This window comes from Pseudochaenichthys georgianus, chromosome 23 (genome assembly GCF_902827115.2).
Source record: "Pseudochaenichthys georgianus chromosome 23, fPseGeo1.2, whole genome shotgun sequence".
NCBI classification, from domain to species: domain Eukaryota; kingdom Metazoa; phylum Chordata; class Actinopteri; order Perciformes; family Channichthyidae; genus Pseudochaenichthys; species Pseudochaenichthys georgianus.
This window is the reverse complement of record NC_047525.1, coordinates 640,989-713,077: the sequence shown is the minus strand read 5'-3', so window position 1 is coordinate 713,077 and position 72,089 is coordinate 640,989. Positions and strand designations below refer to the sequence as shown.

The window sequence follows — 72,089 nt, the reverse complement described above, 5'->3', positions numbered from 1 at the left end:
TTCTTCTCTGCTTTGGCTCTCTGTTTATCCGCCTTCTCCGCCTGCTTATCTGCCTTTGTTTTTTTGTTCATCTTGTTTTTCGGTCCTTGAGCAAGCTTCGAGGGATGTGGAGCCTGTCTACGTCGTCTGCCGCCTTTATCAGACTTATCCTCATGGGTTATCTCGTCTTCCTCGCTCTCATCATGGATAGCCTTCGGACATACTTTAACTTCCTTCTCACTCTCCTCTTCTTCTTCGCTGGATGTGGCCAGTTCACTTGAAATACCTTTGTCCGATTCTTCGGTATCTGTCCGGCCTTTATTTCTTTGAGTATCTAACGCCTCAGCCTCCTCCTCCTCAATGCTGTCCTCACTCCCATGTGTCTCAGATGGCTCTTCGTTACTTCCCTGCTCCTCCTCTTTCTCATCGTTACTAATTTCCTCTTCAGTGACCTCCGCTGAGTCTTCTGTATCACTTTCAGAGTCCTCCTCCTCACTCGCTGACACGTTCCTACTTCTCTTGTTATCAGGCTTAGGGAGGAGTTTCTTGTTGATTCTTCCTTGTATAGTTGCTTTTGGTAAGGGCTTGAGTTTGGTGGTGTTCTTTATGCCCATCTTACTATCTTTGTCATGTTGAGTTTGTGATGTACTTTTTGCAGTTTTGCCATTTCCTAGTGTGCTCCCAACTTGTTCTTTTGGTCCTGTACTTCTTGTTTTACTGTGATCTATTTTATGGCTTCTGTGGCTCTTCACTTCCAATGTCTTGCCGTCTTCTAGAGATGGTAAATCCCCTCTAACTCTTTGTTTCACACTCGGCTCTTTAGAGGGAGAATGTGATGCTTTGGGAACATTCGGTCTCACTTTTTTCTGCTGACTTTCTTTTTTTTCCTTCTGCTTCGTCGCATGTTTTTTACCTTGGGAGTTCACCTGTGACATGCTATCAGTTCTTCAGAGATGAAATGACCTAGCGTACAAACATAATATAAATTGTATTTATTTTGTCATTTCAAGTGTTGAAATCTATCAGCACACTTTGATAAATAAGTGAGCCACTCAATAAAAAGAAAGATTTAGGACTGTAAATTGAGTAACACGTCTGTCAAACTCAGTGAAACCAGGTCCTTGGCTCAATCTATCAGCATCTAGACCAGGTTACACACTTTAAGTCCCTGATCCTCGTTCTGAGGTTAAAGACACCCAGGTCAGACATAGTTTAGCCACTACTGAGATGATAAGCATTCTGACAGTTATTGCCAAGCTAAGTATGAGTGCAACAGTGCATCTCCATCAACATTCATTTAACAATACGACAGCAGCTATGACTCTTTTCCATGCTGGATGATAACGACTCTCCGTTTCCTTTTATCTGCATGTTAAATCTAAACAGCAGTGAAAGGCTATCTGTAGATCCGCCTACATGTAGTTGTATAGCCTGTGCGTCCGGGGGGGAAAGCAGTGAGAGCTCATTTCAGTGTGATATAGCTTACCAGGCTTCTCAGGTGAAACCCAGGCATGGCTGGGGGGCTGCAAAGTGCTCCGGCTTGTCCTCAAGAGCTTGTGTCACTGATACAAACATGCACCCAAGCTCAGGAGCATTGAAGGGAAGTCACACACCAATATCCCACCCATTATACAGAAAAGGCATGCAGCCAAATATGTAATGCACACTCCCAAAAAGTTTGTGCGTGGTTTTTGCATAAACAATGCTCCTGTGGACAAAGGTGAGCTGGCGCGTGAACACACAAGGTGCCTGCTGAATAATACAGCTGTACCTGGTCATACTGCTCTGCTGTCGCTCATGAGGCTGCAGCTGAACACTCCGGAGGAAACGTTACTACCTATTTTTCTATAAAGTGAAGACTTGTTTACCTATTTTGTATACATGCTCTGATAGAATAACTGTATGCTGTTGAAAAAACCCAATAAACAAACTTAAAAAAAAAACTGGTTGTGATCAATCTGCCATGGAAAGTTAAAGGGACCCTATAATGCCTATTTTCAGGTTTCATGTTTTTTTGTGTCTCTACTGTGACTATCTCCATGCTTTAATCAGGGATGCAAACTCATCAGGTATGAAAAAGGTGACAAGGATCCGAGCCCCCCGACCCCACGGAATATCGGCTTTAAAATTAGGAATAACAGATGATTTTAGCAGTCAGAACAACTAAAGCAGCAGGTAATAAGAACAGAAACGCCAAAGAAAAAGTGTGAAATGTGAAAAAGTCACATCTAATATAAATATATATAAAAGCATTTATTTTAATTGTGTAGCAGTGAGTTTAACATTTTGGCAGCACTGTTGAGCATTTTGAAAATGTATTTTCATGCCTCTGTACAAGGCTGAGTCTTTCTATCTTTATAGCCACTGGTGTAAAGTAACTAAGTTCATAAACTCAAGTACTACTTGGGTACAATTTTGAGATACTTGTACTTTATTTAAGTATTTCAATGTTTCTTTTGCTACTTTGTACTTCTAATCCATTACAGTTCAGAGGTACATGGTGTACTTTTACTCCACTACATGTATTTATACCTTTAGTTACTTCACATATGTGGATGAATGATGTGAAATATAATCAAGTGTTAAATCAGACTTTAGTTCCACCTGGAGTAAATCCACAAGCTACCCTGCAGCAGAGCTGTATAATAGAAGAGTTACGACAACGGAAGTCCAAAAGCGGTTATCGTCACGTGGTTCATGTAGACGAGGATCGTTCCCCGGAAGTTCATGGCGGGCAATGTGAATGCATTGATAACAGGAGATAGAACTACGATTTTTGGTAATTATTAGTGAATAAAGGTTTTGATTTGCAATATTTATACAACAAATCGATATGTGTATGTATTTACATCAATATGTTTTAAAAAATAAAATAGAATTTGCTAATATTAAGTGATAATATTAGGATTAGTGTGAACAACTAGTTTACATGTTAGGCTAACAGTGCCTTGGTTAAAGAGCCTGTTGCTGTTTATTTATAGCTTTGCATTCTTTCAAACCAATATTATCTTCTTAAACTTGTATGGTAGTCAGGAGCATCACTTTCTAATGTATATAGATATATTTAGAGGGAGGGGATCTAAAGTAATGCTTTAAAATTCAGATTAGATTAATTTCTACCACTTTCTTAAATTCATGGTAGTTTCAGTAATCCCCTGGTAATTGAGGACACAAGTTATTTAAATGACTAATGTCATCTTTATGGCTTTCAGAAAGGACAGGAGACCGACAGGTGGCTATCAAAGGACTAGCAGCAGCAGCAGCAGCAGCATGATGATGATGATGATGATGTTAAATGTGTTGTTTTAGGAACATCCATTGCAAATACATGGAATTCAATAAACATTGAATAGCATATCATGCAGTTTGTCGGTGCCTTTTCCTCCGTGTTGTCATGGTGTGCTGTGCTGCCTCCTAGTCGCCACCATGGTTTGCTGTGCTGCCTCCTAGTCGCCACCATGGTTTGCTGTGCTGCCCGGGGATGCTCAAATCGCTCCGAGAAAGGAATACAAATGTACGGCTTCCCCACTGACACAGAGCGGAGCAAAAAATGGCTGGCTCAAGTCAGCAGGAGCAATTTCACGACCAACAGCAAAAAAATATGTGATGTAATTATATACAAACACTGCATTTGCACTTTTTCACAAAACGAAAACCACACCATTGGGAAAGCTTAATGTTTTGTTTAATAAAAAAAAACAGGGAAAGGCTTGAAAAACACTGAGAGTTGAGACTCAGGGTGCAGGGTGAGGGTCTCAGTGCAGGTATTCAGGCTCCATTGAATCCCCCTCTGGTTCTTGTGCTGAAAGAGGGAGTAACAGACAGGAGAAAGGGTTATACACACCTATATAGCACACCTATTGCCTTGGGGAGATAAGGTGTGGTCTTTGTTCCCAACTGAAGTTATGGAACTTTATTATTTCTGAGTTTAACAAAGTATGACAAATGGCATCAGTACTAGATGTGATATGAATTTCTATAAAGTTGTCTCACATTCTTGGTCATATTTTATATACAGTATGTAATGAGTATAACATGTCCAGTAAGTATAAAGTGTTGCCTAATACTGTGTATTCAACCACTATGGAATATGTATGTGGGCAGACAAAACGGAGTTGTTCTGTGTGTGAAGTAACCTCAAGTCACTCCGCAGGCACATTTTGATGCAGACCAGTTTGTCAAGACAAAAAAGGGCAAGACTAGGCTGAGAGCAGAGGCTATACCCACCATCTTCGTGCATCGCCCTGTGGTCAAAAAGAGAAGGGCCCCTGTACCACGATTCACCCCGGGACCTGTATCTACAAAGCCCATAGCTCATGATCACAGCTATAGTGTGAAAGGTGACACAGGTATAATAAGTATGAACTCTTAGTAACAAAAGTAATATTTCTTATTTTTAAGTGGTATAATATTTAAATTGTTCGAAAATGTACAGTGTCATGTCTTCTACCTACATTAGTCTCAAAGATTGAGGGAAGAAGGGATGAGGAGACTGAGAGAAAGGAAAGTGAGGGTGAAGAAAGAGAGGACATGGCTAGTGAGGAGAGACAGGGAGGGCGGACACCACCCACTCAGCCAGCAGCCAGTCAGCATACGAGGGAACCAGCAGCCAGTCAGAATACGAGGGAACCAGCAGCCAGTCAGCATACGAGGGAACCAGCAGCCAGTCAGCATACGAGGGAACCAGCAGCCAGTCAGCATACGAAGGAACCAGCAGCCAGTCAGCATACGAGGGAACCAGCAGCCAGTCAGCATACGAGGGAACCAGCTGCCAGTCAGCATACGAGGGAACCAGCAGCCAGTCAGCATACGAGGGAACCAGCAGCCAGTCAGCATACGAGGGAACCAGCAGCCAGTCAGCATACGAGGGAACCAGCAGCCAGTCAGCATACGATGGAACCAGCAGCCAGTCAGCATACGGGGGAACCAGCAGCCAGTCAGCATACGAGGGAACCAGCAGCCAGTCAAACAGATCTATTAAAGGCAAGGCACGGCAAGGCAAGGCAAGGCAAGTTTATTTATAGAGCACTTTTCAACGCAAGGCAATTCAAAGTGCTTTACAAAAAAAAAAAAAAAAAAGACATTAAGCATTAAAAAAAAGAAAAGCTAATCAAATAAACATTAAGAAAAAAATACATGGATAAAAGTTACAGTGCAGTCTAAAATATAAATAGTTCAATTAAACATTACAAGAAAAAGTACATGGATAAAAGTTACAGTGCAGTTTAAGATATGAATAGTTCAAATAAAAGCAGCGACAAAAAGAAAAGTCTTCAGTCTGGATTTAAAAGTAGTAAGAGTTGCAGCGGACCTGCAGGTTTCTGGGAGTTTGTTCCAGATATTTGGAGCATAATAACTGAACGCTGCTTTACCATGTTTAGTTCTGACTCTGGGGACAGAAAGCTGACCAGTCCCTGAAGACCTGAGAGATCTGGATGGTTCATAGTTTAGCAGGAGGTCAGTAATGTATTTTGGGCCTAAACCATTCAGTGCTTTATAAACCAGCAGCAGTATTTTGAAATCTATTCTTTGACACACAGGAAGCCAGTGTAAAGACTTCAGAACAGGAGTGATGTGATCCACTTTCTTAGTGTTAGTGAGGACTCGAGCAGCGGCGTTCTGAATCAGCTGCAGATTTCTAATAGATTTTTTAGTGAGACCTGTGAAGACACCATTGCAGTAGTCGAGTCTACTGAAGATAAAGGCATGGACAAGTTTTTCCAAATCCTGCTGTGACATTAGTCTTTTAATCCTAGATATATTCTTTAGGTGATAGTAGGCTGATTTAGTAACTGTTTTAATGTGACTGTTGAAACTCAGGTCAGAGTCCATGACTACACCTAGATTTCTGGCTTTATCTGTTGGTTTGAACATTGCACACTGAAGCTCAGCGCTAACTTTTAAACGTTCTGCCTTGGCTCCAAAAACCATTACCTCAGTTTTATCTTTGTTTAATTGGAGAAAGTTCTGACACATCCAGTCATTGATTTGTTCAATGCACTTACTCAGTGTTTGAATTGGAGCATAGTCTCCTGGTGAAATTGTTACGTAAATTTGTGTGTCATCTGCATAGCTATGGTAACTTATTTTGTTGTTCTTCATTATCTGAGCCAGTGGTAGCATGTAGATGTTAAAGAGAAGAGGCCCCAAGATGGAGCCTTGAGGAACCCCACATGTCATATTTGTCAACTCAGATGTGGATTTACCGATAGAAACAAAGTTGTTTCTGTCCTTTAAGTAGGATTTAAACCAATTTAGAACTGTTTCCGAAAGTCCCACCCAGTTTTCCAGTCGGTCCAGTAATATGCTGTGGTCAACAGTGTCAAACGCAGCACTGAGATCTAATAATACTAACACTGAAGTTCTGCCACTGTCTGTGTTTAAGTGGATGTCGTTAAAGACCTTTACAAGAGCAGTCTCAGTGCTGTGGTTTGGACGAAAGCCTGACTGGAACACATCGAAACAACCATTTAAATGCAAGAAATTACTCAACTGTTGAAAAACAACTTTTACAATGATCTTACCTAGAAATGGCAGGTTTGATATGGGCCTGTAATTGTTCATTACTGAAGCATCTAGATTATTCTTTTTTAAGAGCGGTTTAATGACTGCAGTTTTCAGGGCCTGTGGAAAAATACCTGAGTGAAGAGATTTGTTTACTATATGAAGTAGGTCTGAGGCCATGCAAGGCAAAACATCTTTGAAAAATCCTGTTGGAATAATATCAAGGCAGCAGGAGGAGGACTTCAGAAGTTGTATAATGTCCTCTAGGTTTTTATCATTAATCTGATGGAATTGTGTCATGATGTCTGAATTGATGTTAAGTGGACACAGAGACAACACATTTGCTGTTCCTGATGCAGAGGCACTGACTGCTTGTCTGATTTTCTGAATTTTGTCAGTGAAAAAGGAGGCAAAATCATTGCACGCCCTGGTGGATAGAAATTCAGAGGCTACTGACACTGGGGGGTTAGTTAGTCTGTCGACGGTAGCAAACAAGGCATGTGCGTTGTTTTTGTTTTTGGTAATGATGTCAGAGAAGAATGATTGTCGTGCGTTTTTCAATTCCAAATTATAAAGGCCAAGTCTCTCTTTATAAATTTCAAAGTGAACCTGGAGATTTGTTTTTCGCCACCTGCGTTCAGCTTTTCGACATTCTCTTTTTTCTGTTTTAACGGTCATGGCCTTTCTCCATGGAGATATTTTCTTCCCAGTCACTTCCTTTACCTTAATTGGAGCAATGGCATCTATAACATTTTTAATTTTTGAATTAAAATGATCTACTAGCTCATTTACTGAGGTGTTAGCAGGGGCAAGTGTGGAAGAAAAATTCTGAGTAAACATTTCCCTAGTATTTTCAGTTAAACATCGCTTTGTGGTTACCTCTTTTTGAACACTTGTGTGAACAGAAATAGAGCTCTCAAAGAAAACACAGGAATGGTCAGACAGTGCAACATCAGTCACCACAACCTTAGAGATATTCAGACCCTTTGAGATAATTAAGTCCAGAGTGTGCCCCTTATTGTGCGTGGGCTCCGTCACATGCTGAGTCAGTCCATAGCTATCAAGAACACAAAACAGTTCTTTAGCCCCTCTGTCCTGGGGGTTGTCAACATGGATGTTAAAATCACCAACAATGACTAGACGGTCAAAGTCAATACACACTATAGACAGCAGTTCAGTAAGGTCATCAGAAAAGCTTGCACAGTATTTGGGTGGTCTATAGATATTTAGGAACAGAGCTCGAGAGGAGCATTTCAGCTAAAGGGCCACATATTCAAAAGAAGCAAAGTTCCCATAAGATGTCTTCCTGCATTGAAGAGAATCATTGAACAGAATAGCAACTCCACCTCCTTTCTTATGCATTCTTTCCTGACTCATAAAACTAAAGTTGGGAGGGGTTGATTCGATAAGAACAGCTGCACTGTTATTTTGTTCAATCCAAGTTTCTGTTAAAAACATAAAATCAAGATTGTGCTCAGTGATAAAATCATTGATTAAAAATGTTTTTCCTGCCAAAGACCTGACATTTAATAAAGCTAGTTTAAGTTCGTTAAACACACTATCAGTCATGTTTTTTGTAACAAGCTGTGGCTGACATGGAATCACTGCTAAATTAGATAAACTCACACAAACGTTTGAGTGCTTCCTGTATCTAAGATCATTCACCGCTCTTAATCTATTACCTATCAACACAGATATCGGCAAAGCTACTGGCAGGCAGGGCCCGGGCATGTCCTGGAGAGAGGTGAGAGTGCCATACGCCCTTGAGCCTGGACCCAGCAGATATCAGTTTGCAGATTGTTTTGGTTTGGATGATTGTGGTAGGCATGGTGATGAAGCCGGGGGAGATGGTGCGCGTCTCTGCTTTGGTGATTTTGGTGGGCGTCGTTGAGGAGCGGGGGTAAAGGACATGCTGCCAGCCCTGCGTATCGCCTTAGTCTGGTCTTTGAAATCCAGGAAGGAATCGGTGCCAGCCCTCTGTATCTCCTTCTTGTGTTCCACGATCTCCAGGAGGGTGGGCGAGGGCGAAAGGGTGAATGGAGTATCCTCAAAGGCGTTGACAGGGGGGGGGGGTGACGGGCAGTGGGGACTCCTCCGTGTGTTTCATAGGTCTCCCATAATCAGAACATTCCTCAGGCGGGTGCAGTGATACTTCTTCAGGGTTTTCTGCGCGATGTGTTGTGTCTATCTCCTGTTTTGATTCCTCTTGCCGCTTGTCCTTGGCAGAGGGAACAGATTGATGACGCAGGCAGTTGAATATGTTAGAGATAAACAATTTCACTCCTGACTTGTTCAGGCAAACTCCATTTGCCTTGAAAAGATGTCTGCGGTCCCAGAAAAAGTTAAAATTGTCAATAAAATGCACAGAATGGTCAGTACAGGCAGGTGAAAGCCAGGTGTTCAGTGCAAACAATCTGCTGAATCTCTCCACTCCTCTTCTGACGGGCGGCAGAGGGCCACTGATGAACACCTCTGCATTTAGAGAGCTGGCAGTTTCCAACAGACATTTAAAGTCTTTTTTCAGCACTTCTGACTCTTGTTTCACAACATCATTTGTTCCAATATGTAGTACCACATTCTTCACAGTCGGATGGTCAGCCCCAATATGCAGGATCTTCTCAGACAAGTCAGAGACCGTATCCTTGGGAAAACAGAGTACTTTGTGTTGTTCTTACTACACAGACCTTTTACATCTCTTACAGCAGAGTCACCCACAATCAGAGTTTCAGGCCCAGTCGTTAGCTTTCCCTCTAGCCTTTTACTTTTGGAGTAGCTATTGGTCCTTACCCTGCTGTGTGAAGAGGACGGGTTATCCAGGTCATCAGAAAGAGATCTCCGGCTCTCGGTCAGCGGAGCGTATCTGTTCTGGATTGGCCCACTTGGTGGTTTAGGAGGATTTTTTTGTAATTCTCCCTTTAGCAGCTGTCCACTGCTGTTTAGGGGTTGAAGAGGCGCTCCTCTTGGGTGATAACAATGCAGGCCAGCCGGTCGCATCACATATTTCAGAGTGTTGGGCTCTGCCCGTTATCCTTCCTCCCAAATCCCATGAAAATGATTTACTCTTAGGCTTTGCACCCAGAGAGTTCCAGGGAGGACCACCACTTGTAGATTTATGACCCGGTACACAGCCCTCCTGTTCCTTGGAATCCTTGTAGCTGCTAACTAGCTGTGAGTTAGCATACCCTTTTCCATTATTTTGCAACACTGGTAAAGTGGTGTCATTCCCACAACATAGTCCATTCACTTCCACGTTAACTTCCAGCCGTTGCATTTTCATTTCCAGCACGGCCATCTTCTGTAGAAGTTTGTGGAAGTCATCTGTAGAGAACGGAGGCATTTTTCTACCAACTAGCTTAAGCTAAATAGCATGCAGTAGCCTACCAGGCTTTAGCTGTTGCTAGGCCACGCTACTGTAAGACTGGGGTCGCCGTAAAAATGTTGAAATATGGCTGAAAATCTCCGTCTATTTACGAAGATGAACTGTCCCAGTGATAGGTTAATGTCCAGGAGCCGCTGCTCGAAGTTTTCAGAGAATAAGAATAGGAAAATCAGCATAAAAAGTAAGCAGAGGCAGGAGCAAGCAGAAAAGCGTCTGCACTGTAAGAAAGATAAGCAAGCAATTAAAAACAATTAAAGAGAAAATTAAAGAGCCAAGAAGGAATCACCAAAAAATCAAAGGCTGCACTAAGAAAAATCAGGAAGGAAAATGCAGCTCTCAAGACAACAATGAAAATTAGGGACAAGAAATATAAGAAAACGTTTTCAAAAGACCAACTTAAGGCATTAGGCAGACTCACCACAAAGGGGACAATTAAGAAGGCTTTAAAAATTCGCTTTGCGTGCGGACCAACGGATTACAAAACTCTGCAGGAATTGAAGATTCCCCTTCCAGGAATAAGGACACTGCAAAGAAGGATGCAATGTGTTAAGTTTGAGCCTGGTGTGTTGACAGAGGTCTTTGATTTCCTAAAATTGAAGGCAGATTGATTGACAGACCTTGAAAGGGAGTGTGTGTTGACCTTGGATGAAATGGCAATCACACCAGTGTGGAGTTAGACATGATTACAGGCAAACTGTACGGTGATGTGACTTTACCAGGTCACACAGGGGTGGCAACACATGCTTGTGTGTTTATGTTGGCTAGAAACACAACACGGTGGAAGCAAGTAGTGGCATATCATTACACTGGCAATTCTACCAATGGAGCAGAGTACAGAGTATTATTGATATAATACAGAGGGCAGCATCCATAGGGCTACATGTGCTTGATGTCACCACCGACATGGGTAGCCCTAACCGAGCCATGTGGAAATCCTTTGGGGTGGACCAAAATAAAACATCGGTGCCACATCCAGCAACACCAGACAGGCAGCTTTATTTCATGCCCGATGTCCCACATCTGGTAAAAATGGAGTAAGAGAGGGACTTGAAAAACCTTGGTGGGTCTCTCTACTCATGTTGTTACAGTTGTCTTGGTTACAGCTCTCAAGTTTTTTTGTTGCCATTTCCACATCTTTAGAAAATATGAAATAAAAAATTGAAGTGAAATCAACCTCTTCTCTGGAGAACAAACTTTGATTTCTCTTGTGAGTTTGCAGTCTTGCAGTTTTGCTCCTCCACCTGTAACATCACTGCCCCTCCACCTGCCATACAGTAGGTTACTAACAAGATTACTTATATAATACAGTGATAGAATACATGTTTAGTATGCTTACTTATATAAAACAGTAGTATTAAACGTACCTTGTGTTTTCACTCTCACTTAAGTCCCTCTTCCTTTGCCATCAATCCAAAATCAGCTGAGCTGCAACATTATACAGACAGGTAATAATCAACAGAATCACAAGGACACAATATGGCTCTGCTAAAAACACTCACTCTTACACGCACCAAAGTTATATTTATCTAATATTTAACTCCCTCCACCCCCGCATACAATCCCGTTTAGAAGCCCCTCTTCTCTAATTCAACAACGTTGGACGAAATGACATTAAGAGAACGGAATTTACAATTAAAAGGCTGTTCAACGTGTTGCTAACTTGCTTCGGTATGCTAGCTTAATCTGTTATCTGTAAACGTTCCCTAAATCTACTAATTTAGGGATAATCCACTGACATCCTTTAATACACATGTTAATTTGAATCAGATGTACTGATAATATCCGCAATATAAATCTTTAAACTTCTTCTTACCTTTAAAAGTCCGTCACGAACGGTCTATTATGCTGCAACTCTACAGCTCTGCTAGCCTTGGGGGGAACGATTGAGAGGCTCCACGATCCGCCATTGCTGTAAAAAAGTGGTCCATTGGAGTGAACGGTACGGAGCCCCTAAAGGGACATGAAAAAAAAAAGTCAGGATAACGGGTTAGTATCTCGTGCGCACGAGAAACGAATCCGTTATCCTGACTTTATTTTTTTTTGAGAAAGTTACCGATGCACCAAGGAGGAAGTGGAACACGAGACAACCATGTCATTGCAGACTGTTATGTTTACGTGGGGAAATGACAGTGCAGACATTATTTGAGATATATATCGTACTTAGACTTCACTTTAAGGACATTTCGGCCAGGGGTGTGTGGTCACTCCAGGAGGCAGCGGGAGGTGTAACTCAGAGAAGTGCAGCACCAGCGCTCAAAGAGCTTTTACGCACCGCCTACACTGTGTTTACCTTCATTGAACAGCTATAAATCATGGGCGGACTGGGACTAAAAATCAGCCCGGGACTCGCACCCAGCCCAGCCCACGTAAACTGTCAACGGGCGGCCCACTTCGGTACCGGCCCAATGGGAATCGTCCCGAACGTCCCGATGGCCAGTCCGCCACTGGCTGTGTGTGTGTGTGTGTGTGTGTGTGTGTGTGTGTGTGTGTGTGTGTGTGTGTGTGTGTGTGTGTGCAGGGGCGGACCTAGCACATTTGGTGCCCTAGGCGAGCTTCACCACTGCGCCCCCCCCCCCCAAAAAATTCAAAACATCTTAACAGTTATACAGTAAAGTAAGGCAAGGCAAGGCAAGGCAAGTTTATTTATATAGCACCTTTCAACACAAGGCAATTCAAAGTGCTTTACAAAAAACGAAAGACATTAAGAAAATGGCATTTAAAATCAATCATTAAAAAGAAAAGATAATAAAAGAAACATTAAAAGATAAAGGTTACAGTGCAGTTTAAGATGTGAATCAATTAAAAGCAGCGACAAAAAGAAAAGTCTTCTTGCTGGATTTAAAAGTAGTCAGAGTTGCAGCGGACCTGCAGGTTTCTGGGAGTTTGTTCCAGATATTTGGAGCATAATAACTAAACGCTGCTTTACCATGTTTAGTTCTGTCTCTGGGGACAGAAAGCTGACCAGTCCCTGAAGACCTGAGAGATCTGGATGGTTCATAATTTAGCAGGAGGTCAGACATGTATTTTGGGCCTAAACCATTCAATGCTTTATAAACCAGCAGCAGTATTTTGAAATCTATTCTTTGACACACAGGAAGGCAAGGCAAGGCAAGGCAAGTTTATTTATATAGCACCTTTCAGCACCAGGCAATTCAAGGTGCTTTACAAAAATGAAAGACATTCAGATAAAGGCATTTAAAAACAGTAAAAGATAATAAAAGAAACATTAAAAGAAAAACAAAAAATGAATGACATTAAGAAAAAATACATGGATAAAAGTTACAGTGCAGTCTAAGATATGAATAGTTCAATTAAAAGCAGCGACAAAAAGAAAAGTCTTCTTGCTGGATTTAAAAGTAGTCAGAGTTGCAGCGGACCTGCAGGTTTCTGGGAGTTTGTTCCAGATATTTGGAGCATAATAACTGAACGCTGCTTCTCCATGTTCAGTTCTGACTCTGGGGACAGAAAGCTGACCAGTCCCTGAAGACCTGAGAGATCTGGATGGTTCATAATTTAGCAGGAGGTCAGAAATGTAATTTGCATAGCTATGGTAACTTATTTTGTTGGAAGCCAGTGTAAAGACTTCAGAACAGGAGTGATGTGATCCACTTTCTTAGTGTTAGTGAGGACTCGAGCAGCGGCGTTCTGAATCAGCTGCAGCTTTCTAATAGATTTTTTAGTGAGACCTGTGAAGACACCATTACAGTAGTCCAGTCTACTGAAGATAAAAGCATGGACAAGTTTTTCCAAATCCTGCTGTGACAGTACTGCACCTTTATTTATTAAAAGCAAGAACAAGAGCTAAGAATAAATGTAAAGTGCACACTAAAGAATTAAAACAAACAACTTAGCTAACAAACAATAATAATAATAACAACAACAATAACAAACAATAAAAGAATGTGCAAATTTGCTTTCAAAGAAAATTAAGAAGAAATGTAAAATATGTTACACATATCAAATAATCAAAATATAATATGCTAAATAAACAAACAAATAAATACAAAACCTTTCACCTTGGCACGTTTCTCTTCTTCTTTTCTTCTGTTTTTATACTGCGCCCCGGGTGGCTTTTGCCTCTTCATAGTTCTCTAACGTTAGTCTTTCTTTCCTCAACGCTTAATTTTATAAACACTTGACCGATACCCATCAATGCACAGCGCTCAAGCATGTTCTGACTGTGAACACCTAAAGCCGAGGCTCTTAGACCGACCGACCGTTTTAGATTGTTGGCTCATTTCCCCTTATGTTAGAATATTGTTTTTGTATGTAAGAATAATGGTTGCAGATATAGAGGGGTAAAAAAAGTAAAAGTAAAAAAAAAAAAAAAAAAATGTTTTGTTTTTTTTTGGGTCCAATTTTTGGCGCCCCCCTCTGGGAGGCGCTCTAGGCAACCATGTAGGAAGCTCCGCCCCTGTGTGTGTGTGTGTGTGTGTGTGTGTGTGTGTGTGTGTGTGTGTGTGTGTGTGTGTGTGTGTGTGTGTGTGTGTGTGTGTGTGTGTGTGAGTGTGAGATAGCTGCGGGGCAGCAGGTACTCTGAGAGTCACGGACATTAATTCATAGATCAAAGCAGACTGGTTTACAGACTCTCCTGTTTTTTGCCAATCCGGTGCTTAAACCAATAGCTCTACACCCCTGGCCGAAATGTCCATACAATTAAGTCTGACTTCAAAATATATCTCAAATAATGTATGCACTGTCATTTCCCCACGTAAACATAAAAGTCTGCAATGAAATGGTTGTCTCGTGTTCCACTTCCTCCTTGGTGCATCGGTAACTTTCTCAAAAAAAAATAAAGTCAGGATAACGGATTCGTTTCTCGTGCGCACGAGAAACGAATCCGTTATCCTGACTTTATCATTCAAACTAGCTGCACCTTTACCAGCTTTGAGAACACTTTCATGATCAATCATTATAAAACATATCATATATATTATTCTGAAATGGACCAATCTGCACAATGACTACTTTTACTGTCGCTACTTTAATACTTTTACTTGAGGAACATTTTTGAATGCAGTACTTTTACTGTAACAGAGTATTCCTACACTCTGGTGCTTCTAGTACAAGACCCGAGTACTTCTACTTTTACTGTCGCTACTTTAACTATATTTTGATGATAATACTTTTGTACTTTTATTTGAGGAACATTTTGATTGCAGGATTGTTCCTACATTCTGGTACTTCTACTTTAACTCAAGTACAAGACCTGGGTACTTCTACTTTTACTCAAGTACAAGATATATACGTATACCACCTCCGTTTAGCCTATGAAAAAAACGAATAGAAAACGAAGGCTAAAGCTAAGGTTAGCAGATAGTGATGCTAGTTTGCTAGTTAAGTTTGCTCAACGATAATATTGCGACAGAAAAACTTTTCAGTGCACATCACGCTCTGCCGCTCCGACAGGGAGCTCTGCTCTGAACACCTGAACGGCCCGTTCTAACAGCTGTTCACCAGCGGTCCAACACAGTGACTCCGGACAACACAGTTAATATTAAGGAACGCACCCGTAGGTAATGTAGCTGCTGAAGCTAGACACTCATCGTGGAGCAGCAGAGCCTTATTATACATCCATGAGCAGAGCCGACAGGCAGGAAGACTCGAGCACACAGCTCGCGCTTCATTATAATATATAAAAAAAGAACACCATGCGTGTCATGATGGCACATAGCAGCTTGCGGCCGCAGATTACCCAAACATATCTTTATTGCCGATCTACATGAATCACACAAACGACCTATTTTGGATTCAAAACGGCGAATTTCGCCGAAAGGTGACAAGTTTGCATCCCTGTTAATGTTTATTTTTCTCTCAGCCCAGTCTGCTCTGATCGGTTAGCTGGCCGGCTCTGTTGTGATTGGTCAACCACTTAGAGGTGTCCTGCCTGTTAGCCTATCACTTACAATGTGTTAGAGTGCTAGCCAATAGAAGCCTGAGTGTTACATAGTGATGTCACTATGTTATAGTAGTAAAACAAAGGAGTCCAATGGAGGCGTTTCAGGCAGGGGAGGGAGTGTGTGTTAGAGAAACTTCCCCTGGAGGGAACATAGGGATTTTAGCCTTTGCAGACCATTTACATACACACAAACCTATAGAACACACTACAGGGGAGGGAGAACTAAGAATAGGGCATAAGTGCTTTCTATTGATTTACTTTAAAAAAAAAAAATTCAAATAAAAATGTACTTCAATACATTGAACACCACCACCACCACCCCCCCCTCCCCCCCTTAGGGTCAGTCTTAGTGTGGGAAGTACAGAGCCTAGCTTAACCCACTGGAAGGGGACAGAGCTGACCATAACACATTACGCTCATTAGCAAAAGTCCAAGATACTTTGGCACCACTTAACATCTTCAGGTTGCTAAAGGATGATGAGTCATGTTGCAGGGTCGTCCTCTCACAGAGCTGCTGTTAGCGGGCAGGTCCTCAGAGGGATCAGGTTGCAGCAAAGCCACCAGGCTCCAGGCAATTAGAGGACAAAGCGCCTCTTTCTATAATGGATGATCAAAACTCTTGGCCGTGCATGTATGACAACTGATCCTCTTTTATCCACCTCTGCTCAATAAGACCAAGATTACAGCTGGGCTTTATGAAAAATGCGTAAATTAAAAACATTTGGGAACATAACCATGTGGGTTGGCTTGGGGATATCATTATTTTCATAGAAACACATATTTTTGCTGTGCAGCAGAGGTGGATGATGTGGGGAAAAGTGGTTACATAATAAAGATAGCCGTGTACTTATAAAATAAAAACAGACGCATTCATTCTTGGGAAAAACATGTAATGATAATAATCCACAAGAAACCTGTAGTGTGAAGTTACAAATAAAAAAAATTAGGGTTCTTAATCAGTTCACTACAAAAATATATTCTAGGCTGATGCTAAATACCCAGCATTCTGAGACACAGTACCAAAATATTTCCTTGTGATCTAAATAGCAGCCAACCCCAGTTACAACAGGCCCACAGGTACAGACTGAGTCACATACATACTGTATATATTAAAACATTTCACTAACATAGCTTACAATGACATTCCTAAATTACATTATTCATTTCTGGCATAAAAAATTGTTTACATAAAAATAATTAAAAACCAAACCCCATAGAAAGCTGTTCCCCCCAAAAAGCTACAGCACTGTGGGCTCCGCACTGTGGACAAGTGCCTACGGCCGGTTAGAAAGGACAGAGTGGACGGGGGCTGTGTCAGCAGTATTCAGGGGACATTAGTCTGTAAGGATGTGACTCATTCATGACTAAGAAACTGAAATAAAACAGCAGTGCGGCTCAATGTACAAAAAAACTTTTCTTTTTTCCAGGGACAAAACATTCCCCTCTGATTAGCATTGAAGCCCATTTTTAGCACAACAAAAAGAGGGTGTAAGGGGGAGTTTAACATGTATGGATTCATACAAAAACAACAGTTGATTCAGAATGAAAGGATATTAGGTCAAATTTAGTCAACAAATAATGAGATTTACTAAAAGAAGTATTTAAAATGTATCAAATACTTCAACATGAAGATATTACTTTTAAAATGAACTCATTGTTGAACTGAGTCTAAAATATGACAGCATCCAGATTTATGACTTCATATAAAAATATTTTGCCAAAAACAATTCCTCAAAGTCATAATTTATCATAGTATCTCGTAATATTGACTTGTAAAGTGTTTTTTAATTAATTGTCATGCCTAACGCATCATCTTTATCTGTATTCTCAGATAAATGGGCTTCCACAGTATAAAATCAGGCACACATCACATAAAACTTGAGCTGTAAAATGAATCAGCATTATTCAGATCCTCCCCCACACTCCTTCCAGCTGTGTGTGCTGAGGGTGGATGAAGGCCGGTGAGACTGCAGCTGATTGGCTGAAGAGAAGGCTGCTGGTGACAGGCTTCAGAGGAAGTGGCTGTGGTCAAAGTCAAAAAGTCACAAAGCTTCAACATCTATGGCAGGCTGGAGGTGGTGGCGTTGACCTTGGTGTGATGGTGGCGTTGGTCACATGTCAGGAATGTGCTCCATGTGGCTTTGGGTTGTGCCCGTGCTGTGAACCGGGGTTACAGCGGGGTCTTTAGGCACAGGCGGTGTCCCCTCCTCCACCCTGTCTGCACCGTGAGTCAGCTCCACTGCCAAAGCTCTCCACCAGGGGCCGTGGAGGAGCTGCTGGGGGGCGGTCAGTCACTGGGCCAGGGGTCAGTAGTGGTTGTGTCAGCCGAGGAGGACTGCAGTCTGCTTCAAACACATCAAGTCAGTTCACTGTGAGGACACAAACACACCATGGTGACTCAAACATGGCCGCCGAGTGTGAGCACACGGGTAAAGAGTTCTCTGCTTCAGGCTCACCTCAGCTGTTGGAGACGTCTTTAAGCGACAGCACTCTTCACATTATTGTCCAGGATCGACCTGTAGCAAACACACCACAGAACCCATCAACACCGCGGTTCCATAGTTACTTTAGTTTCACCTCAACTGATCATTCCTCATTCATGTAAATTACAAATGTACAGCCATGAAAATACGTGTTGCATAATTTTAACTAGGCGTTGAAAAAGTGCCTAATAAGGCGCACACACATGTCACTATTCCAGCCAAGAGTCTGTACTTAACCATGTACAGCACTTGTAACCCTTACATGACTGCAATCACATGACCGTCACTTAATGCTAGAGAAGTATCACTATTCATTAGACGACCATAAGAGGTTGTCTGCTAGATACATGATGTTGCCACGGGGGGGCAGGACAAGCTTTCAAAACCAAATGTACAGAATATAACCTCGAGTGTCAATAATAGAGCAACACTTTTTATATTACACAGCAATGTAACGCATTATTATTATATTGATAAGTGCAGCCTTACACTTAGTTAAAGATTGATAAAAGATCATGTCTCTACTCAAAGTTACATATTTGGGTCATGAGGACAAAGATACAACAAAATACCATGAAAAGAATAAAGGAACATTGCATGATGACTTTTTACTCATATTTCCATTGCTAGTATTTCACATTTTACCGTAAGTTTAAATCTCTTGGTGGGATACATTCTTCAAGCTTTGTTTAACGCATGACACAACTTATCATGTATCACTATAATGACGAGCAAATGTCAGTGAAGTCTTTCCCTATATTAAAAAACGATTTGCTTTAATACAAATGAGAAATAAGCCATGTCTCACACATACGTTTGGTCTCCTTCTAGTGACTTCTGGATCTCCTCAAGTACTTCTGCAAGACAATAACACACACGTGTAACTGAGCAGTGTTCTCAACAGCCCTGTGCACTTGAGGTGAGACCTGTAGCGGCAGACACATTGAGATACAGCTCGCAGCGCTCAGAGGGGGTTACAGGAATCATGCCTGGGATGATGTTTGGTGAACACTGCTGTGGGCGTGTCCGGTGACGGGGAGCAGAAAGCTGAGATACCGGTTAGGAGAGGCGGTTACAGCTCAGTCAGACTTTAAGGGTTCAGATACAGAAGTACACTTCATAAAGTCCTCTGTCTCTCTAGTACTCACTCTCGTCATTCAGCAAAGCATGCTCCATTACACGTTTAGCTGCACTCTCTGGAACACAGGCAGCGGGCAGAACAACGTCAGTACAGTCAGCCACAGACAAGGTGTGTGTGTGAAAACAGACGGACAGCACAAGCACAGAGTTAGACAACATGGAACAACATGAGGCATGTCGTGTTCCCTCAGCCAGAGACACATGCATGGTTCAGAATGATGCTGTGAGGAAGACTGACACTTTACCTGCATCCTCACTGTCCTGTCTGGCGTTTCTAGAGAGACAAAGACATCGACTCAATGGTACTAAAAGACATCTGGAGTTTGCAGAGGGAAATGTGAATCACGGGAAGTGCATACCTATGAGCAGATGAAGCTCCGTCAGGTTGAGGCCTGCGCTGGGTGGAGGAATGAAGAGGAACCTCCACCAGGCAGCGGGGCTCCACCACGCAGCGGGTGGACACGGAGAAGCGCTCAAACTCAGAGGGAGAGATCAGGTAGAAGCCTGAGGGACGAAGACACAGAGATTCAGTGTTCATAAAGATCTTAATGTTTTGAAAGACATTACAGCGAGGAGGCTCTGCATTAGTTCCATTCTTCCAGACACCGAACTGTGTGCGGACAGACAGAGCCATCAGAGACCGACACCATGAACCCACAGCGAACAGAAGTTTATCGGGTTCGCATCAAATCAAAGACAATCGGAGAATTCTGTTTCTAACTGATTATATAAGAAACTTATTTAACCACTTTTATGTCAGTGTGCATTAAAAAAACATAACGTAAATATATTTAATTAGAGCAGCTAAAAAATGATTAGTTTATTTTGCAGTAATGTATGAAAAAAACTAAAAAAGTAGCATGCAGTTGGAAAATGCTTTAGAACTAAATGATTTAAAAAAGCAATGGTTGATTACGCTCGTTCACCATTACATATACAAGCTATAATATTACAGTCATTTTTTTGCATCAATAAAATATATGAAATGTGTCTAAATTCTTTATCAGTATTGTATTTTAAAAATAAATGTAACTCATAGTAATAAACATGAGTTTATGGTGTCTTTACTTTACGGTATGAGCACAACATTATAATGAGTGTATCCAACAAATAAACTAACAGTTCTCTCCAGTTTGAAGCCAGCGTGAGTAAATACTGCGGCCTGTAGTCGAGTCAGTGAACATATACGCGTGTGTGTCTTTACCCTGGCCATGCTTGGTGAACACACAGGAAGCGATGCCGCTGACGTCCTCCCTCCGGACACAGGGGTAATGGACCTGCATCTTCACGTTGGGCAGGGACACCACGTGGACGTCGCCCTGATTGGTCAGAACCACCAGGCCGCTCTCACCGTAGTCCTCTGAGCGGCTGCTGCCGAACCAGGACACGCCCACCCGCCGCACTCTGGAGCCGTCCACAGCCGTCAGCTTCAGCTTCATCTTAGCACTCACCTTTGGCAGCGTGAACATCTGCACGGGAACACCGGCAGATTAACACATGTCCATGTGGACACTTATTCTCCGGAGCATGCTGTTCAGTTGAGATCTGTAACACACTGCATCTTAATGATGTAGTGCTTCCACTATGCAGATTTGATCTAAGATCTCTGTGTGACTTGACTTCACATCGGAGTGCCAGTGTGTGTGTGTGTGTGTGTGTGTGTGTGTGTGTGTGTGTGTGCTATCCTGACCTTGAACTGCTCCTCAGAGATGACCAGCAGGTGGTGTGAGCCCTGCATGTCAGGTGAGCGGGCGAGGTCGTGGGCCACCTCGAGGGGCTCGGGGAGAGGGGCCCCGTGACCGTCCAGCACCACGATGCCAACCACAGGAGCCCGGTGCATCAGCTGGATCTCCTTAGCTGGAAGAAAAGTACAGCTTTACGACCTGAGGACAGAGGAGACGGCCTTCTTCCCAAACATCAGAGCTGCTGCTCACCCGGCTGTGCCGTGACCGGCTCCTCCGCTCTGTGCTCTACGGGAGGGAGGCGGAGCATGTACGCAAACACACAGCCACCATTGGTCCCTGCCCATAGGGAGGGAGTGTTGTGTGAACCTAGAAGAAGATACAGAGGCATGTGAGAGGCGCAGTGCAGTACATGTACTTGTAGTATATATGTATAGGTGGTGTTACTCACTGTCTGAGAGGAAGGTGTCTGCGAAGTAGATGGTCCGTACGAGGCCGGTGAACGAGTCGTCTGAGGAGCGGGCCTCGATCTTCCTCTGGACAGGAGCCAGCTCCATCTCTGCCAGCTCAGCCTCCAGACGGGCGTTGGCATCCTGGAGCTGCTCAGAGAGGAGACGGAGAGGAGAGAAGATGTGAGGGGGCGAGTCCTGCTTCTGTCGGCTGACAGCGACCAGAGCAGCAGAGCGCTAGCTACCTTGTTAGAGTGGGTGACGTGATGTTTCCTTAGCGACACTCTGCTGCGTCTGATTCTCCTGAAGGACTGTCGGAGGGACTTCTTTATGCTCTTCACCCGGGACAGAGGACCCTCCATGGCCAGCTGGTCACTGGGATTCAGGGTGCACCTACAATGAGACAACACTGTGTTGGCACATACATGTTGATGTACACATTTCTTTTATGATGTGTGGGGCTTTCAAGTGCATGGCAGGAAGCACTTGAAGCCCCAATGAAGCCCCAATACACCCCACATCAATCAATCAATGTTTATTTATAGCCCAATATCACAAATGTTACATTTGTCTCAGTGTCTTCACAGTGTGTACAGAATATCAGTATGACAATACGACACCCTCTGTCCCTCTGTCCTTAGACCCTCTGTCCTCAGACCCTCTGTCCTCAGACCCTCTGTCCTCAGACCCTCTGTCCTCAGACCCTCTGTCCTTAGACCCTCTGTCCTTAGACCCTCTGTCCTCAGACCCTCTGTCCTTAGACCCTCTGTCCTTAGACCCTCACATCGTACAAGGAAACACTTCCAGAGAAAACCCACAGTTTAAGGGAACATGGAGAAACCTCAGGGAGAGCAGCAGAGGAGGGATCCCTCTCCCAGGACGGACAGACGTGCAATAGATGCCGTGTGTAAATTGAAAAGATAATACATTTGCAACATAGGTAGTCCAGATGTTTGGAAATGCATCCACATCGATGCTTTCTTGAGCGAGAAAGAAAAACCCTGTACCAATTATTTAGTGGGTATATCTCCATCTGCTCCAACCATCTTCTGTGTACGTAGATGCTGCGTTTGCAAACACAAAATGATGATTCATAGCTAACATAATGATCAACACACTGGTGGCTCTGCCCACATGTGTGATACAACCACATGCACTAGAATGTCAAACTGCAGAGAAGCAGAGTAAAGACTCGGAGTATTTAACTTGTGCAACAAAGAAAGAATGCACGTATTTATGTCAATATATAAAGCGTTATTTATCTCTGTCTCGCTTCTAAGCAGTGCCGTATGTTGACCTAGTGTAATGCAAGTCCTTTGCATGTGATAGAACATGAGATATGCAGCTCCTACAAACAGAGAATCCCTAAAGGGTGTAGACCTAATCCTAAATCCATCTTCAGATCTTACTGTGCATCGTCTTACTTAATGAGGACGTTGTTCTTCTGTTGGTAGTCGTACAGACCAAAGCCGTGGCTGGTTCCAAACGCTACCAGCTTCCACTCCGAGTGCAGGGTGAGGGCGGTGACCACAGCAGGGGGCTGACACTGCACCAGAGCAAAGGGCTGGAAGCCTGGAGGGAACAGAACAGGCTCCTCCCGCACATCCAGCTGCGTGTGGCCCTAAAGCACAGCAACAAACACACATGGGAACACGGGATGTAACCGGAGAGAAAGGCAGCGCTCCAAGCCCGCACGGCGCTACAGCTCTCAGGGCGTGCCGGGCGAAGGGTTACATCGGCATAGTAAGAAGCAATGTATTGGTTGTGGCAGTACACTGAAATGTACCTTCCAGCGGAAGCCCTCCTGGCCCTGCAGCAGGTCCACCACTTTAGCCTCCACCGTCTGCTCCGCTGCCTCGTCATTCAGCTCCAGCATCAGGATCTGGGCGCAGACAGTGGAACACAAGGGATGAAGCACACACTCCTTCAAAGCTCATATCCAAACAAGGTGTCTGAAAGAAACCAACTCCCATTCTGGCAGCTACGCCCTCACCCTATAACCCCGCCTTACATGTCTGTGCATTGTGTAGATGCTAAGGGTTAGTAATGTGAACAATAAATAGCAAGCTATGCAATCATAGCAAGTGTATCTGACTGAGCTCTAAACCCCAAACAGAGGAACCATCAAGTTCCCTGGATACTTCATCAGATGCTATTAGAATGTGCATACGTTCTTCTTTGTTCCTTTTAGAGACATCTTAAATATGTATTGATGGTAAAGGAATTATCCTTCAAATACAAAGGAGGGGAATCATCACTGAAAGCCCCTCATTAGAGACGTCCGTGTCATCGACTCAGTCATTACGGAGGTCACAGCACGGTGTCATGTCCCCTCGAGGCAAGGAGCCCTTCAAGCTGAGCACGAGTTCATGCAGAGTGCCACTGGAGGGGAGGAAGCGATCTGAAGCTCAGCAGTGCTCTCACCTGGCCCGCAGTGCCAGCCACAGTCAGGTAACCACTGTATTTACAAAGATGGATCTTCTGCACGCCGAGCCTCGGGTCGTCGCTGTACGGGTCAAAGCAGCCGACCTGGACAAAAGAGAAACACTAGAAGTAAGACAGCAGCTCGGTTTGTACTGGTATACAAGCAGAGAGATCCTGACTTTAAGACTCAAGCACGAGCCAAGCTACTCTCTGCAAGCCATCCTGGATCCTTCTTTTCCCAGGACGCAATCTAATGAATAATAGACACCAGCACATTAGCAGCTACAGTTCAAGGGTGTTACTCATTGTTTTAAATGTCAAATACGATTCATAGACAGACAATAAAGCGTGGCACATTTAGTAGCTTTTACACTGTAATGTGATTGGGACAGTGCATCGACAATATCCTTCTTTATCTGAAACGGTAGATTGACATCGACATCACATGACACGTCACCTGTTGGACGCTTTCATCCAGAGCGACTCACACACTCAGCACTGTGGGGTGAAGTGTCTCAGGGACACAACGACATGCTGACTGCAGTGGGGTTTGAACCTGTGTTCCCCTGATCCCAACGCACTAACCCACTGCACCACACGCCTCCCAATAATATCCATATATCAAATTGTGTTTGAAAGCTCCAGGGAAGCTTTTTAAGAAGACACTTTTTAATCAAACCATTTTAAGTTTGTGTAAGGTTGCCACAGTGCATTCTAACGTGTATCCACACACACACACACACACACACACACACACACACACACACACACACACACACACACACACACACACACACACACACACACACACACACACACACACACACACACACACACACACACACACACACACACACACACCTTTCTGAAGGGCGGCCACTCTCCCTCACTGCCCTGGTTCATGTTGTCATTGGGGTCAGCGTCTGTGTGGAACACTCCGGCGGTGCTCAACTTATACATGGGGCACAGACAGACACCTGATGCATCCCAGAAACGCACCGTCCCGTCCTCGTGCCTGCACACACAGAGAAGACCACATCGTTACATCTGTGACCGGGACATTGCAACGTTATTTCCTCCAGAGTGCAGCACTGACCCTGTGAGCAGCAGGTCTCTCTGTGGGGGGTCGGGGGCCAGATTCTGGCCTCCTGTGATTGGCCACGGCTGCATGGAGAGGGGAAATGAAAGTTTAGCAATAATACCAACCTGTTCGCCCACAAGTGAAGGAATGTGTCGTATTCAGGATACGGCAGACTGTGTATATTACACAGCTTTAGGGTTTGAGGGATTGTTACGTGCATGTGTCTCTGAGCAGAGCAACATTCATATAGCTGTGGGGCTGTAGGGTTAGCATTGGTTTTTCTACAAGATTTGTTTCTCATATTCGTTTTAAAAATCAAAAATGAGGTTCCTTGTGATTAGAAGGCGTACCTTTTTAGAGTAGTGTGTGCTCTGCAGGTCTCCCGCAGCGAGGACCCTCTCCCACAGTTTGAGGGGGATGGCGGAGACGTGGTGGGAGCAGGTGATGGCTGAGCTGTGGAGGGGCACCAGGTACGGGGTCTGGATGACCGGCCAGCCCTCTGTCAGCAGGTCGATCACTACCAGCTCCTCCTCCACCAGCACCACCAGCGCACTGGGCTCTCCTGCAGGGGCAATGGTGGCAGTTAGATACCAGGTCCACTGTACACTAGACTTTTCTCTACAGTGCTGTGACACCAACACTTTCTGGGGTTGTAAACATCTCTTGCAAAAACTGAAACAAAAACCCACTTTTGAATGACTTGAAATACATCTGTGTTAACATTAAGCAATGTAAACTAAATCGGATTCTGCTGTACAGAAGCAGGGGGTTCATTTTCCGTTTGCCACACGTCAGTTGCTGGTGTTGTTGTGTGCTGCCTGCCTGTGTGTGTGTCCTGCCTGTGTGTGTTGCCTGCCTGTGTGTGTTGCCTGCCTGTGTGTGTCCTGCCTGCGTGCTGCCTGCCTGCGTGCTGCCTGCCTGTGTGTGTTGCCTGCCTGTGTGTGTTGCCTGCCTGTGTGTGTTGCCTGCCTGTGTGTGTCCTGCCTGCGTGCTGCCTGCCTGCGTGCTGCCTGCCTGCCTGCGTGCTGCCTGCCTGCCTGCGTGCTGCCTGCGTGCTGCCTGCCTGCCTGCGTGCTGCCTGCCTGCCTGCGTGCTGCCTGCGTGCTGCCTGCCTGCCTGCGTGCTGCCTGCCTGCGTGCTGCCTGCCTGTGTGTGTGTTGCCTGCGTGTGTGCGTGCTGCCTGCGTGCTGCCTGCCTGTGTGCTGCCTGCCTGTGTGTGTGCTGCCTGTGTGTGTGTTGCCTGCCTGTGTGTGTTGCCTGCCTGTGTGTGTCCTGCCTGTGTGTTGCCTGCCTGCGTGCTGCCTGCCTGCGTGCGTGCTGCCTGCCTGCGTGCTGCCTGCCTGTGTGCTGCCTGTGTGTGCGTGCTGCCTGCCTGCGTGTGTGCTGCCTGCCTGCGTGTGTGCTGCCTGCCTGTGTGTGTGCTGCCTGTGTGTGTGCGTGCTGCCTGCCTGCGTGTGTGCTGCCTGCGTGTGTGCTGCCTGCCTGTGTGCTGCCTGCCTGTGTGCTGCCTGCCTGCGTGTGTGCTGCCTGCCTGTGTGTGCTGCCTGCGTGTGTGCTGCCTGCCTGCGTGTGTGCTGCCTGCCTGTGTGTGTGCTGCCTGCCTGTGTGTGTGCTGCCTGCCTGTGTGCTGCCGTCCGTCTCTGATGGCGAAGAAGTCGATGATCCTGGAGGTGAAGTCCAGAGCCACGTGTGTTTTGCCGTGGATCACTGTGATGCAGTGTCTGTCCCCGTAGCTGGCCCTGGGCATACCCCCGCTGAAGAGGAGGAACGGAGGCCTACACACACACACACACACACACACACACACACACACACACACACACACACACACACACACACACACACACACACACACACACACACACACACACACACACACACACACACACACACACACACACACACACACACACACACACACACACACACACACACACACACACACACACACACACACACACACACACACACACACACACACACACACACACACACACACACACACACACACACACACACACACACACACACACACACACACACACACACACACACACACACACACACACACACACACACACACACACACACACACACACACACACACACACACACACACACACACACACACAGCGAGGATGTCAGAACCACTTTCACTGAGGGAGGGCTACACCTGTCACACACACACCTCTCTGGTGTGCAAAGTCCACTCACCCTTCTTCTGTAGGCAGCTGAATTATCTTTGAAATGGCCTTGCATGGGAAGTGTCCTGCAGTGATAAATACAAGCCACCATTAGCTTATTACAGTAAAGAGAACGCTACAAAGAACACGTCTTTATCCTCACCATAGGGAATGTCTGACTTCTCCTCCTCCTCGTTCACGTCCACGCCACTCACCATCCACCGACAGTAACTTCCATCACTGTGTGAACTGAGAAGGTAGTCCCCATCCTCTGTCCACCACACACTCTCCAGTTGCTATAGAACATACACAAGACAAATAGCAACATTAAGCATGCTGGTTAGGACGCTGGGTAATACACAGCGTCACACTGAGCGGCAGGTACCTGTGTTGCGGGGATGTGCTGGACGGCACTCTGTTTCTCCAGATCCCAGATGACCATGAGACCTCGTCCGTAGCCAATAACAACCTGGTTTGGGTTGACCGGGTTCTCCTGTAAGGCCTCTACGTGTTCTAGATTCCTGCGGCCGATGTAGTCGTCCGGTACACTGGAGGAGGTCAGAGCAAGAGGACAATAAGTGAGAGGAAGGAGACGACAAGAAGAAGGCCTTGTTACAGATCTGAGGGACTGAAGGTCAGTACACACAGAGGTGGATTGTCTAATGTGTATGTAGCAGAGTTTAAGTCTGAACGATCAATACACATTTACGCAATTTATGTTTCCATTTGAAATTCAGTCAACTGCTGTGCACTTCCACAGAAAAAAGAAAAGGAATATATGAAAAGGCAAAATACAGAGTATTAAACTTGTGTTTTACAAGTCAGACGGTGTAAAGTCAGGGAGAGAGCATTGCATAAACATGCCGTTAAAAAGGCACCCACACATCTGATGGTTGACTTGTATCTGCAGCAGTTTGTCTTGTTCACTAGTTCCTCTCAACATGTGCAAGCTGCCAGAAAGGCTTCACAAAGGCCCAGACTCCCTGGGCTCCATTTCAACAAGCTAAGAGCCAGACCATTCTTTCCAATGGAGAGAGCTGCTCTGTGAGCCACAACATACCCAACTCTACAGCAGCTCTTTAAGCCGAAGAGATGTAGGAGCCCAGCAGCAGCCATAGAAATATATATATATATATATATATATATATATGCCACACTTAACTTATTAGTGCGCACAGGATATATAATTCGTTACCTCAATTGAATTAAACTGTTTCCATCTTTTCATTATTTGTCGCTCAGGATAATTGTATATAGAGAGTAGGCACAGCACACCGAGCTGCAGCCTCAGTGATTCCAGGCACGGACACAAACCCAGTAAATACCACGAAACAGGAAGGGTTAGGTTTATTTGGGGAAATGCGTATATTTGATTAATTAATTATTCTTCTGAACAGGCAGGCCATCACTTATAGCTACTCGCTCAGGTATTGTTCCCTCATGACTGTCTATTCTTGACAGTATTTTTCATAAACACCAACAGTTTCAGAATCCTGTAGAGAATTTTCTTCAAAAGAAACGTAGTTGTCTGGGGCTTAGTTTGTACAAACAATATCCATCACATTGTTCATCACAGCAACACAACTACCTGCAGGGTTTCCCACACAAACTATACTTGGGCGGGCCGCCCAGGTATAGTAACGGCAGTGGCGAGCCGTCAGGGCCCTCTCGGCCCTCTGTGAGGGCCTAAGATATTCTAAAAAATTATATTTTAAAACATTAAAAAAATTACTTTTTTCCATCTTTTTTTTAATATTTTGTTGTTGTTAAATTTTTCATTAGTTTTACCAAAATAACTTGATTTAATTGTATTTAAAATAATATTTCCAAAGAAATAAATCCTTCGAATCTGCCTGTTCAGTTTCGGTTGGAATGTGAAGGGTTAAATGCCGTCTCTGCGAGTTACTGTGAAGACGGGAGAGCTCGTTGGTCCCTCTCTACATTCACAGAGGGCCAGCTATAGTAACTCAACGAGAGAGTAATCTCAAATGACAGTACGATTGACCAATCATATCTTCCCTCTAAATGGGCGGGCTTTATTTTCGCGGGCTTTATGACAAGTTCCGCCCGCTGTGAGGTCTATGCAAGTGGTGCAGTGACGCGTCCTAAAACCTGGAAGTAAGCTGCGCTCGGAAAAGCTTAACAATTGGTTGTGCACAAGAACTTCTGGTTTTTCAGTATAAAACAGCATTTAAACTGACGGTATGTTTAAGGTACTTTATGCCATCAAAACATTGATTTTAATTTCTAACAGTGGGTAATAGATTTAGATTTAAACTTTGGGGCTGTACCTGTACCTGTACCTGTACCTGTACCTGTACGCTCTGCCATCGCGCGACGGGTCTGCTCACAAGCGACCAACAGAAAGGTTGATGTTGATGTTGTTGTTGTTGTTGTTGTAACCTTTATGATAATGTGTGATAAAGGCTGGACATGATGTGCAGTGCATTGTGGGTGCTGACCTGCTGGCGACCTGGTCCAGACTGATGTTCCTCTCCTCCAGCTCTCTGAAGCCGGGCACCTCCACTATGAACACGTGTCCTCCCTCTGTGCCCAGCAGCAGCAGCTCTCCAGAGGAGTGAGCCAGCACTGCCGTCACTCTGGTCACACTGGGGGGGGCACTGAGGAGGAGGAGGAGGAGGAGGAGGAGGAGGAGGAGGAAAAGAAGAAGAAGAAGAGGAGGAGGAGTCACTTTAATGAATCAAGGACAGCTGCAGTTTGTATAATGCAGAGTTCTTTTCATTGTACAGTATATCAAGCTGCAGAATATTCTATGGGCTGGTTTATCAAATCTCAGAGAAGTCGAAAGTAGAGCCATGTATAAGCTCCCCCACCCAGAGGTGAGGTGGAGTATTCATATAGCTTGTTTGAGAAAGAAAGAAAATGCATAACATCGGATTGATATTTATTATTAAAACTGTTGCATCACCTAATTGTTAAATGATATAGAATGTATCATTTGGGGAGCTGTGCCGTTAGTTGTTAGTATGCCTTTTTTAACAAATCATTTCAAGAGTTTAAAATCTCCATGAACTAAATCAATGATTACATAAACTGATAACAACTCTTACTACAGTATACAGTGGTTGCTACTGTAGCCATGTGGCTTGTGTTGTTCAGCCAGCTTCACTCTGACAAGTACCTGTCGAGGAATGGATTGGGAAAGTGTGTGTGTGTGTGTTACCCAGGAGGTCCAGTGAGAGTGAAGCGTCCTATCTCCAGGAGTTCAGAGAGTCCTGTGTGAGCTTTCAACGTCCACATGTGCAGACTGTTGTCATCCAGCAGCGTCACCAGCTCAACCTGCACACAAGCAGCCATCAATCACCACTGCCTGACAAACTGTGGAGAAGGCCTTCTTACTAAAGCTTAGCAATGAGTTCAGGAAGGCAGAGTGCGCTTTAATATCTGGTTATTTACAAGCACAATATTCAACACACATCTTACTCATCAGGGCAGCCCTATAAAGCAGCGTACTAACAGAGATGCATAGTATAACTATATCAGAGTATACAACTGTTCAAAATGTGTTCTTTGGTTTACCTGGTGGGGCAGGAAGTGCACCTGTGTGACAGCAGCGTTCTCATCATGCAGACCCATGAACTCTACACCTGGAGCTCCATACCTGAGCACTGGTTAAGGACACACTGCAGATATGATGACTCGGTGCTCTTGGTGCTACAGGGACAACGGGAAGTTAGAACCAGAGCACTGGCTTCGCAGAGCATTCAAATGGTGACCCTGGATAACTGCTGCTGACGTCAAGTGGTTCACAGCAAGTGGAATATACACAATATGAATCCACTGCATAAGAGAAGAACCTGGAGAGGGGAGAAACACAATAAGCCATATACAGTTTGAACAACTAAGTGAATAGTGAGCCTTTCTGAATCAGGTTGGTATTCTCAATCATATGTTTTAATAACACTTTCCCAGTTCCAATCTCTCACCTGCTTCTATGATATTGCCCAGCTCGCTACCCACACAGCAAAGTGCTTTTTCATATGATAGGTTGATTGGATACAATTAACTAACCTCCGAGTTAAAGATGAGGTCATTTAAAAATATTTGTACATTTTACAGGAATAGAAAAATAAAAAAGGAGATTTTGTTGACCGTCTTTGAAAAAAAAAAAAGACCAATACTAACAACCGAGTCATTGTTTATCTGCCCCTGACCTCGGTGTGGAGGTCCCTCACTGTGGAGGCATCACATCAGCAAATTATGTGTCCTTCATGAGGACCTTCAACAGGAGCTGCTCTGTTCTCCGGCTCAGTACCCAGCACTTTCAGAAATGTCATTCAAACATTTCCCTTCATCTGTGCCCACAGTCTGCTGCATTGTGTGGATGGATGATCATTATGAGGAGGTCACGCGGTTATCCAAACCAGTGTGTGTCTCCGTGTGAATGGGAGAGTGCACCGAGTGGCTCCGCTGCGCTGTCAGCGAGCTGAACTGTGTGAAAGGCCACACAGACGCCACAGTGTGAGTGGCAGGCGCATTGAGCAACAGCGTGGGAAAATGAAACACCTGAAGCAGGTACAACCGCAGACATGGATTTAGCAGCGTCACAGCCAATCATTAGCAAGGCCTGCCTCAAGTTCAAACATGACGCTCACAGTATTTACACTCAGGCAGTGAAGGATACAGTTTGATGGCCCCGGAGCGGGTACCGATGGCCAGCAGCTGCAGGGAGGGACTGTAGCCCAGGGCGCTGGGCTGGTGGGGGAATCCATGCTCCACCGTCTGAGGGGAGAGAGGGGACACACGGGGTGAGTCTGAGCGGTGGCAGCAGAGACAATGTCAGGCAGGATAGAGAGGGAAGATAACAGGAACATGAACCCTGCTGTCACTTCCCCCGACAGGACGGTGACATGCACAGTATTGTTCAGGTGATGCAGCTGTGCTCCACTTCTCCTTTAGTTCACGTGTTGAATAATCAAGCAGGAGGAACATAATTCATCCTAACACCACAATCAGTCCATTTTGGAACATCAATCATGCTTTGTGGAAACCAGCATTAATCACCACCATGCATTGCAACTTGCACGGTTTTAGAATAGAAGACTTGGGAGGGATGAACCCCTCCTTAATGGTCACAAGTGCAGAGCACACAGCAACATTTGCTCTCTGCTTTTAACCCATCCTACCACCAGGAGCCTACCGGTACCTTGGGCACCACGGCAGGACAGGAGGTGAACTGGGACCTCTCCAAGTAGCAGTCCCTACAGCTCCCAGTCCAAGCCCCTACTGACTGAGCCACTTCTACACTGTAACTATGACAATAAAACCTTTGAATCTTGACTCTCTTAAATTTGACACAGTTAGCGATAAATGACTGAAGACAAACTGTTAATCCCCTGTTGATGTATACATTAAATTGATCCAGCAGTCTTGATTCATAACAAACTTTCATGGCACTACAACGATGCCAAATATACGACCATTAAACACATTTATAGAACTTATTACTAAATGATCATTAATTCCTCACCTGTACCTAAAGCAGTGATTTTGCAGCAATCAGTAAAGTCTGATAAGTAATCAATGATTTAGCTTAAAGCACTCCAATTCAAACTTTACAACGTGCTTCACAATGAAGGCTACAATTTAAAATAACACACTGAAAAATAAATAATGGCATCAGTGCATAAAAAATTATGAACCCAAATAAAATTCAAAAATAGATTTCTGGCAGGCAAAGCAATCCTTTAACAACTAGTGAATTTAGCTTACATTTAAAATAAGAATTCATCTTTTTAACCTCCCCAACTTTTAATATTGCCCCTTAAGTGTATATAATCAGTGGCGACTGGTCATTAGGGGCACAGCCCCACCTAGTGTCTGCAGAAAGTATAATGATTAAATAATGATTACAACAAAATGCAAAAAATATATATAAAATATATTTTAAGATCATGTTTAATCATCGGATTCGTCTGTACATTGATGTTTTAGTCTGTGCTCTTCTCATTAGTGTCTACAGTGTGCCTATTGAGCTGTTTAGAGCCATGTGGGACAAAACCTGATCCTGCCCCTCCCTCTGACTGTCTAAGTGAACGGTGACTGTAAAAACTACACTGCGCATGCTCAAGAGTATTTTCCTATTTAATGTGTGTGGCAAAAAATAATGACCATAGGGGCAAAGTGCTGCCATCCCCACCATACGTCATCTCACATCATTCAGAGCTGATTGGCTGTAAGTACGTGTGCCGCGAAAAGTGTGGTGTGTGAAGAGGAGGAGAGAGAGCTGCAGTGAGGCGTCCTAAAACCAGGAAGTAAGCTGCGCATGGCTTCCCTTGACAAAAAAGCAACGAGATTTCTCCATAGGATTTTAGAAAATAGCTCAAAATAAGATCTGTGGGAAACGTAGCTGTTAGATAAATGTACGTTTTGTTCAGCCCGGATAATATCCACATGTCTACCCTACTTTGATCATTTTCGAATCATAAATCTATCGATTAGATTAGATTTATGATAGACTTTTGAAACTACAAGAAGATAAGGAGGACTTTTACAAAAAAGTAATAGAGATGTTTGTCCAGAAGGATAGGCAAATGGACTTCATCTTCAAGTCAAGGTAAGACTGCAATTTTATTGAAAATGGGATCTTACTAAGAGAGAACAATTCAATATTTATAGGATAAAATTACATTAGTTGGGTATCCTTCTGTTGAACTGTCTGTTTAAAATTAATTGAAGCATCAGACTAAAGAGGCTTTTGAAAATAATATTATATTTTGATTTAGGTCAAAATATAATATTTGTAAACCTGAAGAGTCAGTGCCAGAGCCTCAGCAGCCATGAACCTCACTGCAGAAGCTTATAGACATCTAAGTTTTTTGTGCCCCACCACTTTTGTACATAAAGAAACGCCACTGTATATAATGTATCGTTTATATTTCTGGCCCCTGATGTTAGTGGCAGTGTGTAACTCGCCTTTTGCGTGTGCTGAGAGGATGCATAGGATGACCTGAATGGTTTATATTGAGCTTGTTTTTTCTCATTTTTTCCTCATTCAGAAAGGAAAAAATGTGCTCATGTAACCGTATTCTCTCACTCATTTATTTAACAGGCCAAAGTATGTGTGTAGTTGTGAACAAGCTATATGTAGACACACATACATAAAAGATAAAGCTTTGCACAATGTAGCAGCAATCACAGAGAAACGGCTCAGGAAAAGGTATGCCAACATCAGGAAGCAGTTGTGCTTCTTTAAGTACAGTTCACTTGCCTTGTTAAACTGGAAGAGTTCCTGTTTGAGCCGGTCTCTCTGGGACTCCTGGCCGTGTCTCCTGAACCTCTTCATCCTGGAGCCTGGGGGCCCACTGAAGCTCGCTGCAGGGAGGACACGGAGGGGAAGGATGGTAAGAATGTTGGTCTGCATTTTTTTTGAGTTGCACTTTTCAAAATCCACAAATAGCTGTTCACAAGATGGTTGATTGAGAGTTCACATGTCGATCTGATGTGATCAATTCATTTCTCCCTTGGCACACAGATTTGAATGAGTAATATGGGAGAACATTGATACTTTATTTCATCTGGTGTGAAGTAGGGATGCTCCGATCGGGAATTTTGGGGCCGATCGCCGGAATCAGTATCGCCGATCCGATCGGGTGGGTGGGGGCTATGGGGATCATCCATTTAAAGTGATGTTTAAAACTCAGTTAATGGGGCTCATTTTTATATTGCTTCAGTTTATAACCGTAACGGATCGAAAAGTCCAGATGAATTTTTCAATACATGATGCGCTTCCACAAACAACAACCAACATAATTATTACATTCAAATGAAGTACATTATTCAAGTTTACATTAACTTTGGAGAATAACACGGGAGTCTCTCTCTACTACAACAACAACAACAACAACGGGGGACTGCGTCGGGTCGATGATCGTGTTGTTTAATCATACGAAGCCAGATTAAATTAAATAACGACTTCTCCAACCTTGTACTTTTCTCCAGAGTGCCGTGGTTAAGCAATAGCTCATGACAGGCAGTGGTATGTGCTCAGTATATCACAGCTAAGGGGCGTGGAACACATTAATAATGTTTATTAATGTGTTCCAGCAGCATTTACCGACCGCTGCAGTGCTGCTCTTCCACGGGAGTGTATTCTCCCGGTAGCTCCCGGTTAGCTCACACTGCAGCGGCCGCTCTAAAGTATTCACTGTCCGACTCACACAAGCAGCTGATGCATATCCCCAGTTCCCCTTAGCCTAAGTGAATGTGTGTCAGTCTGAATTGACGCTGTTTGGCATCACAACGCTGTTATGAAAGTTTCTCTGGTATAACATGGGTGATGTTGGCATAGCAACCGAAGATAAACTGACTATCTTGACTAGGCTACTTGTTGTTGCTATCCTATTGTGGCATAAGCCGTTTTCTACAGGCACGTACAAATAAAACAGAATCACACGAAGCCTGGTTAGTGTTGCCTGACTTTATAAAGTGTTTTTTTTTTTTTAATAAGTGCGTTCTAGTCACTCTGCTCAGCACTACTGCTTGGTACAACTTTTATTTGCCGTACTCGCCTTTAACTGCTCAGGTTAATCTCTAGTGATGGGTCGTTCGCGAACGATTCGTTCACTTCAAAGATTCGTTCAAAAAGAACCCGTTCGCAAACGATCCGTTCTTTTTGAACGAATCTTTGAAGTGAACGAGATTAACTGATTCCTCCCACAAAACGATTTGTTTGTTTGAGTCGCCAAAAGCTAAAGAGCACACACACACACACACACACACACACACACACACACACACACACACACACACACACACACACACACACACACACACACACACACACACACACACACACACACACACACACACACACACACACACACACACACACACACACACACACACACACACCACACACACACACACACACACAACACACACACACACACACACACACACACACACACACACACACACACACACACACACACACACACACACAGAGAGTCAGTTTTCCGTCTAGCCGGCATATTTGCATTGGTCCAAATGGAGACAGCTGTGTTTTTCCCCTGAGATCAGCACTGCTACCTTGACTCACTGCTGGGTTGTGTCACAACACCAATTGGATACCACAGTAAAACCAAAAAGCCTATTAACATTACAATTTACCTTCACCAATTGAAAAGAACAGCTAACGTTAAATAGCTTAGCTTGCTAATTTCAACAAAAATGTAACACATTGAAACATAGCGGGCTGCTCCTATGAACTTCTGCAGCACCAGTAAGCTTCTTTGTGCCAAGAGAAAAATAACGTATTCTGAGAATCTTGGATCATAAAGATTGACATTGTAGCGCTTTTTGATTGATTTGATTAATTAATTTACTGTCAATTTACTATTCATTTAATCAACAGGTTTTAGCTGCTCTAAACTGCGTGTTAGAAGTGACATTTTAACATTTTATTGCCAGCCGGCCCAGTTGCACAACAACAATATCGCAGCTGACAAGTATAGCTTTAAATGTTTCTTTTTGGTAATGACCATTTTAAACAAAATGCCACACAGGCCAAAACAAGTAAATAAAATGATTTCTTCCAAAAAAAATAATAATTAGACTTTAATATTGGCATAATGTTCAGAACTCTTATGACAATACTATTCCTGAACTAGGACGTAGTGTGTGTTTCTCAGGAGAAGCAGTGAAGCAGAAAGATGGAGCTCAAAACCAGCATAAGCTCTGCTGACAATGGCAGGGTGGGAGGTCTCCCTCACGAACACCTCGGCTTCTAAGGGCTGCAAGAAGGACCTGCTGATGGAAAGGAGAAGGAGCACCAGCCTCACATATGCTCACATGTAAACACAGCAGTATGGAACGCTCCGGTTCACTCTAGGCACATGCTACATGTCAGGTGCAGTCTTCAGACATCCTAATCCCACAGTTGTTCCTCTCCTACCAGATTAATTGTGGCCTTTCATATAACTTGACAGACATTAGAGCACACATTACCCGTTCATTAAAAAGGCAGTCGAGTGTTATTTCTACCCCAGCTACTTATCAAGGGCCACGGCTGGGAATGAACATCACAATTATGTGGACTGCAGTGCTGTTTAAGGCGCTCGGTTCAGACAGTTAGATTACCTCCTCTGCTCTCCTTTACAAAGTCGTGTGCTGTCTGACTTTAACAAGCTAAGCCAAATCCAACGTTCACGGTTCATTATTTGCAAAAGGTTTTTTTCTACCTTAGGTGCAACAACTTTTATGATCTGACGTACCACAACCAACCTGGTTTTACATTACAGAAAAGCGTTTTTATTTGTCCTCTACATCAGTGGTTCTCAATAATGTACCCCCTTCGGAAAAAAGATTCAGCCAAGTACCCCCTGATCAGCGCAAACACTATTTGTTAGGGAAGAAATGCCTATATAAAGAGGTACATAGGCCTGCAGCGCTGCACCATCATTTATTAAAACAACCTTGTAACTGAGAAACACTTAAATGCTACATTTCAAATGTTTACAATCCATCACGAAATGCATGGCAAACCAATTTTAACATCATGCGATAACACTAAGACGACATTAGTTGCATTGAACTGATCTTTTTAATAAGTTTTACTTAATGTAGTGAAACATGGGCTTGAGCTTCTCTGAGGACCTTTGTCATTCTGACAGGGAGGCACCTGCAGTTATTACACTTCACGTTTTGAAATATGTGTAACTCTGTTCATATAAAACCCACACTGCTCAAACGTCCTTACTTTTCCTAAAATTAATATATTTATTTATTTTGGGGCGTGGGGAAGGAAGAGAAAATATATGAGCATTTTATGAGCATGGGATTTTGACCCCTCATATACATATGCATAATGCTGCGCTATACTTTGCAGCCACAAGCCGCAAGCAACGCTTATTGTTTAGGTCCTTTGATAAGCAGGCAGTCATATCATTAACTAGAACTAGCGAGATCTGATAGATTTGGACATAAACGCGAGTGAAGTCTAACCGGACACGAGAGAGAGATCAGATCAGCTGCTGCTGACGGAAAACACGCAGCTCTGCATGATCACAGCTCCGCCGCTGTGACGGACCGTTGAGTGGAGTAAAATACAGTTAGACCTAACACACTTAGCTAGTTCATCTACTCTGCAACTAGCTAAACTAGTTATAAGAAATATGTGTGTTCTTTACTGTCGGGTCACTTATTACAGGTTCAGCGAGCTGCACGAGACTGACAGGGTGTCAGGAGAGGGAGAGGAAAATAGAGCACCCTGAGTTACTGTAAACCTTTGAATAAAGTAGTTCATCTACTATTAGTAGTTTGTTTAAATGCATTACTTATGTTGTTTTTTTCATTAACATAAAATAAATCTCACGTACCCCCTGCAGTACTCCAACGTACCCCTAGGGGTCCGCGTACCCCCATTTGAGAACCACTGCTCTAGGAGACACATTCCAACTTTGACCAGAGGACAGGTCACAGAGCAGCCACAGGCCTCCGGAGCAGAAACTGGACCTGTGTTTTCTAAGGATTCACAGATGTATCTGCAGGACATCGGTATTCTATAGTTTGCTGTAGAGCAAAAAGAGTTCAATACTTTTTTTAAATTAAGATGTATTGGTTTCCCTGCCACAAAAGGGAAGAAACAATTCCCATCTTTAGTAAGAACCATGTACTGCGAGTACAAAGGTACAAAGAAAAGAAACGCATTGTTTGTTGTTGATTGGATTTCTTTTTGCAGAAAATCATAGATTAACCCCAGAGTTATCTATGGGAAGTTTGGCTTATTTGTTAAATGAAAAGATTAGTTTTGTAGCAACTGATAACCAGCCCCACGCCTGATCAGTTGCTACAAAGAATGTGGGTTTCATTACAAAAAGCAATCCATGTTACGGAAGTACATCCAACTGAACTTTATCCGAACAAAGATGACTCTTTAATTTGACACAGCGCAAAGTTAAGCACAACCATAAACTGTGCGTTTTTTCTAAAACTGTTCTCTACCTCAGTGTTTTTGAAAGTTTCCACCTCAGCTCATTTTGGAATTTTAAACTTCTCTAAATAGGTCAAGCCATGTATGAGTAACAGTACTGTACAGAACTCAAGTTTTCTATATTGCGGGTTTGACAACTATTACCATCTTTGCAGGGAGACTGGCCGAAACATAAGGATATGTATAAAACACAAAAGGTTCTTTGACGAAACTGTGGACAGGGTACTTGGTGAGACAGGGAAGTACCGGTTGGTTTCAGGTTGATATGAAGAACAATGACAGGTCAGAAGCGAGCTGCAGAAACACAGCAGAGCAGGCCAGTTTCAGCAGAGCGCTGCTGCACAGTGACGTGTCCCACTTCTTCAACAGATCTTCCCAGGAATTTCACTTGGCAAGCAATGAACTCGTGTTGGGAAAAAAGGTTAACAGTAAATGAAAGTTAACGCTCCGTCTGACGACACATCGGTCACATTGTTTCACAGTGAGCTCATCTGGCAGCAGGGTAAGGTACCATACAGTGTTTACCTTTGATAGCTAATCTAACTGGCGTATTGACTCACTCACACAGTCTCATTCAGAAGCTCAGTCTGCATTATATGTGTTGTCTCTGCTGTCCAATATACCATCCCAAATGTCCTTCACTTAGTTAGCAAGACTACATTTGTTATCTTTCATCCCACAGTCCAGTGATGTCATCAAATTCCCAGCATATCAAACAAGGCATCCGAGTTGAGCAGGGAGTCCATGGAGGAGGAAAGAAATGTGCATAAACATGCCTGGACCTGACAATAACAAGCTGAGGAGAAGGCGGCTCGACCAGCAGAGCTGCTACATGGCCTGCGTCTGTCAGCGACATAGCCAACATAGTGCTTCAAAGTCACAATGATTGGCTGTGAAATGCCAGGCATCCAAAACATTCCTCTCACCGACTGCAAAGCTATGCTGCCACTTCCTGCAACACAGGAAAAAGTTCTCGAGATAAATAATCTGATCGATTCCTACACTTGAATTAAACAACAACTTATTAAAAAAAATGCAGGTATAAACAAAAGCACATTGAGAAAGGTGGAGCAGACCCTGTCTGACAGCTGCAGTCAGACTGAGAGATCCTGCCTGCACATATCACATCTGTCTGATCACAGAAAGTCTCCACTCTCTTTTCTCTCCCACACACAAACACACACCACTGTTTCCCATTAATTACATAGACTATGGCAGCCTGCCATTGTCTTATTTGCCCCGCCAATGTCATTATAGGCTGAAAATATTTTACACTTTTCAACAGGATGTCTGGCTGTCGTCAGTGCATCAGCTGTCTGCAGCAAAACACGTAACCACACTAACCCGACTGTAAAACACGGAGTACAGTACATACAGTGTACAGAACAGAGATACCTGTGTGAAATGTTAAGCAGTGGGTTACTGGATGTGCAGGGTTGAGTGTCTACGTGCATCTACATGCATATGAGGCAGTAGATTAGATTTGTATATTACATTACATTGCATTTAGCTGACGCTTTTATCCAAAGCGACGTACAATAAGTGCGTTCGACCAACAAAATAAAAACTTGAAGAAAACAGAATCATATAAGTACATCAGGTTTCATAGAGCAAAAACATTTCAAGTGGTACTCAACTGGCTTTAGGTAAGCCAGTCCTTTATTAGTATATAAATGCTTTGTTAATAGTTCTATTGCTCGAAGTGGAGTCGAAAGAGATGAGTTTTCAGTCTGCGCCGGAAGGTGTGTAAGCTTTCTGCTGTCCTGATGTCAATGGGAGCTCATTCCACCATTTTGGAGCCAGGATAGCAAACCCACGTGTTTTTGCTGATGGGAACTTGGGTCCCCCTCGCAGCGAGGGTGCAGCGAGCCGTTTGGCTGATGCAGAGCGGAGTGCACGTGCTGGGGTGTACGGTTTAACCATGTCCGGGATGTAGGAAGGGCCAGATCCATTCGCAGCATGGTACGCAAGTACCATTGTCTTGAAGTGGATTCTAGAAGTTACCGGAAGCCAGTGGAGGGAGCGGCGTGGTGTGGGAGAATTTAGAAAGGTTGAAGACCAGACGAGCCGCTGCATTCTGGGTGAGCTGCAGAGGTCGGATGGCACGTGCAGGTAGACCAGCCAGGAGGGAGTTGCAGTAGTCTAGGCGTGAGAAGACGAGAGCCTGGACCAGAACCTGCGTGGCTTTCTGGGTCAGCTGGGGACGCATCCTCCTGATGTTGTAGAGCGTGTATCTGCAGCAGCGGGTTGTAGCAGCGATGTTTGCAGTGAAGGACAGGTTGTTATCTAGGATCACACCCAGAGTCCTTGCAGTCTGAGTCGGGGAAACAACAGAGGTGCCGATGTTGATAGTCAGGTCAAGAGTGGGACAATCTTTTCCCAGAAGGAAAAGCAGTTCAGTTTTGTCAAGGTTGAGCTTGAGGTGATGAGCAGACATCCACTGAGAGATGTCAGCGAGACAAGCAGAGATGCGTGCGACGACCTGGGTCTCTGAGCGGGGAAAGGACAGAATTCATTGGGTGTCATCAGCGTAGCAGTGGTATGAAAAACCATGCGGGCTAATGACAGATCCTAGCGAGTTTGTGTACAAGGAGAAGAGGCGGGGACCGAGAACAGAGCCCTGAGGGACCCCTGTAGATAATTGACAAGGGTCGGACTCTGACCCTCTCCAAGTAACCCTGTAGGTGCGGTCTTTGAGGTATGAGGTGATGAGGGAAAGTGCAGAGCCTGAAATTCCAAGTTCTTGGAGAGTACGAAGGAGGATCTGATGATTCATATCTGTTCTGTACAACGATGATGTGTGAAAAGCACAACATTATTAACCTGAAATATTTTACAAAGGCCCAACGTCGCTTTGCTCTTGAAGTGCACCAGAATTTTTTCTTTCAATCTAACAATGAATGTGCAAAAGATTTTCAGGGGTCGTTGCCTTAGAACCCCCCTGTAGTGCTTTATTACTGAGGCCAGTGACAGTTCAGGAACATACTTTGGGATCTGTTTTTCTGTTTTGGCTGCCAAAATTCTTTCAGCCGGGGCAGTAACGCGACGCGTGCCCATCCAGCACCAAGAGCTGTCAGAGGCTGGGGGGGGGGGGGGGGGGGGGTAAGTAAGGTGAGTAAAATTAATAGTAGTAAGTGGTTTCAGAGGTGTAGAAAGTTGTTGGAGGAGTCCTGCTTGCAATTCAATTTAGCTTTGCTGTGACATCATGAATCGGGCCAAGAGAATCTAATGGGTCCTTATTAGAGATGCGCCGATCGCCAATTTTGGGGCCGATTGCCGGAATCAGTATCGGCCGATAACGACACACAGCGGCGTGCGTTGTCGCTTGTCGGCGGGCGTGTCTGAAACTCGACCAACAACCAATCACATAAATCTCCCGCCTCTGACACACAAGCAGCGGTTTGATTGGCTAGAACTTGTACTGGCATCTGATTCGATTGGCTGACGCTTCTGCCGAGGCGTCAAAAGTTGAACATTGCTCAACTTTTGCAGCGAGCCACGCCAGCAACGCTCCACGTCGCTTCCCACAATGCAGTTTGGCGAAAAGTGACATCACCCCATTCAAAGTGAATGGTGAAGCTTTCAACGCACGCCGCTGTGTGGACGGGCCGTTAGTGTGTGTGTTGCTCCGCTCACCGGTCCGTCACAGCGGGTGGAGCTGCAGGATTTCTGCTTCACACACGTTGCATACCGCTATTTTATTGTCCTTTTCAGGCACTTAAAATACTGCCAGACTGGTGAAGCCATTTTGGCGAGCTTGTTTTGCCGCGCACAGAAAAGTGTCATGTATTTTACGTCATCGTTTTACATCATGCGATTGGCTCTCACTATCTGCATTTTTAGAGAGCACCGATCGATCGGCAGAGAGTGAGTAACGGCCGATATCGATCGGTGGCCGATCGATCGGAGCATCCCTGGTCCTTATGAAGGCTTGCAAGTTGAATCACCTGCGAACCAACACTAACCCCATCACAGACCTCAAATAGAACTAATTTCAGTGGAAAAGGATCTGAGATCCACCCACTCTAGTACGAAAGTCCTGTGTGTAACACTGATTGAATGCTACATGATGATACTTCTCTGTGACATTAAGCTGGACCTTACCGAGTTACTTTAGGTTATGTGGATGACAATGAATCCTCTAAAGGCAGTATTGGATGATGTGTGGCAGGGTTAGAGTTTGATATGTTTCAGGTGAGTGTGAGGGGAGTAGTGTTGTCAAGATACCAACATTTTGGTTTCGATACCAAGTCAAGAATTGCAAATCCGATTCTTTTTCGATACTTTTCTTTTATCATTTTCATGATCAATAAAATTGTAGTTTATCTGTTAAGTGTTTTCTTACAACATGGTCTCTTCTTTATACTTGCGATTTCTTTGATAGTTAACTTTATATTTTATTAACATGTAATAGTAGGCTACAGTAATATAAATAATTATTGACAAAATGTACATTGCAGATGTTAGCCACATTGGTAAGTTAGCTAAAAAGATAGCCATATTAGATAGTTATCATTGCCATTAATTGCCTCGTCAAACTACGAAAACGTTCGTTTGTCACAAAATAAATTACACTTGTTTGACTTAGATTTGAGGGCATGGGCTTGAGCATGATGTAATTATGTTATCTATCACAATCGCTAACCGGGTGCTTAGCCCAGTCTGATGTGTTGGCTCCCTTGGTTTGCAGGGATCTAAAACATTTCTCACAGACAGGCCTCGTGGTGTCCGTAGGCTTGCCCTCACTGTCAGAGATATAGCTCAAATACTTCCAAATTTCGCTTCTGGCATCTTTTTTGTCAACAAGCCGAGGCGCAGCGGCAGTTGCACTCCCACTTGCTCCCCGTTTTCTCACATGCTCTGGCAGCTAGCGTGTGCACGAGAGAGGGGAGGGACAGCAGGCATGGCTGCAGTGCAGGGAGTGGAAGCAGAGCGCTGAACACACACGGCTCTTATTAAAACGGCGCTTTCTCACCGGAGTACTTTTCCCCGTCATTCTTAAAGTACCGATACTAATGAAACGGAGGAATCGTACCGTTTTTAACGGCAGGGTATCGCGGTAACTTTCAAGTATCGGTACACCGTGCAACACTAGAGGGGAGTAGCATGAAAGTGTTATACTGACACTAGGCATGCATGGTAACTTGGAGAGGGTCAGAGTCAGACCCTTGTCAATTATCTACAGGGGTCCCTCAAGGCTCTGTCCCCTCCTCTCTGTACACAAACTCGCTCGGATCTGTCATTAGCTCGCATGGTTTTTCATACCACTGCTAGGCTGACGAGACTCAATTAATTTTGTCTTTTCCCCGCTCAGAGACCCAGGTTGTCGCACGCATCTCTGCTTGTCTAGCAGACATCTCTCAGTGGATGTCTGCTCACCACCTCAAGCTCAACCTTGACAAGACTGAACTGCTTTTCCTTCTGGGAAAAGATTGTCCCACTCTTGACTTAACAATCACCGACTCAGACTGCAAGGAATCTGGGAGTGACCCTAGATAACAACCTGTCCTTCACTGCAAACATCGCTGCTACAACCCGCTGCTGCAGATACACGCTTTACAACATCAGGAGGATGCGTCCCCAGCTGACCCAGAGAGCCACGCAGCTTCTGGCCCAGGCTCTCGTCATCTCACGCCTTGACTACTGCAACTCCCTCCTGGCTGGTCTACCTGCATGTGCCATCCGACCTCTGCAGCTCATCCAGAATGCAGCGGCTCGTCTGGTCTTCAACCTTCCTGAATGTTTCCCGCACCACGCCGCTCCTCCACTCCATTCACTGCCTTCCAGTAACTGATAGAATCCACTTCCAGACACTAGTACTTGCGTACCATGCTGTGAATGGTTCTGGCCCTTCCTACATCCAGGACATGGTTAAACCATACACCCTAGCACGTGCATTTCGCTCTGCATCAGCCAAACGACTCGCTGCGAGGGGGACCCAAGTTCCCATCAGCAAAAACACGTGGGTTTTCTATCCTGGCTCCAAAATGGTGGAATGAGCTCCCCATTGACATCAATACAGCAGAAAGCTTACACATCTTCCGGCGCAGACTGAAAACTGATCTCTTTCGACTCCACCTCGAGCAATACAATTACTAAAAGCACTCAGTGTTTCCACTACCATTGCCTTGTCTGCGCCCTGCCAACGGAGCCTGAAAAACCCTGAAATTCAAGGGGTTAAAAAAACCAAAACATATATATATATATTTATTAGTGCTGTCAAAATTATAGCGTTAACGCGGTAATACATTTTTTGAATTAATTGCGTTAAAATATTTAACGCATTTAATGCATGTGCAGAATGGCCCGCCCCATACGTGCCACCAGTGGCAGCGCCAGGGTATGGCTGGGGTAGGCTACACCCATACCAAGAAATGGCTTATGAAAAATGATGTTAAACTAAGCAAAATAAAGTCTGCCAACTCGCGCGGAGTAAATTGCACAGACAGCAGTTAGTAAGACTGATTTCAGTAGCCACGGTTTTGAAAACTTTTGTCACGTAGTGATCGTCTTCTCAATAGAACATCTTTGATAACGGCGTGGTGTTGTTGCAGGAAGTCCCGACGCAGAATACTCTTGCTGTATTACAGGGCAGAGCCATATAATAGTAATAATATGGCTCTGGTACAGGGGTGCACATAACTGGTACGCAGGTTATGTGCGTAATCTGAAATGCGTACCGTCACTTGTGTCACAAAGCGCATTTGCGTACCGACGTACTTGTGAAGCTTTTCCAGAAGGCGGTTAGATCACTGGACGACAGAGTCGGTCTCCGTGTGCACAGACAGGCTGCTGTTAACGTCGGTCTGTACAACGGAACTGTGCCAAAACTACGCCAACCGGCTGCGGAGGGAGACTCCCCCCTTCACTGGAGGACTGCGCTAAAACAGCTGATCATAACGTTCACACTCTGTGGTCACGAAGTACTCCACTAGACACCCCCCCCCCCCCCCGTCGACTTTCCTGAAGTACTCCCCCGTTGATAGAAATCAACACGTAATGAATTAAGACCCCACGGTTTGATGATTGATAGGTGTGTGGGTTGTCTTTCATTTTGACATGCAGAAAAATGTTATAATAAACCGGATATATCCGCCTTCTTTCATTTATCTTTCCATTCCCACAACAATATACATAAATAAATGGCATATTTTGGACATAGTTCGAATGGTGATTAATCATGATTAATTAATTGTTAAGCTGTGATTAATCTGATTAAAAAATTTTAATAGTTTGACAGCCCTAATATATATATATATCACCAAATTGCAACTAATCTATATCTACTGTCACTTTTCACATTGAACATGTGCTCTTTTATTAAAAATCCCATGTCATGGCCATTTCTACTGATCATAATTCCATTGTTGAGGTCTACTAGAATAGATTTAAATTGTGCAATTTTCCAAACTCACATTGGTTTCTCATACAGCATCTCTGTATAGTATGTGTATTCACTCTGTCCTAAACGGCTTGTTGGAGCTCCTGCCCCCCCTAAATGCAATGTAATGTAACTAGGCTAAGACTAAGCAACAGTTGATACTTGACAGAAGGAAAAAGCCTTCCTGTGTATCTCTAAAGAAGAATGCAGCAACAAGGCAGAGCAATATGAGGAGTGTGGCATCCCCACCGCAGCAAACATGACAGAAATGCTTCCTTCCACTGTCCCTAACAAAACACACATGAGATCTTGTCGGTTTCGGGTGTGGCTGGCAGGATATCATACGCACCGACTCTCTCCCTTTTTCCTGTGAGACATGGATGAGGGGGACGATCAGGACAACGTTTAAACTAGTCAAGCTTAGATTGTCACCAACAGTGGGGAAATCAGGCTAACTATAATGCAGTGAAGTGAATTGTACCTTGAACAACAGAAATGACACCATTTACATTATTAACATAATGTGGTGCCATGTCAGGTCTGACAAACCGAACAAGACAACTTCTGCACGATATGACTGATTACCGGGGGAGAGTCATAGAGTATAGTGGTTCAGGAATGACGTATTTTTATAGACCGACTCGTAAGATAGTATTGCAACAAACAGAATGGAATTTTCATTGGAATTTGGGTTATGGTTACAAACATGGTTATGACACTTATACATGTGAACAATGTCCACATATAAAACAATTTTCAGATTTGTTAAGGGCAAACGTAATCGCCAGACCTAAATGTTAGGATAATAACAAACTACATGACAGTCACATGACTTCACAGTCACTAAACTAAAGGCGCATATTGTTCGACATTATGACATGTATTAGTTTCTATTCTTCACTTGTTAGCAATCAGAGTTTTTAAGACACATAGAAGATTCAGACATTCACCAGTGGGGTATTAAATGAATTATTCATGTAGTACAACAAAATGTTAAAATTATTTGTGCTGCTAATCAAAAAACACGTTAAAAAAAACCTTGAATTCAAGACAAGCCAATCGGAAGTGATACAATGCTCACTCGTTTCAGGGTTTAGGACACACTCTTGCATCGCTTTTTTTTTAACGAATAAACAATAAAGAGTCTCCTTTTAATATTCGTTGGCTACTTTGAAATACTTTTCTTAATTGTCAAGGCCACTTCAGTGTCGGTTAACTGTATCTTAAACATCTACAGTTATCTAGGGTCACACCCAGATTCCTTGCAACCAAACTTTTCTAGTTTACTGTAATATATGACAATAATAATAATAATAATAAATTACATTTTTTAATTAGAGCGCTTTTACAGGTGCTCAAAGCACTTTACAATTAAATATTACACATATTAGACATGTAAATGTCAATACTGTGGACATTACCCACAGGAGCAAATGCGGGTAGAGTGTCTTGCCCAAGGACACAACGGCCTGATGCAGTGGCGGCCAAGGCGGGTTTCGAACTGGAGTTCACCAACGCCCCTTGATCTGATGATCAACGCTCTAATCACTGTGCCAAAACAATTGTAATGAGGTTACATATTTTCCACAAAGGATACAGCCCCACCTCTGGATATTAACATGTCTAATTTCTAAGAGCATTGAGAATGTACAGGATATGCTTATACACAAGAGTATTTTAGCAGCCTGTGGGTTTTAATGTGGACTTTGATATGAGAGCCATTCAACATGAAGAGTTGCATGTAATGATTTATCCTTTTTTTTTTTTTAATAATTCATCCATTACTTTTCCAAGTCATACATGCATTTATCTATACTCATAATGTGCTCTGTCCTGGAATATCTGTTGTAAAGCCTGATGAGCAGGAGGACATTCTCTAGCATTTCTACTTCATATGCCACTTCATTAGCAAACCACAGAAAACACATATTTTCCTGCCAGATAATGTGTTGCACATTGAGAGAGGTAATACAGGAATCAAGTTAACAGCACTAAACACAGCGTGACAGTCTGGGCCCAGTGCTCCGTTTGAAGTTTAAGAGCAAGGGACGCCTCTCGGACATCTCAACCGTGTAGAGCTGGATAAATGACCTTTCCTTTTCAAAGCTTTGTCTTTGAACATAACAATAGTTTGGTCCCACCTGTATATTTGCACTGCCTACAAAACCTGAGAAAGATGAGAAAAGGTCTGCTTTGCTCAAAACTAATCTATAATGCATTGCTTGCACTACTTTGGGAGCGGCCATTTGTTTTGCCTCCATAATAGTAACAGGTGGACTTTACCATGCAGGTGTACTAGCCCCAAGTCTCCTGAGGACAAAGGCTTTTTGTTTGGCTAGTGCGGTGCTGCAGGTGGTGTTGGAAGGACTCCGCATGTCCTTCAGCAGCGTCCTGACCTCATTATGGGACTTTTTGCTGCTTTTGCTCAACAGTATATTCAAATGTTGTCTGTTGAAATAATCATACAAAAATTCAATGAAGCAGGAGAACTAATATATATTTACAGCATACTGGATGAGCATGCAGGTTAAACAGGAGGACTTACATATAAGTCATCACACAGGTACTACATGTGAGCCAACTAAGAAGGTGCTTTGGTTGATTGTGATAATGGCTGGAAAATGTAGTTTCTATCCTACATTTTCCTGAAACTAGCAAAACTGGTGAAACGCGTCTTGCTCATGCATCCCCCCCCAAATACACCAGTTACTCACTCCTGAAACCAGACCGTTGAGTCAGCGGGCTTACTAACATACCTGCTAGAGACACACCTTGCTCCAGTTCCGTAATTATGCAACACTCTCTGCAACTACTATTCACCTGGTGATGTTAGAAGAAAACGTCACAGTTTGATATGTACACATATCCATCAACTTCAATTATTTTCTTTCCTGGACTGTTCCTCAAGTGCCATTATTATTAGTGGTGGAAAAAAACCAAGTACATTTACTCCAGTACTGTTCTTTATCGTAGTTCTTTATTCAAGACTTTACTTGAGTATTTCAATTTGCTGCACCTTTACCAGCTTTGATAACACTTTAATGCATCACTAATTATAAAACATATCATATATATTATTCTAAAATCGACCAATTTGCATAATGAGTATTTTTACTTTTGGTACCTTAAGTATATTTTGATAATACTTGTGTACTTTTACTTGATTAACATTTTGAATGCAGGATTTCTATATGTTTATACTTATAACAGAGTATTCCTACACTGTGGTAATTCTACTTTTACTATAGTACAAGATCCGAGTACTTCTCCCCTCTGGTTATTATGCACAGGTGTGCTGACGCCTGCAGAAGCTAGTGTTGCCAGGTCTCATTTCTTACTGTAGGTTTATAGTAAACAACAAGCTAACCAGCAGTCATCAAAACCCAAATACGACATTAGATATATCCATTCCACTGAGAACAAAAAGGCGTTTTAAAGTCAGAGTTTCAAGTGATTCAGGCAATGTGATACTGTCGGAATGAAAGCTATTCACAAAGAAAACTATTAAAACTCATTACATAACCGTACACATACATCATTAGGATATGTTTGGGAGATAAGTTAGCAGGTGTCTTAAAGAAACTCATGGAAGTTGAACTTAGACAAACACAATTGTGTGAGTTGCTATAATGCAGAATATAATAATATGTATGTATAAAAGCTAACACTTAAGACTTTTAAATATGCACGTTAACCTAATTTATAAGAGCTGCCTGAATCCTGGAGGAACATCAGTGAGTAAAGATTAGCCAGCTAGCCAGAGCAATGGAAGACTGGTGTCTGGCTAGCAACTTTAGTTAGCTTGAGTTGTAGGCGTTCACAACTAAAACACTGGTGGCTGTAAAAAGATTCATTGTTAGCCAATTTGCTAGCAAGCAAACACCTGTGGGGTAACTCCCAACCCACCTGATTCAGAAGAGCCGTCGCTCAGCAGAGGTCCACAGTTCACAGCCGCTGGAGAAGAGTCCACACCCGGCCAGTGTCCGGTGCTTTAGTTCGCCAAGAGCTCCCTCCTCATATAAAGTGGTGGAAAATGTTACCAGGACGTAAACCTGTATTCTTGGTTTCAAAGGCAGCTTATTTGCCAAGGAAATATCACGACTGACCCCGGTTAAAGTGTAAAAGTGGGATTGGTGCTCTTTCTTTTCGCACCGCTGCGGTAGCCTCGGTGTTTCCTGCTAAGCTAAACTTCACTGTTTTACTAACTCCTCCCTTGTGATACATTCAAGTGCATCTCGTTAAACTCAACTCCTTGCGAAGTCCCGCCCCACTTCCGCGTTTGCTTCCGTTCCAATATCTTTCCAAGGTCTAGCAGTCAGTCTTTCTAAAACATAGTATGCTACTGTATCTGCTTTAGTATTTATTTCTGTAACTGCACATATATACAGTCTTTAACCTGCACGCTGTTTAAGACAAGAGGAATTCCCAGAAGCATTATATTATCCTTTTTTACTATGGTAAAAAAAAGCCTTATTTTTTTATTTAAATAATATTGCTAATTTAATTTTCATAAATGCAAACTGTCTGGAATGAAACCTAATATTCAACAATTCAAGAAGGAAAGTAAATTATATTCTGAAACACATGATTTATTAACCAAAATCAAAAGAAGCAGCCAGGACAGGATCATCATCATCATCATCATCATCATCATCATCATCATCATCATCATCATCATCATCATCATCATCATCATCATCATCATCATCATCATCATCATCATCCTCCTCCTCAAACATTTATGTATGCTTTTCCTCTTGTTATTCTGTTAATCATTATATCCCGTATTCTTGTCTAGCTATTAAAGCCGGTAGTGTACAGTGGTTTAGTTGATGCATGTTGCTGCTGAAAATTAAGTTGATAAGAATGCTGAAACTACAAATCAAATATGATTTTAGTTTTAAAACTAAAACAACAAGCCTCCACAGACTGTGAAAATAATCACTACCAGAGACCCTTTCACAACATTATATCGACGTGATATGTTAATATTCAAAATGAAACAAAGAAAAATGTCATTATAAAAAAGTTTCACACCGTCTTCATCCATAGCAGTCTGTTTTTCAAAATACATGTAAGACGTGATGATACAAAGAGTTGCTGCAATCTCATAATAAAAAGTCACCATAGCAATGCTTTACTGTGAAGGCATTTTTAATAGTGATCATTGAGAAGAAACACCAAATATGAAATGCTGTATATATGCCTATGAAAAAGGAATGAGTCAGAGATGTGTTAATAAAGGTCAGGGCAGACTGAGGACCCGAGCTCCCTCTGAAGGAGTTGTGACGTAGAAAGTCGGGGTTCCACTGTATCGCTCCTGTAACATACACAAACATACAACACAAACACAATGAGAACATTAACCCAATGATACTTCTGAAAAACAACCCCCTAATGTGAGTGTTAAGCATTAAATCTGCATCTGAACATACTGTTGTCAAGAATGTAAATACGAAATATGAAACATGACTGTCCATCCAGAAGACATTCATGCATCTCTCAAAGTCCTAGACCAGTGCTTCTCAAAGTGTGGTTCGCGGACCACTGGTGGTCCGTGAGCGCCTCCTAGTGGTCCGTGAGTATATTGGTAACATTTCACATTTGAAATAAATAAATACATTTAAGTTTTTCGCACTCTCGCGGGAATATCTCAGCAATGGAACGAGCCTAAGTTTCACTTTCTATTGCATGATAAAGCTCAGGGCAACACCTTCGTCACACATGTTGCCACTTGTTTGTACCATTTTCACGCGATTTATAATCTGTTCTAGAAAAACGATGTGTTTTGGGATATTTGTGGAGTTAGGTGGTCCGCGAGTGTTTTTTTATTGGTTAAGTGGTCCTTGGTATGAAAAAGTTTGAGAAACACTGTCCTAGACGGAAGGTGAGAAAAAAGGGTTTTGATTTGCAACCCGATAAATTCCTCTTAAAATGTGACCTATTTTATACATTCTATGGCCGAGATGCAGCAAACTAGTTACACATTACGTCCATAAATCATCTGACAATGTCATTCCAAGCCCTCCCACCAGGAGTGAGCACATGAGTAGTATAAGTACAGATTTATTTGAGAGAACATGGCAAAAAAGTAACCCAAAAAGTGGAATTTTATTTTTTCCATTCATATCAATATGGAAAAAGGCCAGCAATAACTTTGCCTTTAAAATCAAAACTATGTCAGTGACATAAAAACTGAGACAAAATATAACTGTATTTATGTTGAAGGTGTAGGATTTGTAGTTGTAAAAGGGGTTAGAGCGTACTGTGGCGACTACGCTTTCTACACCACCTCAAAAGTGTAACGACACATCGGGGCTGTGGCTTCAGAGATAACATGTGTGGACACAAGGCCAAACTTTTTGAAAAACACACTTATTTGCTTATTTAAAGTCGGACGACACTCTCTTGTCTTAGTAATAACTGGAGCAAGAGTTGCAAGCTTATTTTCTCAGCTTGGCATAAAGCCTGGAAACAGACTTCAGATATGTTGGTAATCAGCTGTTCACAGTGACCGAAGGGTCCGCTGGCTGCTGGTCATCCTGAAGGTGGGACGAGGGTCCAGAAAGTCATTGTGTTCAGAGAGAAATACTTCAAGCTAATTACGCCATGTCTGCTTCAAAATGTTTCAGGAGGTAGAACAACAACATTAGACATTTGTTAGGCCTCAAGAAAAACACACAAAGACAAAAGAGTGCTATCAGCCCTCTCACCAAACTCAATAACAGGAACAAGCATATATCCCAAAATGAGATTTTATTTGACTGTGCTTCATTGCTCTTAGACATGATCAACATGAAACAAGAACTCAGCATAGTTTATATTGTAGTAAATGAACAATATATTTCACAGGTGGATCTAAAGTGTTGTGTTGGACGTAGAAGAAAGCGCTAACCCAGATTTAACACAATTTGTTATCCATTATGGTTAACAACACTATGACATTGTGACAGACACAGAGACCGACGAAAACATATATTTCCGTATTATTTCAAACACCCTAACCTCAACCTTAAAGGCTAACCTCAACCCTAACCTACTGGATTCACTGGTTAGTTGTGTCTAGAGAGATCAAACCATATTTCATCCACTTGGCATGTTCTGGTTTTTTTTACTTGATGTTCTTGGCGCAGATCTTAGCATTTGATAAGACGAAGCGAGGTGCAGTTGAGGATTTCCACAGGATCAGGCGTCACCAGATCCACCTTGAAGCCTTCAGCCAAAGACAACTTCAGCAGCTCCTCCACAAAGCCCTGCATGTCTGTGATCTCACGGTGCGCGTTGATGATGTCACCTGACTGCGTGACCTCGGTGTTACACACCGTCAGCCCCTGGTAGCGCTGCTTGTCGTACTGCTCCTGCGGGAGCTTCTCGGGCCGCGGCACCCACTCCAGTTTCAGCCGGTTCTGACTCGGGTTGCATGGATGGGGGCTGGTGAGACCTTTGGAGGTTTTGTAGGAGAAGCGCTCACAAAGAAGGGCCATGAAGGCTCTCCAGGTACAGAAGAGCTCCACTGTGAAGGCTGCCACTAGGCATGTGCGCAGCTCGTAGTTCTCCGGCGCGTGGCGTAAGTTAAAGTGAAGAATACGGACCTGGAAGGAGAGGGAAAAATACGTGACTGCACATTATCCAGAGTGTACACAAAGAACCGGTCTGTCCATGTCTCTGATTGTACAAAGTCATGCACAAACACCCTCTGCTGACACTGTAGGCTATGTAGGGTAAACATTACCAGACTTCCTGAGGTTGGTGAAGGCCACCATGATAGGCGCTAAAACATTCTTATCAATATTTTTAGTTAAGACCCGACCACACATTAAAAAAGTGAAATAACAGAGGAGCTAGTCTAATGCTGTAACTGCTCCCTGTCTGAAAGCAATGTTATCGATATAAAAAAATATTTATGCATATATGCCATTAAAATCATTGGCTAACCCTATATAGGTGTATTGCTGTTAAATAATTCTGGCAGGAGCCAGTCCGATTACTTATGATGAAACACTGAATCATAATAATTGTGTCTATTGTAAACTAATGTTAATTAATATATTATTATCGAACATTTATTAAAACTCAAATATTGGGCCTCATACAAGATAATTGTTATTCTTAAGGATTACTTGAACTTGTGTTCTTAGTCACATTAGCCAAATTCTCTTAACTGGACAATCCTCTTGTGAATATTTATAATAACATCATCATAATAATAATTTAACCCTTTTGTAATAATTTGCATGATCAATGTCTCCAAGTGGCTATATTGTTCCCTCCTGTTTGTAGGAAAGTGTCATAGTTTGTAAAGTGGTTCTACCATGAGGCCCATTGACTTGTATTGTCAAACAGAAATTGTGCTATTACTTAAAAAAAACATACCTTGGACTCCACATTGACCATGATCATGGCTCCTAGGGGCCCTCCTTTGAGGCTGAGAGGCACTGCTGCCTCGTAGCGGCAGAGCTCCTCCAGCAGGGGGCGTATCTGGAAGAAGTCCACCTCCCTCCGCAGCAGTGCCAGCTCTGAGAAGCCATCGGGCAGGTCCAAGGCGCTGGAGCGCAAGTAATTCAGAATGTACCGGAAGACTTTCCCGTCACGGTCGATGAAGACATTTCCTCTGCTGTCTCTCAGCACGGGGATCTGCCCGGTGAACATGGCCCCCAGCATGGAGTCCTGACAGCGGGTCAGAGTGTCCAGGGTGGTGGTGTAAATCTCCCCCCCTACGTTCAGAGACACCGGGTCCTGCAGAGAGCTCCTGTTGCTGTTCTCATCCGATGAGTTGAGGTTGAGCATCCTGGAGGAAAGCTGTGGCACTCTGTGGTCCTGTGGAGCTTCTCCGCTGTTGTAGTTGGAGGATCCTTCTGCTGTGGTCAGGAATGCTGAGGACTGGGAGATGTGGAGGTTTCAAGTGCTTCTTTTGTTTCCAAAAAAGACTTGTCTCCTTTGACAGTTAGCAAGCCGGAGTAGTATCCAGGATACGGCCACGTTAGGAAAGATGTGCTGAAACGTGCCAAGTCTGCTTAAAGCTGACGAAAACCCTTTAAAAACCTGAGTTACAAACAGACAACAGGTTGCTGCCCTTTTCCATCGCATTGTTGCCATGCAAATAAGTCATCCCTATGAATGCAGGTGTCTCCCGTGAGTTTTGGCAGTAAATGCACATGTTTGTTGAACTTTCTTAAACAGCAGGCCCACAGTCTGAGAGCAGAAAGGAAGGAGGGCCACAGTGACCGGACTAGCATGCTAATAACTGGACACTTGTGGCTTGCTTTTATTCTCGGTTCATACCACCCCGATCACACACACACACACACACACACACACACACACACACACACACACACACACACACACACACACACACACACACACACACACACACACACACACACACACACACACACACACACACACACACACACACACACACACACACACACACACACACACACACACACACACACACACACACACACACACACACACACACACACACACACACACACAGGAGCTGCCTGAGCAAGACACTGGGGACTGAGCAATTTGTCTGAAATGCATCCCTTAAAGTGACAGACGGACTGAAAGTGCCATTTATCCACGGTGAAGAATTGAACAATGGCCTCCTCAGACCCTTTTGATTTTAAATACCCTTTGGAAAACAGAAACTTTCCAGAAAACAGAATTATAAAAACTGGAAAAGTACATTTTACAACTAAACAGAAAAACTGATTTTGTTGCACCTGTATTGTGTATATTTAACAAGTTCATTACTACTCTACAAACATGATCTTCTTAAGTAGGTGGTATCCAAAAAAAGTGACAGCAGTAGAGTCAGAGAGAAAGAATCAGAGAGCTTGACAGGATGTCAGCGTGTGTGTGAATGTCATCCACAAAAAACATACATTATGTTCAATTGTAAATATAAATCATCTACTTGCTGTCAGGGGTAATATTAGTAAAACACCCATTTCCAAAAAGAAAGCGATGGATGAGAGGAGAGAATCTAAATCATCTGGAGATCATGTGCTCTCGGAGACTGAACATGGTGTTCATTTCACTATTAAAATAATTCTAGTAAAAATATTTGTTGAGAATTGTTTTGTTTTTTTAACACAAGACAGGTATAAACATTTTGGGTAACATATTCAAATATCTGAATGACAGAGGAATAGCAATGAACTACTTTCTGTTTTAAGTCTTATTCACGGACCCGCAACTCATGATTAATAAAACCGTTTCCTGCAGCGCACAAATATATAGCTTGTTTATGAGTTGATGTATCTGCTTGAACTGTTGCTGTACTGATAAAGAGCCTCCTACTGTAGATTCAGAAACGTTCTGTCTCTGTAAGGAAAGTTACCTCATGTCACTAGTTCTGGAAGGAATAGATTTACTGCCATGGACGTGGGAAGGGGGGGTGCTGAGGGGGCTGCAGCACCCCCATCTGTTGGTGGAGAGTTCTAACTGCAACGTCAAAAAGTTCACTAAACAAATCAATACAAACCTTTTACTTTGAGTTACTATTTTTGAGTTATTATTTTGGTGTCGGCAGTCTATAAAAAGCTTCACTATAAGAGAAAGTGATAATGCGGTGTGCTTCTTCTGTTGCTCTGCTATAGAAAAGAAGCTCGTCAGTGCAGACAAGATCAGGGATGGGAGTTTTGTGAAAGGAGGATTTAACAACTGGCGAAAGGCAAGGGAAACATTTAGGGAGCATGAGAAGTCCCATCAACACACAGGCCGTCAACAAACTGGCAGCATTAAAACGAACACCGATGAATGCGCTGCTCTCACAAGCTGTTGCTAAAGACCAAATGACTGCATTTAATATGACGTTATTATACAGGGACGCCCCTCCCTACACGCAGATCACGCAGACTGCGTGGGGCCTCACCTCGCGGCCCAGTTCAGTAAAGTTGGAACGATATTGGCAGATTCCGATTTCACGGATCAATAACTTATGAACAAGACGTTGATCAGACACAAATTACGTCTCCTAAGTACCGTGGTAAGGTTGACAAAGAACTACAATCACATTTTGATCAAAAAAAGCCAATACGCGCCGTCCTCCGAGCTGGACACATTACATTGGTCTCTATCTGCAGCCGGAGAAGAAACGAGTGCTCAGGGACTGTCTGCAAAGTGCAACTCCCAAAAAAGAGAATACAATAATCTTCAATCACTTCTATACAGTATATTTCTACCAAACTCACTACACACATCAATAGTCTCTAATGGCCTCATTTTGCGGAGGGAGCCTCATCTGAAGCGCAAACGCGGCGCACCTACAGTGCAGTGGCGGCTGGTGGAAATTATTTTAGGTGGGGCTATTGTAATGGTGAATAAACCACACGGGGAACATTTTGAGAAACTACCCCTTTAATGATGACTTCTGGTGATGTTAGAGATATGAGAAGTCTGATCAATACCTCCATAATCTTCAGTGTGGTTAGCTATGAATCTTCCAAAACTTCCGAACACCTTGTCCTGGACATAGTTTCTACAGTATAAACTGTGCAACAGTACAGTAGGCCCACACAAACTGCAGAACACCGGTTCTTTGGGAACACTCAAATGATTGAATTCCCATTTAAAATCAGGAGACTAAATACGAGCATTATATGCAGACACAGCCGTGGTTCAGAAACACAGACATATTAGAAAACAGACCATTAAGGCAACACATCTAGTTTGATGGATGCTGTCAAAACTCAACTATATACAATAATGTGTGTGTGTTTATTTATCACGGGCACATAGTATCTGTCCCCGGCTGTTTGAAGAGCAAGCATGGGAAACAAAAGACAGCGTTTACCGGTTTGCATCCAGCTAGTCACACACAGTTACAATCACACTCCCTGTAATTGACATAATTAATAGATAGTTCGCTTCTCACCATCATTTGCTGTGGCCCACTGGTGTGAACGATCGTAACTGAAAGGCTGCCTGTCAAATGGAAACATTCAGCCACGTGACTCACAAACTCTCGCGAGAGTTTTACACAAGACGGATCCTTTCTAGCCATAACCCTGCACCGGGCGCTGACATTGGCGCCCGGTGATCATCAGATTTGACGACGCTGATTGGCTGAAATTATGTTTCGGAGGCATAGTTTACAGATAGCAACAGTCAGCTGATAGTTGCTGCTGCTGCACTGGTTGAGGGCTCCTCTCTTAGCGCCCAGACGAGAGAGAGTAATGATACACGGGCAAGGCCAGGCAGGAAACATGTGACTTATCAGTAACTTTAGACATCGTAACACCAGTTTAAGCGAGATTTTATTGTAGATTATACATTTTACTGATACCAATTATATCATATTTACCTTGTTCATTTTTATTTTTTAATGTAGGAAGAGGTGGGGCGGCGCCCCTAGCGCCGCTATGGGCCGGCCGCCACTGCTACAGTGTAAGCACCACAGTTTCGCCGCTGCGAGGCTCCACTAGCACCTACACAACACATCAGCCCCATTGAACAGCCTAGTCGTGCCAGCCTATACAGCACATGAGGGGCAGAGCTTTACTCTGTGTGTGTTGCAACTTGCATATTTATTTATTGCACTTGACGCGCACACACACATGGCGTAATTTCCACTGGGGACAGGGGGGACGTCCCCCCACTTTACAAATATGTTTATTATTTTTTTTTAACGCAATCCGTCATGGCCACGGAGGAGCACACAGCCTCTGTGAGCGAGCGAGAGAGAGAGAGAACACACCTTTATTTATTTAATATAGATAAAGTAAGAAATCATTCCAATGTGTACTATAGGACAGTAAAAAAAAACAAAAAACAGATGTGATTAGTAAAATATGCATAAATAAAAATAAAGAATGCTAATTAGGTAACATAAGATAAGAATAAACAAGTTTAAATGATTTGTTATTGGTTGTGATCAGAGGATGGTGAGGTCCACCCCCAAATAAAGCAGGTTAAAATAATAGATAAAATAATTAAATTGAATACATGTTCTTTTAGTAAACACTGAAATAGGTTTTATTTTGTGAAAGTAGCTCCCATCCTAAAAAAGATTGGAGACCCCTGCTCTACAATATACTACAAATAGGAATAGAGAACCAGTTCCTGTTGAGAAGCGGTTCTTAGATGATTTAGATCACCTGCCACCATTGATCAAGAATCAATGAAGAATTGTATGGATAAAGATGTACATACCTTCCATACTAGTATCCACTGATTATGGGATTACGAGGAATTGATGTTAAACAAGAAGCAGAAGATATCGCTGACAGCTATGTAGATGCTCAGCTAATGTAGATGTAGCGTTAACATTATTTCTCTTTGATCTATGATGTTATATCAGGATTGAGGAAGTTCAGTGATTCATAAGGACAGCAAACCCCTCTGCATGTTCACTAGTAACATGTGACAGTCGCAGATTGACCTTAGTGTTTGTTGTAAACTGTAGGGGCAGGGGAAAGGGTTAAGGCATGTAGTTTAGATTCAAATGAAATGAGAATCTATGATGCATGTGTATTATCCTCGCAACTACAGTCGTTAAAATGTCCACTTTTATGTAAGGTTTGAGGGTGTGGTTCTGCAAGCCTCATTTGCATATTCACCTGTCGCGGCGCCCAGAGGCTTTTTAGAGGGCAGGTCAACAGGATGCCAGGGTGGTTCTCACGGGAGGAGGAAGCCTGTGTGGTGAATGCGGGTATTCAGCGGGATGGTTACGGTTTCTCAGCATGTGTAAAAATAGGGGAAGTAACTGAAAGTAACCGTATGTGGATATTGCATCGACCGACCTGGAAGCACGTCTCCTTGGAGAGGACGCGCACAGAGAGAGAGAGATTCTCTCCGACACAGGGTGAGATCGCTCCTGTGTGCCACGCAGGACCTCGTGTTTCTTTTTTGTGTGGAATATAGCCGTAAAAGGCCGACAAACATTTCTGTTGTTGCCGCCGACGGGCGCAGGAGCAACAGTTTTTTCTCAATGAACAATAGCCTGGGTTAGGCAGAAAAGACACTTTGTGTATCCCAGAGCGGACTGTTTTGTTTTGTTTGTGTTGTGTGGCTGGAAAACTGTCAATAGAATGGATCCATGCATGAAATCTGTCTCTGTTTATTTTGTTTAAAGGAGCAGATTATCCGCTTATTATTTCTGTTTACCTTTATAATCTTATTTCATTCAAGAACCCCTTGTGCGTTTAATTAACACAACTAGTTTAGATAGTTGATCGTTACAAACATAACACTGCGCTATCCAATGTTTCAGCGTATTCTCTCGGGCTAAACCCAGACAGTGGAAAGTATTCAAGTGAACATGTGAGAAAATAACCTACTGACTCAGGTAGCTGTGCTCATGGTAAGTGCCCCTTTCTAACACAATACGAGGGTAAGGACATTTTCCAAAAGCTTTTTTCTTGTGAGGGCATCTTTGTCCCAGGGCCCTATGTTAAACTCCACTCTCTGAAACAAACAACAACACAATCTTTGTGCATATTGTAGAAAAAAAATGCAAGTTTGGTGTAAAGACATGGCAACGTGGCATGAGAAGCAACTGGAGTTGTGTTTGTATCTGTGTTGGTGGCAGCCCGATACAGCAGTTTCCCTTATGAGCAATATGTCCTGAACTGTTACAGTCTGAAGAACTGAGAATGCATGTATAAAGCTTATATTGTTCTTTTCCACTAACTCCCAGTATGAGAGCAAACTAACTATTAGCCAAAATATTAAAGCCTTAAACAATATTTGATTGATAATATTCCTGATAACTGACAAACATTACACATACAGCTCTAGAAGAAATGAAGAGACCACTGTAGCATTATCAGTTTCTCTGGTTTTACTATTTACTGTATGTGTTTGAGTCCAATTACTTTCTATTTTATTCTATTAACTACTGACAAGTGACAACATTTCTCTGTATTGGAATTCAACAGGCACTGGAATGGAATGGCTGCTGTACATGTAGTGATTGAGATGTGAGAACAAGTTGAAGTTGTCTCTTGATGTTTTTCAGAGCTGTATGATCACGTGCACAGTGTGAGGCAGAGTGAATGTGGACCTGTATGTGCAGTATGGTCCTGTCGATGGCGCCGGCCTGCAGCAGGGTCACGGTGCATCCTCCAAACCCTCCGCCCGTCATCCGGCTGCCGTACACCCCCTCCACCTCCAGGGCGGCAGCCACCAGCTCATCCAGCTCCCTGCAGCTCACCTCATATAGGTCTCTGATGGGGGGGGGGCAGCGCGTTAGCTCACTCCTCCCACATTCTGTCCTAATAGTGACTCTCCACCTGCTGTGCTGTACCTCAGTGAGTTGTGGCTCTCCACCATCAGCCTGCCGAACTCTTTGTATTCTCCTCTCCTCAGAGCCTCCGCAGCCTGGACCGTCCTCTCGATCTCATTAATCACATGACGCGCTCTGCGGACGGTGACCTCGTCCATTCTGTCGCTGGCCTCTGAAAGGATAGGGACTGTTGGGGCTATATATTGATTCATATATTATCTGGACCCTGAGTCTGTAATAAAGTTTTCATTCATTCATATTATTTCATAGTTAAACATTTATTTTCCTTACTGTTTTTGTTTATTGTTATTTTAGTGTAATTTCCCTGTGTAAGATTCGCCTTCTGGGGCCTCAGCGGAAGATTAACTTTTGAGTGAACTTCCACTTTATTTATTTATGGTTTTGGACGCTATACAGGGAAGGTTAAAAATGCTATGTCATGTTACGTCAAGCTTCTATATAAATACATTTCCTTCGTTAACCTTTGCATTAAAATGTTATATCTATATATATATATACACTACCAGTCAAAAGTTTGGACACACCTTCTCATTCAAAGTTTTTTTATTTATTTTAATTGTTTCTACATTGTAGATTTATACTGAAGACATCAAAACTATAAAGGAACACACATGAAATTATCGAGTAAACAAAAAAGTGTTAAATTCAGAATATGATTTTTATTTAGCTGGCTACTGCAGAATGGCAGCTGGAACGAAAAACTCATCAGACCAAAGTCCAGATTCCACTGGTCTAATGTCCATTCCTTGTGTTTCTTGGCCCAAACAATTCTCTTCTTCTTCTTGTCCATCCTCAGCAGTGGATCTTTGCAGCGATTGGACCACGAAGGCCTGATTCACGCAGTCTCCTCTGAACGGTGGATGCTGAGATTGTCTGCTACTTCAGCTCTGTGATCCTTTATGTGGGCTCTAATCTGAGGTGCTTTAATGTGTGCTTTCTGAGTCTGGTAACTCTGATGTTTTTATCCTCTGAGCAGAGGTAACTCTTGCTCTTCCTTTCCCGGGGGTCCTCATGAGAGCCAGTCTCATCATAGCGTTCCATGGTTTTTGCGACTGCACTTGAGGACACATTCAAGGTTCTTGACATTTTCCAGATCGACTGGCCTTCATTTCTTAAAGTCACGATGGACGGTCGCTTCTCTTCACTGAGTTGACTGGTTCTTGCCATAATATGGATTACAACAGTAGTCGAATAGGGCTTTCCACTGAGCACTGACTCTGCACAACACGACTGCTGCTCTCAAACACATCCAGAAGGCGAGTCATTCCACACATGGACTCTTCACAAGGCAATGTGTGGGAACACCATTCCAGGTGACGACCTCATGAAGCTGACTGAGAGAAGCCAGGAGGCTGCAAAGCTGTCATCAAGGCAAAAGGGGCTACTTTGAAGAATATCAAATAGAAATGATATTCTGGATTTTTTAACACTTTTTTGTTTACTAGATAATGTTCTTTCACAGATTTGATGTCTTCAGTATTAATCTACAAAGTAGAAATAAATTAAAATAAACAAAAACCATTGAATGAGAAGGTGTGTCCAAACTTCTGACCGGTACTGTAAATATCTGGGAAAGGGAAACGGCTTCTTTTGAAATGGAGCACCCTAGGTTCCTCCCTCCAAATTGAAGGCCAGCCGGCTGACAGCCCACTGCATCATAAAACCCAGATAGTCTGCCCCCCCTCCTCCTGTGTCCTGACGCCGGGTCTCGATTCCTCTGTAAATGTATTCCTTCAATTGCAGAGCGCTTTTCATCACAAACACAAATAAACCAGCTAAGGTTCACACAGTATGTTTCCTAGACATGCATTAGTTGCTCGAACTTCAATAATGATTGCGGCCCATTATTTGTAGCCCAATAGTTACTCATCACATAGATATACCTGCATCAAACCCTGATTATTAGTGGTGAAATGTAACAAAGTACATTCAACATATGTACTCTTAGTGAATGTTTGTATTTTAGGTTTGTATAATCAGTCAAATCATTCAAGAGTCATATATAGCTAGTTATATATTCAGCTTTAGCTAAACTGAGCAGCTTCAAAAGTACGTCATTTTAGAAAGAAAATGTACCTCTGCTAACATTCACTTCCTGTCCTCGGACTACAGGCTGCAGTTATAAGAAGAAGTCGGTTTAGATTTGTAACCATACAACACTGTCCACTCAGCTATCAGTAAAATAAAAAGAGTCCACACGCTCAATAGCCTGGAGGCTAAAACGGAATTTCTGGCCCCGTGTGACGAAGGGAACGTCGTCACTATGGACTGACGGCTTCAGGCCGGGTGATATGCCACTTTATTAGCGTGATTGCACAGTATATGTTGTCTGTGGCTGATGATTGTGTGCACCTGGTGTCCTGTGTTGTCTCCTCCCCCTCACCCGTGTCTGGTTGTGCTGATTAGAGTGTGTGTATTTAGGCTCTGTTTCTCTGTCTGTTGAGGGGGCTGGGTGTGTGTGTGAGATCCTTGTGGCTGCAGGATGTGTGCAAGGAGAACAGCAGGATTGAAGCTGTGAACGTTGTGCTCATGATTTTAATAAATGCCCACGTCGGGTTATATTTTTGGACGTTCTGCCTCTGCCTCCTTGCTTGGTCTGGGCCGCTCGACGGTCGGCTTCACACCCCGTCAGAAAACAATGAAAAGTGTTGTTTTACTTTGAACAGAGACAGTCTAGCACTAACACACTGTACGGAACAAGAGGAGACAGGGCAGTGACAGATGGGACAGAATGACATCACTGGAATGGAAGAGGATAGGATCAGGCAGGATGCTAACCCAGGACAGGGGAAATCAAAAGGAAGTGGAATATCAAGGTTTAGCTCAGGAGAATAACAACTAAACTCCTCACCCTCCAGGTCCTTCATGGTGGCGTCTCTGAGACTGCTCTTCCCCATGGCGGAGGCGGCCTCCTCACAGCGCCGGCGCCTCAGGGGGTACTCACTGCCGCTCAGAGAGTGCTTCACGTTGGAGTTGGTGATGAGAATGATCAGGCCTGGGTCTGCCAGAGGGACGGGGGTGGCCTCCAGGGACCTGAGTACAAACACAGGGACGCGGGAAGTCAGTCAGAGTTTGGGGTGCGGGTCTTTAGCAACAGCTTGTGAGAGCAGCGCATTCATCGGTGTTCGTTTTAATGCTGCCAGTTTGTTGACGGCCTGTGTGTTGATGGGACTTCTCATGCTCCCTAAATGTTTCCCTTGCCTTTCGCCAGTTGTTAAATCCTCCTTTCACAAAACTCCCATCCCTGATCTTGTCTGCACTGACGAGCTTCTTTTCTATAGCAGAGCAACAGAAGAAGCACACCGCATTATCACTTTCTCTTATAGTGAAGCTTTTTATAGACTGCCGACACCAAAATAATAACTCAAAAATAGTAACTCAAAGTAAAACTTTTGTATTGATTTGTTTAGTGAACTTTTTGGTGTTGCAGTTACAACTCTCCACCAACAGATGGGGGTGCTGCAGCCCCCTCAGCACCCCCCCTTCCCGCATCCATGTACAACACAAACAAGTACCTGATGTAGATATGTTGTTCCTCTGTCTATGAAAGACCATTTGAAACAAGAAGAGACTAAAAGTAATCTCCCAGTTTAAAGTACCTGCAGTCGATGAGCAGGGCGTGGCCCTCCCAGTTTAAAGTACCTGCAGTCGATGAGCAGGGCGTGGCCCTCCCAGTTGAAAGTACCTGCAGTCGATGAGCAGGGCGTGGCCCTCCCAGTTGAAAGTACCTGCAGTCGATGAGCAGGGCGTGGCCCTCCCAGTTTAAAGTACCTGCAGTCGATGAGCAGGGCGTGGCCCTCCCAGTTTAAAGTACCTGCAGTCGATGAGCAGGGCGTGGCCCTCCCAGTTTAAAGTACCTGCAGTCGATGAGCAGGGCGTGGCCCTCCCAGTTTAAAGTACCTGCAGTCGATGAGCAGGGCGTGGCCCTCCCAGTTTAAAGTACCTGCAGTCGATGAGCAGGGCGTGGCCCTCCCAGTTTAAAGTACCTGCAGTCGATGAGCAGGGCGTGGCCCTCCCTGTTTAAAGTACCTGCAGTCGATGAGCAGGGCGTGGCCCTCCCAGTTTAAAGTACCTGCAGTCGATGAGCAGGGCCTGGCCCTCCCAGTTTAAAGTACCTGCAGTCGATGAGCAGGGCGTGGCCCTCCCAGTTTAAAGTACCTGCAGTCGATGAGCAGGGCGTGGCCCTCCCAGTTTAAAGTACCTGCAGTCGATGAGCAGGGCGTGGCCCTCCCTGTTTAAAGTACCTGCAGTCGATGAGCAGGGCGTGGCCCTCCCTGTTTAAAGTACCTGCAGTCGATGAGCAGGGCGTGGCCCTCCCTGTTTAAAGTACCTGCAGTCGATGAGCAGGGCGTGGCCCTCCCTGTTTAAAGTACCTGCAGTCGATGAGCAGGGCGTGGCCCTCCCTGTTTAAAGTACCTGCAGTCGATGAGCAGGGCGTGGCCCTCCCTGTTTAAAGTACCTGCAGTCGATGAGCAGGGCGTGGCCCTCCCTGCCCAGAACAGACACAAACTGATCCATGATGCCGCACGGGACTCCAGCGTGAGAGTGCTCTGCCTGCTGACAGGCCACCGCTTTGGAAACCTTGTCTCCGTCATCTGAAAGATCAAGAAAGATCCATCTTTAATTAAAGAAATCCTGGCCTGTATACCTTAAGTTCAACTATAATGGTTGTAGAAATAAAGTTATTTAAAGAATAAACTGCAGCAGAACTTCAAAACTGTCATATCGCTATATGCCTGCCGGATAGCCTAGGGTTTAGAGGGGGCGGCCCATATGCAGTCACCGCTGCCTGGAAGGCCGGTTCGATTCCCGAGCGGGCCAATTCAGGCAATGTCCTCCCCTCCGCCTCCCCCTTTCACTCTAAGATCTCCAATAAAGGCACGCGGTAGCATTGCATAGTCAGTCTACACCAATAAATCAGTTTCCTTTTGGGTTTTCCTTTCAATTCTCTGTACACCCTCCATCTCTGATATGATTAGTAATCCTCCCTGACGGCACTGGATATCAGAGTTGGTGGAATATCAGAGTTGGTGGAATATCAGAGTTGGTGTCATTTTGGAAAATGATATTTTGTATTAATTATCGCAAAATAGAAAATACAGGAATGTTGACCAAATGCCTACAAAGTTCCTTATGTTCTATCAGAAAGACTTCTGTGTAGATAAGTTAATCTACAACAATGGAGCTGTGCACGATCCATTTTGTATCAAGCAGCAGATTTGCAGCATGGTGTGTTGGAGTCACATTGCATTCAGTCTAACTACTGCACAGGTATCTGGTGCAGCTCCAAAGCTGCTCTGTCTCTGATCTCAGACTCTGACCTGGCTGAAGTTGCTGCAGGAATGTGTAGAATGCCACCTCCAGAGAGGCAGAGCTGGACAGGCCCCCCCCCAGGGGGACACTGCTGGCTATCACCGCCCTGAACCCCGTGACAGGAGGAGCTGCAGACAGAGAAAGGACACGTTGAAGCAAAGTACAACCAAAGCAGCTCCTGCAGTACATGTCTTCTCATTCACTGACAAACTCCTGTAGTATTATTATCAGTTATATTGATGTTCCTTGAACTATGGTAAATCCCAGGCAAAGTGTTCTAGCTATTGACAGTCATTGTGTACCCCTGTAATGCTCGATGACACCCTTCACGTAGTTGGCCCAGCGGGGTAACCCTGGAGCCAGCGGGGCTCCATCAGCAGGCAGGCTGAAGTCCACTCTGTGGGGCTCATCAGCATCCTCAGTCGCTGTTACCACGGTAACATCCCGGCCACAGGTTTGACTCCCTACAACCACAGTCACCAAGGGCAGCGCCTGAGTCACCAAACACAGAGAGGAAATATTTAGCCAAACTCTTTAAAATCAGGGAGTATGCTGATGTTACTGATGTGAGGAAGACTGCTGTTAATACACCATTACAGACTGTCAGTGCGGTGTGGCAGGGTGCGCGGTCTGAGTGTCCAGCAGTGGAGTTAGGCCTTGTCCTTGAGCCTTAGAAGTGGGGTTTTTTTCTGACAAAAACAAAATAGGCCTACTCACTTCTAGATGTTTTAGTGCAGAGTTGTTGTATGACACATTGAAATCAAGTTATTTGCAAACTCAGCAGTCTTTGTTCCCTTTCGAGTATGTATGCATATCCTACATTTCTAGTATAAAAGTTCTTATTGAGTCCATTCATATATTGTTTATTTTGCTTCTGGGTTTCCCATAAACCCAAGAATGTAATAATCCTTTGCCTATATGTCTTTATTCTTCCATGCCATGTGGTCCAAAATATGGATTATACAGGCCAGACTTCTGAAAAGTTGACAAAACTCAAACAAAACATAAATATATCCGTGCCAGATGTGTTATCCAGATGTGGTACTGAATAGTGCTGGTGTTACCATCGGCAGCACGAAGCCCTGGTTGTAGTCGGTGTGCTCTCCGATCAGGTTCACCCTCCCCGGGGCACAGACCGCTATGAGCGGAGCATCCCCCCCGAACAACTGCTCGTACCGCCGCCGAGCCGCCGCGAACAGCTCCGACACAGTGGGGACAGAATCGGCCATGGAGCCGGACACTTCTGACACTGGGTAGAAACTACTTAAATCAATGAGACATGCGCAGGACAGACACAAAGAGTATTTTCTGAAGTTAAAAGCTCAGAAATTGGCTGAGAATGCATGAGAATGTGAGGATCTTCTGACATGGCAGGTGCTCTTTACTTCCTGGAGGTGTGGCCAAACGGTTTGTTATGAGGCTCTGATTGGTGGAAACCAGTCACATGACACAGCTTGATATTTCAGCTCTTCCACGTTAATCTTTTGTTTTGAGAAAAAAGGTTATGGTATTTGTTTTCATGTATGTCCTTATTACCTTTTTAATACAAATAAGGTAAATAAATAAAATAAAGTTGCACAAAATGGTACCCAAGTGAAGTATCAGGTGATCTTGAACTTTACAAATCTTTTGTCATCACATAAATACAGATATTATATTACACTGACTTGGTTTCATGTAGTTATTTTTTTATTTGCCTTTCCTTAAAAGGAACATGAAGGAAGAAAATATGTTGTTACCAGGCAAATCTAATGGGAAGACATTAAGCACATATTCAATGCAAAGATACAAAGCTCTTTAATCAAACAAGAAATCCATTGTATTGAGAAAAGGATAGATCTAATGTATTTTTAAATTGTCTGTTTTTTGTTGAAGGAGCACAATGGCAATGCAACTTTAGTTGAGTTTTATTTCTGTCGTTTGTAGACTTATTTTGCATTTTTTACCATCAATTAAGATAATTATTGTATTTCAGTCATCAGCCCACATATACAGTCTGTCCTGTGCACACACAGAGCAGGGGGGCCGAGGACAGCTGGTTCCTTCCCTCACAGCAGGAGGCAATAACATTGTAATCCTGCCATTTCCAGTTTTTGAAATTGCACCAGCAATCTGATTATTCCTCTATAACTGTAAGGGAACTCAGGTAACATTTGCCAGTGACTGTAACACTGAGCTTGGCCTCCCATGGCCCCCGTCCATTATCTACGATAATGCAATTTATGCGGTTGCAGCTCAATATATGCTGTAACCTGTAGATGTTGGTTTTTTTCCAGTAATGTAATTTAATACATTTAAACTAAGTTACTAAAACAAATGCCAACAAATAATAAGAAATACAATAAAAACTAAGTTTGGCTGCATAAACATTATATATTACCCCAAACTCCTTTTAATGTGCTGAATCTTGGGCCAAATTCTATTTAAAAAGTAACAAGAAAATTACGTCACAGACACAAACTCTGTTACTAAATGAACAATTATGGCATTTATATTTTTGTATGCGCTATACTAAACAAAAAACGTTAACATCTTGAAGATTGTCTTTGTCTCCTTTTTCCCGTATTAAATGTGCTCCTCTCATTCAATTATTGGCCCCATCCAAGCCCCCCAAGTAATTTAGAACCACCACTGGTTACAGCAATTTAAAGTGAAGGAGTTTAAATGAATAGGATGGAGGTCGCAGATTCACTGTGAAGTTAACATGATCTTATTTCATTATATCACATGTTTAGTCTAAGCAGAGTTAGTGACAGCAGCACACGTGGAACAGAACAGAACATGATCATGGTTACTCAGACATGGAGTAGCATTTACAGTCATTCCATATCCAAACAGTTAAGTTACTTCTTCGGTTTCGTATTTCATCTAAGTAATTTACATGTTCTCATGCTTTAATATTGAACAAATAATGTATCAAAGCATGCACAAAGGACAAACAAAAAACATTGCAGAAGACCTGCACTTTTACCTCCATTAATATGACACATTTCTCTAAAATATTTTTTCTGGACAGATTCTAAACTATAGTCTGAAAAAGTAATTAGCTATCAGACAAATGTAGTGCAGTAGAAGTAGAAATTATATATGACAATACATTTTGAATCTACTGTCATTGTATCAACATGTAGAATCACATCGTATGGCACTCTCAACTCTTTCCAGGACATGCCGGGGCCCTGCCTGCCAGTAGCTTTGCCGATATCTGTGTTGATAGGTAATAGATTAAGAGCGGTGAATCATCTTAGAAACAGGAAGCACTCAAACGTTTGTGTGAGTTTATCTAATTTAGCAGTGATTCCATGTCAGCCACAGCTTGTTACAAAAAACATGACTGATAGTGTGTTTAACAAACTTAAACTAGCTTTATTAAATGTCAGGTCTTTGGCAGGAAAAACATTTTTAATCAATGATTTTATCACTGAGCACAATCTCGATTTTATGTTTTTAACAGAAACTTGGATTGAACAAAATAACAGTGCAGCTGTTCTTATCGAATCAACCCCTCCCAACTTTAGTTTTATGAGTCAGGAAAGAATGCATAAGAAAGGAGGTGGAGTTGCTATTCTGTTCAATGATTCCCTTCAATGCAGGAAGACATCTTATGGGAACTTTGCTTCTTTTGAATATGTGGCCCTTCAGCTGAAATGCTCCTCTCGAGCTCTGTTCCTAAATATCTATAGACCACCCAAATACTGTGCAAGCTTTTTTGATGACCTTACTGAACTGCTGTCTATAGTGTGTATTGACTTTGACCGTCTAGCCATTGTTGGTGATTTTAACATCCATGTTGACAACCCCCAGGACAGAGGGGCTAAAGAACTGTTTTGTGTTCTTGATAGCTATGGACTGACTCAGCATGTGACGGAGCCCACGCACAATAAGGGGCACACTCTGGACTTAATTATCTCAAAGGGTCTGAATATCTCTAAGTTTGTGGTGACTGATGTTGCACTCTCTGACCATTCCTGTGTTTTCTTTGAGAGCTCTATTTCTGTTCACACAAGTGTTCAAAAAGAGGTAACCACAAAGCGATGTTTAACTGAAAATACTAGGGAAATGTTTACTCAGAATTGTTCTACCACACTTGACCCTGCTAACACCTCAGTAAATAAGCTAGTAGATCATTTTAATTCAAAAATTAAAAATGTTATAGATGCCATTGCTCCAATTAAGGTAAAGGAAGTGACTGGGAAGAAAATATCTCCATGGAGAAAGGCCATGACCGTGAAAACAGAAAAAAGAGAATGTCGAAAAGCTGAACGCAGGTGGCGAAAAACAAATCTCCAGGTTCACTTTGAAATCTATAAAGAGAGACTTGGCCTTTATAATTTGGAATTGAAAAACGCACGACAATCGTTCTTCTCTGACATCATTACCAAAAACAACGCACGTGCCTTGTTTGCTACCGTCGACAGACTAACTAACCCCCCAGTGTCAGTAGCCTCTGCATTTCTATCCACCAGGGCGTGCAATGATTTTGCCTTTTTCACTGACAAAATTCAGAAAATCAGACAAGCAGTCAGTGCCTCTGCATCAGGAACAGCAAATGTGTTGTCTCTGTGTCCACTTAACATCAATTCAGACATCATGACACAATTCCATCAGATTAATGATAAAAACCTAGAGGACATTATACAACTTCTGAAGTCCTCCTCCTGCTGCCTTGATATTATTCCAACAGGATTTTTCAAAGATGTTTTTCGTTGCATGGCCTCAGAACTACTTCATATAGTAAACAAATCTCTTCACTCAGGTATTTTTCCACAGGCCCTGAAAACTGCAGTCATTAAACCGCTCTTAAAAAAGAATAATCTAGATGCTTCAGTAATGAACAATTACAGGCCCATATCAAACCTGCCATTTCTAGGTAAGATCATTGAAAAAGTTGTTTTTCAACAGTTGAGTAATTTGTTGCATTTAAATAACTGTTTCGATGTGTTCCAGTCAGGCTTTCGTCCAAACCACAGCACTGGG

At 43.4% G+C, this 72,089-nt stretch overlaps 3 protein-coding genes across 4 annotated transcripts; 1 reads left to right on the top strand and 2 right to left on the bottom strand.

Moving 5' to 3' along the window:
* Window positions 1-16,640: 16,640 nt before the first annotated feature.
* llgl2 (LLGL scribble cell polarity complex component 2) lies at window positions 16,641-50,743 on the bottom strand. 2 transcript variants are annotated; one of them, XM_034074701.2, is made up of 27 exons: window positions 50,444-50,743; window positions 34,435-34,538; window positions 31,849-31,946; window positions 30,744-30,825; window positions 30,388-30,503; window positions 29,666-29,824; window positions 27,589-27,751; window positions 27,367-27,499; window positions 27,235-27,289; window positions 26,641-26,795; window positions 25,371-25,582; window positions 25,036-25,103; window positions 24,801-24,954; window positions 23,940-24,044; window positions 23,302-23,397; window positions 22,940-23,136; window positions 21,761-21,908; window positions 21,518-21,665; window positions 21,319-21,435; window positions 21,075-21,241; window positions 20,589-20,853; window positions 19,744-19,888; window positions 19,630-19,658; window positions 19,393-19,440; window positions 19,059-19,101; window positions 18,218-18,277; window positions 16,641-18,130 (listed from the first exon to the last, which is right to left on the bottom strand). In XM_034074701.2, exons 2-26 carry the CDS (start codon window positions 34,507-34,509, stop codon window positions 18,238-18,240), a joined length of 3,018 nt encoding a protein of 1,005 aa, XP_033930592.1. In that variant the 5' UTR covers window positions 34,510-34,538; window positions 50,444-50,743; the 3' UTR covers window positions 16,641-18,130; window positions 18,218-18,237. The 2 variants fall into 2 exon arrangements, with proteins under 2 accessions (XP_033930592.1, XP_033930593.1); XM_034074702.2 differs by lacking the exon at window positions 19,393-19,440.
* On the top strand, window positions 26,055-26,531 carry LOC139432981 (keratin-associated protein 10-8-like; the record flags this gene model as incomplete). Its single annotated transcript, XM_071201818.1, is given in 4 exon segments — window positions 26,055-26,189; window positions 26,191-26,247; window positions 26,462-26,473; window positions 26,475-26,531. Coding segments are annotated over 4 exon segments (261 nt in total), but the record flags the coding sequence as incomplete, so codon positions are not given.
* A 362-nt stretch (window positions 50,744-51,105) lies between the features above and the next one.
* Window positions 51,106-68,505, bottom strand: galk1 (galactokinase 1). Its single transcript, XM_034074897.1, has 8 exons — window positions 68,177-68,505; window positions 67,415-67,604; window positions 67,121-67,240; window positions 66,259-66,394; window positions 64,651-64,832; window positions 61,800-61,950; window positions 61,557-61,719; window positions 51,106-51,857 (listed from the first exon to the last, which is right to left on the bottom strand). The coding sequence occupies exons 1-8, from the start codon at window positions 68,339-68,341 to the stop codon at window positions 51,783-51,785; spliced, it is 1,182 nt and encodes a 393-aa protein (XP_033930788.1). The 5' UTR covers window positions 68,342-68,505; the 3' UTR covers window positions 51,106-51,782.
* Between the last annotated feature and the right edge of the window lie 3,584 nt (window positions 68,506-72,089).

What these genes read in the sequence shown, in the direction of transcription:
- galk1 (XM_034074897.1), bottom strand. Translation starts at nt 68,341, where the DNA reads ATGGCCGATTCTGTCCCCACTGTGTCGGAGCTGTTCGCGGCGGCTCGG. An exon ending in AGGGCTTCGTGCTGCCGATG is followed by an intron (nt 67,605 to 68,176) that starts GTAACACCAGCA and finishes TTGGTGACTCAG; the next exon opens with GCGCTGCCCTTGGTGACTGT. An exon ending in TGTCATCGAGCATTACAGGG is followed by an intron (nt 67,241 to 67,414) that starts GTACACAATGAC and finishes CTCTGTCTGCAG; the next exon opens with CTCCTCCTGTCACGGGGTTC.
- llgl2 (XM_034074701.2), bottom strand. Translation starts at nt 34,509, where the DNA reads ATGAAGAGGTTCAGGAGACACGGCCAGGAGTCCCAGAGAGACCGGCTC. An exon ending in CTGGACCAGGTCGCCAGCAG is followed by an intron (nt 27,752 to 29,665) that starts GTCAGCACCCAC and finishes GACCTCCTCCAG; the next exon opens with TGTACCGGACGACTACATCG. An exon ending in AGGAGGGCTTCCGCTGGAAG is followed by an intron (nt 23,137 to 23,301) that starts GTACATTTCAGT and finishes GCTGTGCTTTAG; the next exon opens with GGCCACACGCAGCTGGATGT.